At 45.6% G+C, this 72,089-nt stretch overlaps 1 long non-coding RNA gene and 1 pseudogene across 1 annotated transcript; both read right to left on the minus strand.

Moving 5' to 3' along the window:
• Positions 1–39,329: 39,329 nt before the first annotated feature.
• LOC144287590 (uncharacterized) lies at positions 39,330–43,131 on the minus strand. Its single transcript, XR_013355370.1, has 3 exons — positions 42,827–43,131; positions 40,328–40,579; positions 39,330–39,680 (listed from the first exon to the last, which is right to left on the minus strand). It is a non-coding gene; the product is annotated as an uncharacterized LOC144287590 (long non-coding RNA).
• Positions 43,132–46,008: 2,877 nt separating this feature from the next.
• On the minus strand, positions 46,009–47,251 carry LOC144287592 (glyceraldehyde-3-phosphate dehydrogenase pseudogene; annotated as a pseudogene).
• Between the last annotated feature and the right edge of the window lie 24,838 nt (positions 47,252–72,089).

The following is a 72,089-nucleotide window of genomic DNA, read 5'->3' on the forward strand; positions in this document are numbered from 1 at the left end:
TGTCTGATTTTCCGTTGTTTTCTGTGCCGTTCTGCATTTGCGGTTGCTCAGCTGACATCACAAACCCCAACCGTCGGGGAAAGTGTGCGGCTGTAGAGGGAGATGGGGTGGAGAGGGTACCCAGCACAGGGTCGTGTAGTGCTGGAAAGGGGAAGCCACTCCAGAGCTGAGAAAGCAATGGGGGGGGGGGGGAGATTCAGGTGTAGAAAGCGTAGCCAGAGGTAGCAGTCAGGACCCAAGAGTCCCAGGAAACTCCAGAGACCCCGGGGAGCGTGCTGGGCCTCCTGTAAGCCAGCACACTCACTAAGGAACGGGGTGCCTTAAGCTGTTGGAGGACTTGGGAGCTCAGGAGGGTGGCCCACATATGCACCTACTCGGAAGGAACGGAGCATAGCTTCCTTCAATGGAGGGGATGCGTTTGGTCTGATACACGGGTCTGGGGCTTGGGGGACTTTCAGGGGGTAAACTGAGGCTGCCACCTCAGGAAAGAAGCAGAGAGGGAAAGCAGTGAGGGGCTGCGAGGGCGGCCAAGGTCTGTGTGGGCTCCAGGGGATGCAGCCCGGGGCTCGTCGCATCCAACTCAGCCTCTGGGTTTCATGACTTGCGTTGGGTGCTCCCTGCGAGGCCCTTTGTGGGTAGACGTTGCCGGAGCCTCGCAGAGCTTGGCCCCCACAGTGTGGCCCGGCCTCCGTTTCAGGCCCTGGGTCCCCTCGTGGCCCCAGACCCTCGTCCCAGCCTGGGGCGGAGCGGCCGAGGGAGCAGAGAGCCCCAAGGCCCCGTGCTGGCTGGCCTCGGGCCGGGACCTTCCTTCAGTCCCCTTGCCCTGTAGGTGCTGGCAACAGGGTCATAACGAGCAACGTGTTGAGGCCTCCCCCCCCCCCCCGCCCCAGTTCTGCGATCTTGGTTGCAGTAAGTCCACCGAGACCCCGTGGCTTTCCCGGGGCCTGGCCGCCCTCCAGCAGCGCCCGGGTGGCCGTGGGGCACCTGCCGAGGCAGCCGTCCTCCTCCCGAGGCCTGTCATCCGTGTCCTTCCCGAGGTACAGCAGGGACACAGTCCACAGGGCTGCACGCTTTCTTCTCACAGACCCCAAGCTTTCAGACATCTGGAAAACCGTTGGTTTGCTCCTTGGACCTTCCAGCAAAATTCTCTTTCGATTGGATTTGCATGAGACCATCTACGGCTCCCTTACAGTCTGGACGGGAGCGACACCTCGCCTTTTACTTGGCGATACTGGAAGCTATTTGGATAAGAACTGGAAGCCCTTGAAAAGGCATTAGGGGGTGGCCATCACCCCCCCCCCCCCGCCGTAAGGTGCGAGGGCCTGCTGTGCGGTGTCCTGTCGGAGCCGCCGCTCCCTCAGCTCACCCAGCCCGCGGAACTGGGGCCTGGACGCCTGACTTTAAAAGTCAGCATCCTTGGGTGTAGTCCTGGGGCACCAGCAGCCGGGGTGCAGCCGACCCAGGTGTGCAGAGGATAACCGGACACGGAAACCCCTTCTGTGAGCTTTGACGGGCCTGGGTGATGCAGACCCAACTCTTGACCCCGCTCATAATCCCAAGCCACTGGTTAGCACCCTCCCCCACCTTCCCTTAGCCTAAAAGTTTTCCATAGAAGAGGATTTTTTTGGAGATCAGAGGGGGGCTTGGCAAGAGAATGGAAAAGAGAATGAGAAGAAACAAGAGAGAAAAATCATCAAGACGAAAAATGAATAAGATTTATGAGGGCAACTCATCCCTCGCCTACTGCTCGGTGCTGCTCCCCGAGATAGATTTTCCAGTTCCTCATACAGATTGGTTTCAAATGAGGCAAATTAGCAGGCTACCATCACTTTCTTTGAGAAACTGTCAACGGATTAATAGATCTTCCCAATGTAGTAACTCCCCTCGCAGTGAGCCTATATTTTCCATCACATCACTGAATTTATGTTTCCCTTGGAGAAGTCTAAGCCTTTGTTTATGCCCTTTGGATACTTGTTTCTCATCCACCACTATCGTGTTTCCTCCCAGCAATGCAATCCCTTGGCCAGGTTACATACGTTTGAGCCTTCGGAGCAAATCCTTCCAACCCGTGATTATTTTCATGCCACTCTTCACATTTCCTCCGTGTGCTGTCATCTTCGTGAGCGCTGGGGCTCTTCCCCGCACAAGGAGAGCAGTAACGGGGCTGTGCTTGGACCCCAGTGTCTAGAGCAGGGTTCGGCACTTGGGGGTCTGCAGTCTCTTTCTGGCTTCAACTCTTCCTCTATGGTAAGTTATTAAACCCCTGAAACCTAAAATCTCTCACCGGTGGCAAAAGTGATGTTGGCCTCTTTTTTTTCAATTCTTGGCTCTGGAGTTCCCATCCATACTCCGTGCACCTCTGCACCCGGGTCTGGAGGAGGATAATCCGTCCCCACTGTGTCTTACAATGTTTTTGGGATGTGGGGACAAGATGAAGGGCACAGACAAGAGGAGACAGGTCTTTGGCGAGTCTCCCCAAAAGGGGCGGGGTGTGAAGAAAGACAAGTTGCTTTATAGAATATGGACGGGATTGAACGTAAGGAGGCGAAGGTTGGATCTCTTGGAGCAAAGCGTCGACTCCATGCAGTGCTTGCCTCATAACGTGCAGTCTCAAGAGGCTGTGCGCGAGATCACCTTCCTGCCTCCCGTTCAGTCGGTGCCTCGTTGGCTCTCGTTAACACACAGACTCCTGTTCTCCTCCGTCTTGATTTCTTCCTTTCACCAAACCTCAGGCTTTGCATACACTATTTTTCTCCCATATGTGCTTAAAATTTTATTTTTTTTAAATTCATCTCCGTCTTTTGGTTTTTATAGAAAGCTCTTGAGAAAAACCTGAAAACCATTAGGACTTCGGAAGGCAACTTGATTAGGGCCCCCCCACCCCCGCCTCCCCTTCATTTAAAAAGAAAAGCTCTTCAAAGTTCTACAGCCAGGAAGAGCATATTTTTAGGTTCCTTGTGGTTACTTTAATGTCTGACCTTTCTCTGACATCGCCTTTGTGAGAGACAGGGCATATCTCCAGAGATAAAAATTTGATCCACCAATTTCAGCCAAAGCCAAGTTCCAAATAGTTGACCCTGATTCATCCTGTTAAAGTTGAACGCTTGTTTGCTTTCATTCACACCCCTCGAGTGGAGCATTGCTCAGGCTTTTCGGGGGCCCCTTCCTCTGCTCTCCTCTCCCTTCGGTTCATGGAAACAAAAGTCGCCCCTGAAGCAAAGCACTCAGCGGCCCCGACCAGGCAGCGGCCTGTCACGCACTTTGCCGGCTGCCTCCTGTCTCTCTTCTCTCCGGGGTTGATGACCGGGGCATGAGGCCAGACGTGGGGCCTGCTCCTCAGAGACCTCCTCTCGGTTCCCCTCTGCCTGCTGCTGCCCCCAGAGTACAGGGTCCATGTGACCACCCAGAACCTACACCTCGTCTTCTAGATTGCTCCCAGGTGGTTGGGACCCGGGACCTCGGACGGCTGCTCAAAGCGCCCAACCCCCGTTCCAGGGTCTGTAGGCAAACTGATATCTGGCACTGAGCAGTTGGCCGAGGGGGGCTGAGTGAGCAGTGAGGGAAGAGCTTGGAGGCGAGGGGGGGTTGTCAGCCCTCTGTGATGTTAGACAGACCCAGGGGAGGAAAGGGCAGTAGGATGGGTCTCGGGCCAGGAGGCGGGTAACGGGATTCAACATCCCCTAAGCCTCCATGTTCCAGCGCTGGAGTCGCAGGAGTCTCGAGGCGCCCGATGGGTGGTAGGCCTTCCAGGCTTATCCATTAGGATAGAGGAGTAGACCCGCTTCACGGCTGGTTGGCATCTGCGTCCCTTGGGTGTTCAGACCTACACAGGGCAGGCCTACTTTTACACCCTTCGTCTTGGGCCTGCTGGAACCCGCGAGGGCTCGGCCTGCTTGGACGGCAGCTCGGGGCAGCCTGAGCTTTGTTGCTCAAGGTGGAAATGATCAGAGGCGGGTGCTCTCCGCTGGATGAGAGGGGAGGCCGGAGGCTGGATGCCCCAGCCCAGCCTTCCAGGGGGCCCTAGAGCTTCTCCACCAACGTGTTTGCCCCCTCGATGGAATGGGGCTCTCCGTGGAGGGAGCTGTTCTAGTTCTAGAACCTGCCAGCCTTGGGGTGCCCGCACTAGGGGTGCGTCGGTGGCCTTGCAGAGCTGCCTGGGGAGGGGGCCTGCTCGGGTTTATTACAATCATCACTCAAACCAAACCCAAGCAGTCACCTCACACCAGTCCAGGTCTGTAGGGAACAAGTCTTCCTTTCTCTCTTCTGGCGCAGACGTTCGTGCCGTTTGATTCCCGGAGCGCTGTTCCTCTAGAGTCGAAGTCCCTTGCATCATGTAAGGAAAGGATTAAATATCACTGTGTTCTTTTCCCTGAGTGAATAAAAAAGAAACATCTTCAAAAATGATGATTTATTTTTTTTAAAACCCCCCAATAATATTATTAAACATTTTCATGCTGATGAAATAAACTTTTCAAAGTAATATGGAAAAAATGATTTCATTTAAACACCTTTTAGCCAAAAAAACATATGCTGCTGGTTAAGCAGTGCAGGAGTGGAGACTTTTGCAAGGCTCGCCTGCACATCTTGAGGTCTGTGGTCCGGCCACTGGCCCCACCGTTGACTCAGGCCTCGGCTGGGGTGGAGCCCGGCAGGCGGCAGACCCACGTGGCCTGGCGGGGCTCCAGACGCAGGCAGGTTTGCCCAGGCGGGCGGGCAGCGGCTGAGTGAGTGTGCACGGCCACGACTGTGCAAGCTGCTCTGCAGAAGCGGCCTGCCAAGCCCGCGCCGCAGGCCCCGGAGGCGTCAGGTGTCCAGAGCGCCCACCGGTTTATGACCGATGCGGGCGCTTCTGTGTGCAGGCTGCCCGCGGGTCAGAACCACGAATGGTGCCAGAGGACAGGGCCCTGCTCTCTGCCCTGCAGTCGCTTCACTTGCAACATCAGGAAAGCTCATCACAGGTACGTGGCCTGCCTGAAGCCTCGGCAGTAACTGCCCTCCTCAGCAAATAAACAAGAGAAAGCAAAAATAAAAATAAAAATAAAAATAAAAATAAAAATATAAATATAAATATAAATAAAAATATAAAAATAAAAATAAAAATAAAAATAAAAATAAAAATAAAAATAAAAATAAAAATAAAAATAAAAAAATAAAACCCCAAACTCCTTCCAGCAACCCTGGATGGGCCTGTATGAGGAAAAGTCATACAATCCTTTAATAAGTATTTATTTATTTATTTATTTATTTTGAATAGCATTTTATTTTATTTTTTAATAATAAATTTATTTTTTATTGGCGTTCAATTTGCCAACATACAGAATAACACCCAGTGCTCATCCCGTCAAGTGCCCCCCTCAGTGCCCGTCACCCAGTCAACCCCACCCCCGCCATCCTCCCCTTCCACCCCCCCTAGTTCGTTTCCCAGAGTTAGGAGTCTTTATGTTCTGTCTCCCTTTCTGATATTTCCTGCCCATTTCTTCTCCCTTCCCCTCTATGCCCTTTCACTATTATTTAATGAGTATTTAGCGTGAGCCTACGTGTGCCAATCAGGGCAAGAGGGTTGCCCCAGCAAGGGTCGGAATAATGGGCTGCGCTGGGACGGATGAAGTGTTGCTGTGTATATGCGCGCGTGCGTGTGTAACAAACAGCACTACCTGAGTTTCAGGTTTACAATATACAGATTCAACGACTCCATACATTTCTCAGTGCTCATCATATAACCATACTCTTAACCCCCTTTATCTGTTTCCCTCATCCCCCACCCAGCCCTCCTCGGGCGACCATTAGTTTGTTCTTTGTACTTAAGAGTCTGTTTTTTTTTTTTTGTCACTTTTTCTTTTTTGTTTTGTTCCTTAAAATCTGAATATGAGTGAGATCATTTTTCTGTCTCCGACTAACTTATTTCACTTTGCATTATATCCTGGCAAGATTTCATTGTTTTTTATAGCCGAGTAGTATTTTATGGCTGATTTGTTGTGTACACACACACACACACACACACCTCTACTGTGTCTCCCCAGTAGACCTTCCTCCTCCCCAGTAGACCTTCCTCCTCCCCAGTAGACCTTCTTCCTCCCCAGTAGACCTTCTTCCTCCCCAGTAGACCTTCCTCCCCAGTAGACCTTCCTCCTCCCCAGTAGACCTTCCTCCTCCCCAGTAGACCTTCTTCCTCCCCAGTAGACCTTCCTCCTCCCCAGTAGACCTTCTTCCTCCCCAGTAGACCTTCTTCCTCCCCAGTAGACCTTCTTCCTCCCCAGTAGACCTTCCTCCCCAGTAGACCTTCCTCCTCCCCAGTAGACCTTCCTCCTCCCCAGTAGACCCTCTTCCTCCCCAGTAGACCTTCCTCCTCCCCAGTAGACCTTCCTCCCCAGTAGACCTTCCTCCTCCCCAGTAGACCTTCCTCCTCCCCAATAGACCTTCCTCCCCAGTAGAACTTCTTCCTCCCCAGTAGACCTTCCTCCTCCCCAGTAGACCTTCTTCCTCCCCAGTAGACCTTCCTCCTCCCCAGTAGACCTTTCTCCTCCCCAGTAGACCTTCTTCCTCCCCAGTAGACCTTCTTCCTCCCCAGTAGACCTTCTTTCTCCCCAGTAGACCTTCTTTCTCCCCAGTAGACCTTCTTTCTCCCCAGTAGACCTTCCTCCTCCCCAGTAGACCTTCCTCCTCTCCAGTAGACCTTCCTCCCCAGTAGACCTTCTTTCTCCCCAGTAGACCTTCCTCCCCAGTAGACCTTCCTCCTCCCCAGTAGATCTTCCTCCTCCCCAGTAGAACTTCCTCCCCAGTAGACCTTCCTCCTCCCCAGTAGACCTCCTCCCCAGAAGATATTCCTCCTCCCCAGTAGACCTTCTTCCTCCCCAGTAGACCTTCCTCCCCAGTAGACCTTCCTCCTCCCCAGTAGACCTTCCTCCCCAGTAGACCTTCCTCCCCAGTAGACCTTCCTCCCCAGTAGACCTTCTTCCTCCCCAGTAGACCTTCCTCCCCAGTAGACCTTCCTCCCCAGTAGACCTTCTTCCTCCCCAGTAGACCTTCCTCCTCCCCAGTAGACCTTCCTCCTCCCCAGTAGACCTTCCACCCCAGTAGACCTTCCTCCTCCCCAGTAGACCTTCCACCCCAGTAGACCTTCCTCCTCCCCAGTAGACCTTCCTCCTCCCCAGTAGACCTCCTCCATCCTGATTCTTCCCTCCCTTTCCCGTCTGCTCAGGTCTAAAACCTACTCATCTTTGGAGGCACAGTGTAGAGGCATAAGCCTCTCCCAGTTCTTCCAGCTTGAGGCTGCCTTCCCTCCCCTGAGCTCTGTGACACCCGCACCTCCTCTTCCATCTCATGGAGGACAGATGGTGCAGTCCCTGCACTGGGGTGTTAAGAGCTTCACATGCTCTGGAGTTTGAAACCTGGATCTGTCACTTACTGAGCGTGTAACCTCTCCGGGCTTGAGCTTCCCTGCCTGTGACCCGCTCATCAAGGTGACTGTGAAGGTTGGCAACCATGCTCTCAGACTCTATTGCATGGCTCAGGGTGTGGGTTCTGTCAATGGTGACCGTTACTATTACACGCTAACTGAAAAATAAAATATAATACGATATATATTTATTCATATTCGCGTCTGTCTTCAAGTCTTATTTGGGGAGTTCTTTCCAGGCAGGGGTCTTGACGAACTCACTGTTGTACTTTCTGCAGCACCCAACATGTCGCTTCCCATCAGCTAGATCTTCAAAAGCGCTTGTTTTTTTGTTTTTGTTTTTGTTTGTTTTCGTTTTAAAGATTTTATTTATTTATTCACAAGAGACACACAGAGAGAGAGAGGCAGAGACACAGGCAGAGGGAGAAGCAGACTCCATGCAGGGAGCCCAATGTGGGACTCAATCCTAGGACATGACCTGAGCCGAAGGCAGGTGCTAAACCACTGAGCCACCCAGGGATCCAAAAGCACTAGTTGACAGCATCAGCGACCACATAAACAGAGGAATAATCAATGGCATCAGGTGCTTGGCCTTCTTGAGGCCATCAGCTTGTCATTAGTCTCAGCCCGACCTACACAATTAAACTGAAATGACAGCAAACGCAGGCCTTGACAGGCGTGCTGGGGCCACACACACCGATGAGCAAGTTGCAACCCTATGGGTTTGTCTGGTGGGGTCTACACTGGACTACTTCACTTCTTTGCTTTATTTCCTCCCTTTATCTGACCGATCTGAACCCACCCAACAGCCCAGGCACGTAGCAGAGCCCTGGAAACGCAGGCAGGTTTCCTTCTTTGGGTCTCCTGGGAGCTTCACTATCACAGCCATTATAAACGGGCTGGAAACAATTTAGCATCTGGCTCCCAAGAGGTAGGAATGTATAGAACAGGGAAAGAGGTGAGAGTACATCCCATCCTGTCATTTAAACAACATTCTGGCTCTGGGAAGAAAGAATCTAAACATGTTTTTCCAAGAAAATGTGAATATGGTCATTTTTTTTGAAAGAGCCCAATGTTTTTAGTCTTTTGATAACAGAGACCAGATCTAGAGGGGAGAGGTCATTTCAAAGAATAAGGTCTGTCTAGAAAAATTTTAAGGGATACTTTCTGAAGTGTTGTGTTTTGTTTTGTTTTGTTTTTGTTTTTTCCCTGCCTCTTCTCCCCTTCACGTGTGTCCTCATGCCATACTGGTTCCAATCTTGGAATTTAGATCTTTCTTCCCCCCTGGGCCATGCATGCCCCTGAGTGACTGCTCTGGACCCATTCTCCTGAGGCAGGGTCCTCTGGTCTGACCCCATTCACTTCTCTCCCTACATTTTCACCCCCTTTTCCTCCCAAACCCCTGAGGTGCTCACCCTTCACTGGTTCCTGAAACATGTGTGCCTGTAGCTGAGGCCTCCCTGAGAGACAGTTTGTAATTCCAGAGTGGCACGTTTGTTGTAAAGAGTTGGGTCCCATCTGATCTGCCTACTTTCACTACCTGCCTTGGAAATTAAAGATGTTTTTTTGTTTTCTAACATCTTCTTTCAAATAGTCTTTCTTTTTTTTTAATTTATTTTTTATTGGAGTTCAATTTGCCAATATATAGAATAACACCCAGTGCTCATCCCATCACGTGCCCCCCTCAGTGTCCATCACCCAGTCACCCCCACCCGCTGCCAAATAGTCTTTCCTTAACCTGCAGGAAAGAACACAAAAGCTGGAATGAAGGGCCCCTCCAAATTTGTACTGGGGACATCTTCATAAAAGGGACAGCACACTTACGTGGCGGCAAAATGGAGAGAAGGTCTGCTTTCCCGTAAAATAACTTCCTGCAGGTTTGTAGGTACAGTTGGAAGATTTTAATCTTGGGAAAAAGAATCAAGGCCCAAGGTCACTTCCTCCATTCATGCCGGAGCATTTCTGGGCTCAAACATTTCCCAAAGTTCTGCGTAAAATCAGAAAAGGTCTATTGTTGGTGCTGGTGGGGAAAGGGTGGTTGCTCAGAAGGTGTTTTCCAGCTTTGCACAGAACAAAAGACATAGTGACGGGCAAGTGTTTTAATTGTTGGTATTCTGAAGACTTTTCAAAATAAGACGAAAAGATGAAATTGGGGCAGGAGATGGTTTAAATGCAGGAAGCAGGGAGACAGAACATGAGAGACTCCTAACTCTGGGAAACCAACTAGGGGTGATGGAAAGGGAGGAGGGCGGGGGGTGGGGGTGACTGGGTGGTGGGCTCTGAGGGGGACCCTTGATGGGATGAGCACTGGGTGTTATTCTGTATGTTGGCAAATTGAACACCAATAAAAAATAAATTTATTATTAAAATAAACAAATAAATAAATATTTAAAAAAAATAAATGCAGGAAGCATGATGCTAAGTAAGCAAAGCAGAAAGGTACTGAATTGAGGCAAGAACAGTCAAGACAATCAGAAGGACTTAGGAAGTAGGGGAAAGTAAAGAATGATGGAACAACATGGGAGCAGATCCTTCTAGAAGAAAACTCCTGCTTCAAAGGGAACCCGCGCTCTGCTACACTCTCCTTATGCGAAACAGTGAGAGATGGCAGAAGGAGGCTCTGGATGGCACCTGAAATGCCAGGAATTAGGCTCCCTCGAAGCACGAGTTCACTTGTCTGGATGTTGGATGTACCCATTCTTCGCTCACGGGCGGCGAGACTGTGCTGGCCTCGGCTTCTCATGTCCTCTGGGTTCACATCTACAGCAGACCTCAGGTCTGTCTTCTTGGAATTTTTTTCGGAAAGTTCTTGGTGCTTATGGGTAAGGACCTTGTGGCCGGGCGGCGGGGGAGCTGTGTCTCCAAATGGATATTCCCTTTTCAAAGGACCGTATTGGGCCCCTTGCGCCTTTTGCCCACCTCACACCCTCTACCTCTGGCAACTCCAGGGTTGTTTACTGCACTTTTATGGCTGAAGAACCCAAGGACCCGGGAGGTTTTGCTGTTTCGAAAGTCTTACTTGCACACCCTTCTGCGTGTATTAATAAAATTGCTGCAGCAGCTTGAACGATTAGTCTGAAGCGATCAAGAACATTGTGTTGATGCCTGTTCCTAAACCTCTGTGGTGACATAAGTGAAAAAAAAAATAAGCTGCATATTGAAGTCATCCCAATTAAGTTATATATACATTATACGCAGGGGAAAAAAGGGCTAAAGGGAAATAAACTTCTTTGGGAGGTGGGATTATGGGAAACTAGTATTTTTCTTCATTCTCTTCTCTGTTTTCCAGATTAAAAAAAAAAATGTTAGGGGATCCCTGGGTGGCTCAGCGGTTTAGCGCCTGCCTTTAGCCCAGGGCGTGATCCTGGAGTCCCGCGATCGAGTCCCACGTCGGGCTCCCTGCATGGAGCCTGCTTCTCCCTCCTCCTGTGTCTCTGCCTCTCCCTCTCTCTCTCTCTCTCTCTCTCTCTGTGTCTATAATAAATAAATAAATAAATAAATAAATAAATAAATAAATAAATAAAATAAATCTTTAAAAAAATCTATTTTATTTTAGAAAGAGAGAGAGAGCAGGGGGGCGGGGCAAAGGCGGAAGGAGAGACTCTCAAGCAGGTTACCACTTAGTGTGGGCCTGACTCAGGGCTTGACCTCATGACCTGAGACTGTGACCTTAGTGGAGACCAGGAGTCCTGTGCTTCACCAACTCAGCTGCCCAGGCACCCAAGTCTTCCAGATTTTCTACGGTAAATGGTTATTATTTTTTTTTTTTGAGCAGAAAAAAATAAGCACCAACAACTCAGAAAAATGTATTTCATAAAAGAATAGAATCGTATGCGAATATTAGCAATTCAGCACGGGGGTGGCCAGGGCAGGGAGCTGTGGGCTGCCTGGAGCCATGGAGGCGGCGGCCCAGGGGAGCCAACACGGGCTGCGTTAGGCGCCGGTGGGCAGGTGCGCGGGCCCAGCCGAAGAGGCCGGCAGGAGTTGGGGCTGCAGGCACGAGCCGCGGGGCCGGAGGCTGGGAGGCCCGACTGGGAGAGGCTCTGCAGGCAGGGAGCATCAGAACAGGAGCCCTCGCGGGATGGTGGGGGTGCGGGGCCCACTGCCGGGCCTCTGGGGTGCTCACGCTGGGGAGTGTGTAAGGCGTGGAATGCAGGCGAGATGTCTGGGCTCGGCGCTCTGGGCTCTGGTCTCCAGGCTCTGGGCTCCGTGCTCCATGCTCTGCGCTCTGAGCTCCATGCTCTGGGCTCCAGGCTCCAGACTCTGGGCTCCCGGCTCTGTACTCTGTGCTCTGGGCTCCAGGCTCTGTGCTCTGTGCTCTGGGCTCTGGGCTCCGCACTCTGGGCTCTAGGCTCTGTGTTCCAGGCTCTGGGCTCCGTGCTCTGGGCTCTGTGCTCCCGGCTCCACACTCCATGCTCTAGACTCTGGGCTCCATGTTCCAGGCTCTGGGCTCTGGGCTCCAGCTCTGGGATCCCAGCTCCTGGCTCCCAGTTCCAGGCTCTGTGCTCTGCACTCTGGTCTCCAGACTCCGGGCTCCGTGCTCTGCGCTCTGAGCTCTGGGCTCTGGGCTCCAGGCTCCAGGCTCTGCACTCTGGGGTCTGGGCTCCGGGATCTGTGCTCCGGGCTCCGGGCTCCGTGCTCTGGGCTCTTGGTTCTGGGCTCTGTGCTCCGGGCTCCGCACTCCAGGCTCCATGCTCTGGGCTCCCAGCTTTGGGGTCTGGGCTCTGGGCTCCAGGCTCCGGGCTCCGGGCCTGCTGGTGTTTGCGTGAGCGCCCTTCCCCCTCAGCGTGGTTCCGCCCGCATCGCTTGCCGGGGTCACGGGGCCGGGGACGGTGCCAACTCGAAGGCTGTCTACCGTCACCTGGTGTGGACTCTCCGCCCTGCGCTCCCCCTCCTCCATCATCCGATTTCCTACACGGAGGAAGTGTTTGTGCTTCCAAAAGAAGCAAACTGAATTCTTAGGTGCCAAGTTTCGTCTCGAGCACAGCTAGGGTGGGAGTAGGTGGTCTGACCGAGGGCCAGGAATCTGCTGACCCCAGGGCGTCTTTCTCATGCGGAAACCCGAATGTCTAAAAAGTGACCTCCGGACACACCGCGTGCCTCTGGACTAAAGCTCTGGGTGTCGTGGAGATCTGGGGGTCATGGCCCAATCGTGGGGTTCCTGGGCAAGCAAGCAGCAGTCACGGGTCTTCCCCAGACCAGCGTGCACCTTGAGCAAGTGGTTCCAACTTTCTGGGCCTCCGATGTGTCCTCAGCAGGTCCCCGTGAGTGGTCCCTGGTCACCATCCTCGAAGGGGGAATTAGTGCAGCAGATTTTTCCCCGCAGCACGACTGCGACGGAAGGAGGCAGCGTTGGAGACCTCATGGGGACGTACTGAACCCGGCGCGGCCACTGTCCCCGGCTGCAGGCTCGGGGAGGACGTCGGGGGCAGCCCGGGAGCCGCGGTCCAGAGGGACTGGAGGCCCTGCCCACGGATTCAGGCCAGACCCCGTTTATGTCGTGCGTCTTGCCATGAGGACACTGAGGCTGTTTCTTGTCCTTTTCTTTTTTAAAAAAAAAAAAAAAAAAAAAAGTAAATCCAATCAGCCGACACATAGCACATCTTTAGTGTCAGACGTGGAGGCCGGTCACTCAGCAGTTGCGTGTCACACCTGGGGCCCATCCCATCACATGCCCTCGTCGTGCCCTCACCCAGTTAGCTCCCCACCCTGCGACCCTCAGTGTTTCCTGGAGTTAGGGGCTCTCATGGCCGGCCCCCCTCCCTGTGGCTTCCCGTGCAGCCCCTCGTCCCCCTGTGACCCTCTGCGCTGCTGCTTAGAGTCCCCGTAGGAGTGAGACCAGATGGTGATGGCCCGTCTCCCGCTGCCGCCCCCTCGGCTGGTGCCCTCCTGGTCCGTCCGCGTCGGTGCAACGCCACCTCGTCCTTCTCCTCCCATTCACATGCATGGCACGCACACTCTCCCCTTTACACTATGCTCGGTGTCACCGACCTTCCCACAGCCTCGTTCCCAGGGCCTGGCCACAGGGCACACGGGTCAACCCCCGTGCACATGCCCCAGGAGTCAAGGGAACGTCGGTGAGCGTCCTCTCCTCTCTCCGAGGACAACCTTGATGCCACTTTTTGGACGTGCCCTCTGTTGCTCAGTCCAGCGCTTGCTACCCTTGTCCTTTCCTACTCCATCCTGCAAGGAGAGTCTGTCCTCACCGTTGTACCACCTGACACAGGCCCTTTGCACCTGCCGCGTAACTCGCTCCCTGGGCCTAGGTGGCTTCCCTCGCTGCCTGGAGCCAGGCTGGCCAGTAGCTTGAAAGGGACGAAGGAGGGGCAGCCACACGACGTAGTAGGAAAGCCAGACGGGTAGCCGCGAAGGAATCAAGAACTGACTGTCTTTGCTGGAAACTCACGTTTTGAAGTTAAGGAAATTTTTGCCCAGAGAATCAGAACCTCCCAAGAGACACGCGATGAAGAATTAATGGTTTCGGCTCAGGTGTGGGGAGGGGCTGCTTCCTTCCTGCTGGGGATGTGTATAGTTTTAGAAAGTTTTCCAAAATGTGTGCATTTCTTAAAAATTTTAATTCCCTGTGTCCTAAGAGGGGGAAAAATTTAAAAAACAGACAAAAATCTCTGCCATTTTTATTTTATTTTTATTTTATTTTTATTTTTTTATTTTATTTTATTTTATTTTTTTATTTTATTTTTTTATTTTATTTATTTTATATCTCCGCCATTTAAAAAAGGAAGTCTGAGCACAACTCAATGTGACAGACCCGGGGCTGATGGTGAGGGCGTCTGCTCCTTACGGTGGCAGATGTAACGCTCATCGGTTAGTGTTCCTGCTCTCGCGGTGATTTTCTGACAATCTTGGTAAAAGGAAAAGTCCAGCCTTGTGTGGTCAGTTTTCTGAAATTTGAAAGTTCAAATTTGGTATATGTTTTAGAATTGATTGAGTCATGGGGTAAAATTACGGATATAGCCTTTTACATTTTCTTCGGCGTTCCTTGTGAAAAATTTGAATAATTACCAAAAAAATAATATTTTTTAGCATAGTTACAATCATATATGCATGTTGCATTTTGGGATCTATGTGCAGTTTGTATCTAAGTTTTAAAAAATAATGTGATGAGCTCGTCTCTTTTTCAGTAGATCCTACTCTAAGGCCTGGATTTTAGGGCCGCGCAATACTTCATTGTCCACAGGTTTCCCCCGCTGTCCTAGAAAGTCGCGCGTTCCCATGAAAGCTCTCATAGGCTGACATGGTGTGAGGCAAGGAAGCAGACACCACTACTGTATATGGACATTTTAAAAATGTATCTAGATCCCAAAAAACAACCTCAGATTTTTTTTTTTTTTTTGATGCTTTAGGACCTGTCTTGCTAAATGAAGCACAAGATAAATTAAGTCAAAGTTCAGGTGCTCGTGCTCCTGAGATAGTGAATAGTTCTGGGGAAGGGGCCAGGTGGGCCACGCTGGCTGCTGCGGGTCTGTAGGGCCTCCGGAGGGACCACCTGCAAAACAAAATGAGGGGCATTATTTTTGCTCTTTGCCTTTCTGTAAAAGAGAAAATCCTCTTCAGTTTCCTTACCCTTGGTGACAAGAAGTTCAACGTACGTCTTTTATTTTTTTTAAGCTTTTATGTAAATTCTAGTTAGTTAACATAGTGTAATATTGGTTCGGTGATGCATCCCCTGCGTACATCAGCTGGGGCTCAGCACGGGTGCCCTCCTTCACCCCATCCCTCACCCCCTCCCTCCTTCACCCCATCCCCCACCCCATCCCCCCTTCACCCCATCCCCCACCCCCTGCCCTCTCCACCTCATCCCTCACCCCTCCCTCCTCCACCCCCATCCCCCACCACTTCCCTCCTCCACCCCCATCCCCCACCCCCTGCCCCCTCCTTTTGTCGACCCTCACTTTGTTCTCTGTCATTAGGAGTCTCTTATGGCCTGTTTCCTTGTCTCTCTTCCCCTGCTTCCCCTACCTTCACCTGTTTTGTTTCTTAAATTCCACACCACACCTGAGTGAGACCATATGGTATGTGTCTTTCTCTGACTGACTTACTTCACTTAGCATAATATACTCTAGCTCTGGGACGCCCGGGGGGCTCAGGGGTTGAGCACCTGCCTTCAGCCCAGGGTCTGATCCTGGAGTCCCGGAATCGAGTCCCACGTCAGGCGCCCTGCATGGAGCCTGCTCCTCCCTCTGCCTGTGCCTCTTCCTCTCTCTCTCTCTCTGTCTCATGAATAATAAGTAAATAAAATATTTTAAAAAAGAAATACACTCTAGCTCCATCCACTTCATTGCAAATGGCAAGATTTCACTCTTTTTGACAACTGAGTAATACTCTATCATATATGGGCCACATCTTCTTTATCCATTCATCGCCCAGTTGATGGAAGTTTGGGCTCTCCCCACAGTTTGGCCATTGTTGGTAACGCTGCTGCAAGCACTGGGGGCAGGTGTCCCTTCGGATCACTACATTTGTGTCCTTTGGGTAAATACCCAGAGGTGCAATTGCTGGGTCGTAGGGTAGCTCTATTTTTAACTTCTTGAGGAACCTCCACGCTGTTCTCCAGAGGGGCCGCACCAGGGCATGAGGGCTCCCCTTTCTCTGCATCCTCGCCAACATTTACTGTTTCCTGTGTTGTTAATTTTAGTCATTCTGACACAGGCATGGGGTGATATTGCGGTTTGGATCTGTATTTCCCTGAGGATGAGTGATGTTGAACATCTTCTCACGCATCCATCTTTTGTCAAAGCAAAGCCATAGTGCAAACTTCTGAAAAGCGAGGGACGCCTGCACCTACAACATAATGCATTTAATCATTTATTTAATCCAGCCCCCATTGGATTGTCTCCCTTCCCCTCCACTATTATAAAATAAAGCCACGAAGACTATCTCTATGTGTGTTTCCTTGTCTCTGGTTTAGAAGAATAATTGGAGATTACCTCAAACTGTAGACTTTACTAGGCCAAGGGATGGGAACAGATTTTTCCAGGGCCGTTGGCGAACCGCTATCTCCTTTTATACATTTCTGAGATATCCGTTGCTGCCAGGATGATCCATCATAATCCTCTCTGGGTATCTCGAGGAGCTAGGATTAGGGGCCGACTGTGGTGGTGCTGGGGGCACAGCAGCAGATGGCAGGGGAGGAGGGATGGGGAACTGACATCTGTATTTCAAATAGAAGTAGCAGCTACTTCACATTCTTTCTATGCGTGAGACTCTTACCCTTTCAAAGAGCCACGCCACCCATAACTAATGCAAGGCATTTTAATTACTAGTGTTAGGACATATAAAAATGACTACGCTCTTTATTTCTCCTACCATCTTACCAGTCCCCACCATTTTGCAACTAGTTCCAAATGGTGTCTCCAAACCCCTGGCATTTTGTGTTTCATGGGTGAGATGGAAATGAAGATGATATCAGCAGTGATGGAATGGAATGAACTTTTCATCCAGCTGAAAAATCACCCCGAGCTACTGAAATACAACAGCATACATCATAGTCAAGTTGTCAAAGGGGGATATTTCACAGCTATGACCTCACGGCCATAAAATATAAGCCATGTAATTTGTAAGGAAACCCAAGACAACTTTTCCAGATTTCTTTCTTTTTCTTTCTTTCTTTCTTTCTTTCTTTCTTTCTTTCTTTCTTTCTTTCTTTCTTTCTTTTTTTTTCTAGTAAGATTACCATATGGAAAATAACTTTAACGAGTTATAATAATCTAATTAAAAAAACACTTGGAAATTGTATAGATTTTTCCATTTTCAAAGGGCTTGCATTAAGTATTTGCTACCTATGGCAGGGCAAAGTTCTGTTATCTGTTGTCCCCGTTTCCACGCTCAGTGCCGGAGTGTCCAGGTAAGGGACGGAGTCTCTTCCCCCCTCGATGTTGGGGCCTTCATCCCAGCCTGCATTACCGTCCGTTACGGGGTGCACCACAGTGGCAGGTGGGTCCTGGCAAGTTAGGTCTCGGCCGACAGCAGAGCTCTGCTAGCAGCTGTCAACGTCAGTCTGGGACAGGCTTTAACGAAAACTATCCTTTTGACCTTTCCCCACACAGAGCTCGCATCCAACTGGAATAATTCATCAAAGATTTTTGATGGCAGCTCTGCGAGTGTCTGAGGTTACCCTAGAAATCCCACTGCTCCTTTTTATGTAAGTGTCTTTGCTTTTCTTCAGAGCAAAACTGATGACATGCTTCTTTCTTCTCCGCATCCTGGCTTTCCTGTTTATGATCAGGAGGCTTGCGGCAGTCACCGGGGCTGGACCCCTCTGATGACTTGCACAAACACCCTCCCCGGTCACTGTCGGCATCGCTGCTGCTGCGGGACGGGCACCCTCGTGGGGCGCCTTTCTTCCATATGTGGACATACATAAGCTGGATCTGGGTGACCACTAGCGAGGGCGGACAAGGATGAACGGGCTAGAAATTGTCGTGCAAGACACGTCAACGCTTCTGCGAAATTCTCAATTTTCAACGGGCAGGCTGTTTCCACCTGAGGGGCCGCAGCTTAGCCATTTGTTGGTGACACCCTGTTCCTCAGAGGAGACCATCCCCATCCGAAGCCTTATGAAAAGCCCAACACCCACACCAAGATTTCTACCAACATGGGAGGCGTGTGCCTCTCGATCACCTTGGCCTCCAGCTTGCAGCCTTCACTGCGCCTTGTCGTCCTGTTCTGTCCCACAGCCGTGGGTTAGCTTCTGCCTTTGACATTGGCTCCAGAGTAGAATGTGTCCTTTTCCGTGATTTTCCTCAAAGACAAAAACCCACAAGAGGACTTATTTATGTGAGACTTTCCTGAAGGTTTGGGGAACTGGAGGGGGTTTGTATTGTAAACCCAGGGACTGGCTTTCCTGGTATTAATAGTCCTCTGGCTCCTTTTTCTGTTCTCCATCTTTCTCTTTGCTCTCTCATGCTTTCTCTCCCTCTTGGGAAACCCCCGCCGCCCACTGCCCTCCAACTTCCCCCATTTTCTCATGCAGGCCCTTTGGCTTCCCTCCAATTTCTCCCCAAATAGGGCTGGGCCAGATGGATCTCTTAGCTCATTCAAGGATTTCACCGAAGCTTTGACATTTCTTGTACAACAGTATCTAGATAATGTCCATACTTGTCCCCAGACTCTCTCTGGAGAAAGGGGTGAGTGTTGATTACCAGGACAGAGCTCGACTCTCACTTAATAAGGAGGCAATCCATAGGAGTCAAAACTGAAGGCCTACTAAGCAGTTGCTTCACAAATTTTGTTTTGCTTTTTAGAATTTTTGTCTCTGTCCCACACAATTTGTTTTTCCATTAGTCCGGTCCCTCATAGATAATAATCCCTTAAATATTGAGCCAAAATCCCTTTCCAGATTAGTAAACACAACTATCCTCAGTAGATACATCGGAGACTGAGCTGGATACGGTGGTGCAGAGTAAATCACTGCTTGGCTCCCCAGCGGGGATCTCATCAGGTCAGCAACAAAGTGATTGATGGAGTCGGACAGGAAAATGTGCATTTTTGCTGTCCAGCAAAATAATACATGAAAATATATCACTTTTTAATGGGCGTAGGGGAGGTGAACAATTCAATCTGATTAACATGTGAAGGCAGCAAACTCTCACATGTAATCAGGAAGTTATTGCTTTTGAAAATGATCTATTGGCTTGCTATTACCACCAAATTAAAAGGGGACTGAGACAAGCTCTGCGAGCTGTAGCTGGAGATTGGGAGGAACGGAGAGGGGGAGGAAACCGAGATGACTCGTGATATCTCACCCACAGAAAAAGCCCAGCAGTGCTGTTTAGCATCCCTGTAATTACCGCTAACATCCACTGAGCACTTACTATGGGCCCCACACGCAAGGTCTCATTTACTGTCCAATCAGCCCACGACGGAAGCTCTATATTTATCCAGCATAGAGAGGTTAAGTAACTGGTGCCGGAAGTCGCCCAGCCAGTAAGGGCAGAGTCTGACTCCAGAGTCTGTGTTCTTGACCTTTGTGTTCTGTTGCTTCCCTGGAAGATGTAGGAGGGGATTTTCTTTCCCTCACACACATGCATAGAGGGATTCCAGAAGGATATTTGGTGGGCCAGCCTGAGCACATCCTCTTGTCTTGCGTAGGGCATACTCTGAGGAAAGGGCGAAGCATCAGGGAGCCATGCACGTCACATGCACGTCAGTTTAGTGCTAAGAAACGCTACTGTCTTTGCCTTGGTGCTCACTCGCATTCCTATTAGGTAGGCAAGGAAGGTATTATTAGGCCCATTTTATAGATTCTGAAAGTTAGTAGTCCAGAGGCTTTTGCATCACAAAAAGAAAGTAATTTGGAGTAATTCAGACTTTCTTTCATTAAGTGGCTCCGCTGCCCTTAGCTGTGGTGCCTTGGGCAAGTCTTGTACTCTTCTCGGGGCTCACTTCTTCATGAGTAAAGGACAAAAGTTACTTCCTCCCTCCTAGCTTATTGTGTGTATTAAAGGTGATGAATACAAAGCACCTGCCTCAGTGTGAGGCACCCAGTGGGCTTGCTCTTGGGGTCAAAAAGGTGCAGTGTTGTCTTCCAATTTCTTATTCCGACCGTTGAACATTATTCCAGACCTTAGTCATGTAACTGTAGGATGCAGGCTAGAGGGAGAAGTGGCACCTCTGAGACAATCACTAAAAATACATTTTTAAGAAAACCCACATCAAGTGGGAGTCCAAGTCCCCAAATGCCCCGGATTCTGGGACACCAGCAAATCTTGCCTTCCTAGTGCACATTCGCTTTGGCAAAGCACTTTCAAACCCAGTATCCCACTTCATGGTCAGAACACACCTATGCAGTATGCCAGGCAGGCAGCGGGATGCCTGCCTGACAAGCATGCAGCTAGGATGCGCATAAATGGAATAATATCTACAGACGCTAGATTCTTTGGTAAATACTGCTAGGTCATCCAGTCGATTGAAAATTGGCACAACTATCATAAAATAGCTCAGAGCTGGAAAGTAGACTTGTAGGTTAAGATGCTCCATGTGCAGATAATCACCAAACCTTTACTTTGTGCTACACGGGTGATTTAAGCACAGATATGAGCATATCGGGAGTACGTGTTGGCTATTAGTGTGAATTCAGTCTTCAGTACATGTTTTTTGAATTTCTCAAATTGATTTAAGAAGATTTACTGGGCATCCCATTGGTGAAAGACACCGCCGGGCGCTCAGGCACGCGACACTATTGATAAACCGCCTGCCTCACTGGGGGACAGCAGACAGGATGGTCAAGGCTACACTGCCCTTATCATCAAGGGTGGGAGTGACCGTGGCTGCCTGAAGTGTGCAGAGGAAGCCTCGCTCTGGGGTGGACCCATGACCCTGACCTTGAGGGAAGGGCTAGGATCGGGAAGGGGCCTGTGTAGGGCCCTGGTTCTGGTCCTTCCCGTCGTACCTGACCGGTGCACAAACACATGCTAGCATCTGCACCATAACGAGAAACAGGACTCCCGCCCCCGTCCCCATGCATCCCAAGCCAGAGAAACAAGCATCAGGTCTCTGTGGTCATACACTAATGCCCAGGGCACCCTTCATTCTTTCTGCCCGGAATGTTTTTCCTTCCCTACTTCCAGCTATTCTTTTATTTTTTTAATTTATTTTATTTATTTTATTTTTATTATTTTTTTTCCAGCTATTATTTTCAATGACCTTTTACTTCTCGCTCATCCTTCAAAGCCAAGCTGGAAGGTGGGCCATGAAGTGAATTCCTGCAGTGACTGAATCAATGGGGAGGGGGTGTCTAGACCTTGATGAGGACACATCCCTCGCCCGCCTCCATGTGCCCCTTTGAGGACAGGACTTTATTCATATCTGCTTCCCCAGAACCTAGAATAGTGCCTGGAACGGAGCAAGTACCCATCAGATGCTTGTGGGAAGAACAGATGAACGCAGATCACGGAGATTCCTTGCTCGCGCCAAACAGACCCTGGCAACCTCAGTGTAGGATTTTCATTGGTTTAAGGGCCCGTTACCACATTTGGACTCTTGGACAAATTTGAAAAACTGGGATAATTTGCTTAAAGTCTGGCCTTTTTATTACCGCTCTTTGGCTTTCTGGAAGAACGTAAGCTTCAAAAATGTGGTTCGACTTACCCAAACTCACTCTGCACGAGGCTGCATGCCAGGTGCTGGGGATGCTCTCCCCTGGCTTAGGAGGCTGGAGCAGAGTCAGCACTGGGGACCCAGGCTTCCCAACTCGCCAGGGGTTACCTTTCTATCTTTAAGGAGGACTCAGCGCTCCTCCTCCTAAAAGCTTGCTGCAAGTGTAAAATGCACCTGGATTGGAAGACTTAGTATATAAAATGAGTGTAATATGGCTCATTAATATTATTTTCTTTTAAAGGTTTATTTATTTATTTTAGAGAGTGAGAGAGAGCATGAGTGAGCAGGGGGAGGGAGGGGGAGGGACTGAGAGAGAGGGAAAGGAAGAGAAGCAGACTCCCTGCTGAGCATGGAGCCCGGTGGATGCGGGACTCGATTTCATGACCCTGAGAATCATGACCTGAGCCAAAACCAAGAGTCGGATGCCTAACCAACTAAGCCACCTGGGGAACCCCTCATTGATATTCTTATATTCTCTGCATGTCAAAATGACAATACCTTGGACATATCGGATTAAATACAACATTAAAATTCACTTTACAGATAGATAGTGTTGATGCCATGATGGCTTCCAACAGGTCAGAACAGGAGCTGGGCACTTCCTCACATGTCCCAGGGAGACAGAAGTGTAAATAGCTCCCCCAATGTCGTGCTACCGTACATCATTCAGGAAGAGGAAAGGAGTGAGGGACTATTCCTCCCACCAGCTTAAAAATGTAGATAATGGAAAACCTTAGATAATGCATGTGAAGGTCCTGAGCACAGCATCTAGAATAGAGTACTTTGCAAACCTCTGTTTCTTTCCTTTCTGGTCTCTTCGCCGAAATCTAAAATTTAGGGCCCTCTGTTAACTTTAGTAAATCTTACATGGCTCAAATGCATTTCTTCTCAAATGCAAACAGGCCATTCATGCATATACTATGAGTTTAATCGAATCCCCCCCAAATCAGATAAGGAGCTGTGCACTTTTTTAAAGACATTCTATGCCTTTTTTCAAATACATTATTATTTTATCTTTATTTATTGAAGTTTGGCTGACACGCACCGTTGCATTCGTTTCGGGTGTCCAACATAGGGATTCAACGAGTCCACGCATTCTGCTACGCTCACCTGTCACCATCCGGTGCTGTTACGGTAGCACTGACCATGTTCCCTGTGCTTCATCTTTTATCCCAGGGACTGTCAGATTCCATAACTGGAAGCCCGTATCTCCCACTCCCCTTCACCAGTTTTGCCCATCCACCACCCTCTCCCCTTTGGCCACCAACAATTTATTTTCTGTATTCATGCTTCTGTTTCTTTTGTTTTTTAGATTCCACATATAAATGAAATCATAGGTATTTGTCTCTCTGTGTCTGATTGATTTCACTTAGCCTAATACCCTCTAGGCCCACCCGTGTTGTCCCAAATGGCACAATCTGATCCTTTTTATGGCTCAGTAAGTATTCCGTCACATATATACTGTATCTTCTTTATCCCTTTATCTAATGATGGATACTTGGGTTGCTTCTTTATCTTGGCTATTGTAATTGTAAATAATGCTGCAATAAATATAGAGGTGCACGTGTCTTTTTGAATTACTGCTTTCATTTTCTTTGGGTAAATGTCTGATAATGGATTACTGGATCATAGGGTATTTCCATTTTTAATTTTTTGAGGAAAATTCAGACTGTTCTTGACAGTGGCTACATCAGTTCACATTCCTACCAACAGTGCATGAAGATCCTCCACATCCTGCCACCACTTGATATTTCTTGTCTTTTATTTTAGCCATTCTGACAGGAGTAAGTTGAAATCTCATTGTGGTTTGATTCGTATCTCCCTGATGATTAATGATGTTTAGCATCTTTTCATGTTCTCTATTTGACATCTGTATGTCTTCTTTGGAGAAATACCTGGTCAGGTCCCCTGCCCATTTTTTAAATCAGATTATTTGTGTTTTTGGTGTTGGAATTCTATAAGTTCTTTATGTATTTTGGATATTAACCCCTTATCAGATATATCATTTACAAATACCTTGTCTCATTCAATAAGTTGCCTTTTCATTTTGTTGTTGTTATTGTTTTTTTTCCCCTTTGTTTTATTTTGGTTTGTTTTTGCTGTGAAGAAGCTTTTCATTTTCATGTGGTCCCAGTAGTTTATATTTGCTTTTGTTATCCTTGCCCAGGAAGACAGATCCAGAAAACTATTGCTATAGCTGATGTCAAAAAGATTACTGCCTGTGTTTTTTTCTGGGTGTTTTATGGTTTCAGGTCTCACGTGTAGATGTTAATCCATTGAGTTTATTTTTGCATATGATTTAAGAAAATAGTCCAGTTTTATTCTTTTCAAATACATTATTGTTGTTAGAAGTGTTATCATCTTCAGTTTCCCACGTTAAAAAAAATTGCTTTCATATTTTTCTCTCCTAATTCCCATCTGCTATTTTTAGAATGATTTGAAGCAAGTAACAGACACATACACATTTCAGTTATAAGTAGTTATTGTGTATTGCTAACTAAAGACTTAAAACAATAACCACAATACCATTATTTTACCTACAAAATTAATAACACCCCCAATATAATCTAATACTCATTTTTCCAGTTTCTCCAGCTGTCTCCAAAATGTCTTCTTAGAGTTGGCTTCCTTGAATTACATTCTTTCCTTTTAAATTCCATTTTTCTTGTTCTTTCCTTCCCTAATAAAAATGATCTAAAGGATCTTTCAAAGATAAGATGGGATGGTGAAACAAATTAATACCAATGTAAGTGAGAAAATATGGCAAAAGGTGAATACAAATAAGAAAAAGAGATGGAGCCAAAGTTGGGTGAGAACACGGAATGCCAGCTGTGATGTTGCATACGCCTCTTTCCCAAGAGCCATATCTTAACTTCTGTGTTTTCTAGTAGGCTCCAGAAAGACGGCTCATGTGTGCTGTGGGACTCCGAGTTGATAACACACAATAAAATTTCTTGGAGAAGCATGCTATGAGATATTTTCTGGTGGATCCTGACAAAGGGAACATGGGGTAATCTGAAAAGCTGTGTTCTCCATCGTTCAGGTTCTCTTGAAATTCAAGAGCAATGAGTTTCTTAAGGATTTGAAAGGGTCACATCCTGAGTATTCTAGTGCTACTTCTGTTAATCAGTTTTCTTATAGCATGAATATTTCTTGGGGTTTAGTCATGACCATGCCCAGATCCCTATAATAGCTGCCAGGCTGATGTTTCCTAGAACACTCCCCACCTCACCCAGCCCAGCCTGACCGGCCTGAAGAGACTGGCCAGGCTGATCTTCCTAAGAGACCACTTTAAGCCAGATGTGGAAATGGCACTGGTTTGAACACCCTGGATATTCTCAAACTTTATTGTCTGAAACTCCATTTGCATTCAGCCATGACCCATGTTTCCATGAGATCATCTTTCATCAGATCATATTATTTATGAAATTCAATTTTAAAAGAAATAGATCCAGTATCATTCCTTGGCCACATCAAGGTCTTCAGTGGGATGGCAAAGTCAAGGCATCTGGCCTCACTCTTCTTTTTGAATTCTACCGAAAACAACTAGAATAGTTTTTGGAAATTAGAAAAGAAAATATACATAAATCTTGAAAACAGACCAACTCTTGATTAACACCAAGTTGGGCTTGATTAAGAGAAGAGGCTGAAAGCAAAGGCATGACTCTGAGGGCTCAGGTAACACAGAGCCTTCCTGAAATGGGCTGAGCATAATAAGGAGAGAATCCTTTGGTTACAGTGAGGAGGAAGGTCTGGATAGAAAGGCAAACTTGGGGACAACCCTGAGCCTTGTAAGAGGACACAAGACTTAAAGAAGAAAGGGAGAAACATGCCATTTTTGCTAAAAGGTAGAGTAAAACAGTGGGCAGTGGCCTTGCAGCTGAAGGGAGGTAAATGCTGAATGCCTCCACGTTGACCATCACAGCTGGCCAAGTCTACTTCCTGCTGAAATGGAAAACAAAACCGCAGAGCAGAGAGAAATCCAAGCTGATGGTTGACCCAGCTCACTTCTCTGTACTTTCTGCCAATCATCCTTTAGAAAACAGTTCACCTATAAAGAACAGTCCACATAAATCAGTGAGTAATCGCATAAAAATATGACTAATAATGTAAAAAGACTTTGTGTGGAATGTAACACAAATTATACTGCAAGAAAAATAAATGAGAGGGACGTGACAAAAGGCAGACTAACGTTCCAGAAAATTATGCTATAATGTAGATAAAAATTGTAGAAATACTTTTTCATTAAAAACTTTTTAGAATAGCTTTTCTGAAACAATAATTCAAAGAAGAGCCATATTGGCTCAAGTAAGACATAGTTAAACAATGTGAAGTAATTAAAATATAAAAAGAATTGGTAAGGCTCTCGAAATAAATAAAATAAATAAGAGGTACTTTCAGAAGTAAACTAACATTAGTTTTCAGAAGAAAACTAACATTAGCAGTAGAAAAAGAGATGTTGCTTGATTATAGGGCAGGGATAAAGAGAAAATCTCTGGCAAAAATAAAAGAAAATCAACAGGAATGAACCAAATATTTAAAATGATTAGTGAGAAAATGATAGATATGGAAGGGAGGAAAAGAAATTTCAACTTCCCCATGGATGGTGACTCTAATAAAGAAAATAGAATACTCAGGTAAAAGAGAATACATATTTTCTCAAATAAAGAATACCTAAATCCATGATTTGAAATAGGCCTGACTGTTCCAGAGGAGGGGGGAGGGGAAAAGAAAGAAAAAGAATCCACAAAATCAGCCTGAGACATGGCTTATGACTTTGAAGTTACCAGACTTCAAAGATTGATAGGCCTGGATTCTTTCTCCATCCATCCATCCATCCATCAATAAAATCAAACATAAGAGGAAAAATTAATTTTAATTTCAGACTTTTTCTTAGCAATATTAACTTCTAGAAGATGATGAAAAAGATTTTGCCATGTCCTCAGAAAACGTGTGACCCCTCAATTTCTTTTTACTCAGTTCAACGGTTGTTTGATATTTCAAGCATGCAAAAACTCCAGGATAAAAGAGCTTCTGTGTCTTTTCTTAAGAAAAAAAATTACTGAAGGTGCCTATCAAGAAATGAAGGGAGTAGCCATGGTGGTGAGGAGAGGAAGCACCGAATTTACGGAATAAAGGAATAAAGCTAAGCAGCTGTAGGAATTATGATCACAGAATACAATATAGTGTAGAAATAATAATACCCGTACAACAAGCCAAAGGTGAGTGGTAGAGGGAGGGAAAGAAGCGGTGTAAGGATGGGCGCTTCATCACTGGGTGCACATCTTCCAGTCTTTTTAAAATGATCAACCAACTGATCGAAGGGTCAGTATATAAAGTACAAAGTCACAACCAGAAGCATTAATGATAATATATTAAGCCAAAATTGGGCGGTGTAGGATAACAAGATGGAACACGCATGCGTAGTAATTTTCTCAAATTTGTAGTGAGGAGCTGCATGATACCATAGAAGAATTTTAATTTGTGATGACGCCATATGAAGTCATAAAGGCTGGGCAGCCCGGGTGGCTCAGCGGTTTAGCACCGCCTTCATCCCAGGGCCGGATCCTGGAGACCCGGGATCGAGTCCCACATCGGGCTCCCTGCATGGCGCCTGCTTCTCCCTCTGCCTGTGTCTCTGCTTCTCTCTCTCCTCTCTGTGTATTCTCAGAAATAAATAAAAATCTTTAAAAAAAACAAATAAAATAAAACTTATCAGTTTGAAGTCATAAAGGTAACCACCAGTGGATCCTAGAATAGACTATAAACCTTTAGAACGATCAAAATGAAAACACACATACAATAGAGAAACCAAAGACCATATAGGAAAATAACTATGTGCGTGTGCCCTATGTGCACGTGTCTTTAGTGTTTGTATAACATTACAAAGGAGAAGTGCAGCTAAGCATGATCAAACTGTAGCCAGACATTTCTCTCTATCAAGAGATATAAAATCCATTGAAAGAAAAAACCTTTAAGCTTAGAGCACAAAGTACAACCCAAGTATGTGTCATATTCAGACACAGGTAGGTAAAAGCATACCTGCTAAACGCTGCAAGAGCACGGCTCCTGATGGCCTTATTAGTTTGAGAATAATATTATTGTTATTAGAGAAGGACATCTTGCTGAGCCCTGAGAAGTGCATAGAACTGATGAATCACTGTATTGTAACCTGAAACCAACGTAAGGCTGTTTGTGAGTCATATTCGAATTTAAAGAATTAAAGACGGACATCTCACAATGAAGAGAATACAATCCATGATGAGGCTCTAATGGTTCTGGATCTTGATATATCAGGCATCAAAGCATCAACATGCACGAAGCAAAAACTCCTGGAATTATAAGGAGAGCTACGATGGAGCTTGCTGCGAGAGGAGACTTTGATCCTCGGCTCTCATCCTGTGGTCGTGAGAAAACCAAAAGCAAGAGTAAGCCAGGCCTAAGTGACATACTCAATGAGATCGATCTAAGCAGTAGCTGCGAACACACACACACACACACACACACACACACATCTATTTTTCGGATTATATCACAAAAATGAAAAGCACATCTTCTTTCTAACTACTGTTAACAGTTTGGAAACCGCAGTAACGTCCTCCGCAAACCCTGCAAGTTGGGAAAGTCCTGAGCAGAGCACGTCCTCTTAGCTTAGAAACAAACCGGTGGGTAACCAACACGCCTTATGAATTAATGACACAGACAACAAAAAACCTCTACTATCCAGAAAGTCAACAGCTGAAGAGAGCAGCATCTGCCGGGCGGGGAGCCCGATGGAGGTGGCTCTGGGCTCCCGCCAGGGACTTGTCCTGCCAACAGGACAAGGGCCCCCTGTCTCCTTCACTAACCCCCCCCTCGGCCCCTCAAACAGGGAAGAGTGAAATTAATTTCTTCAGCTTGATTTTCCTAGACTAAAAGCTTCCTGATAAGCCCATGCACCTGCTCTGCTGTGGTCACCCTAACTCCTCATGGGGACACCTTGAATCTGCTTAGGAGCTGGGCCGCCCGCGGTGCCAGGGTGCAGCTTGCGGCCCAATGTCTTTGCTGGCCTCGGAGAAGCGGGCTTATTTCCTGCAGGGCCCCAGGTGCCCCCCACCCCACCTGGCCCCCGGACTGCACATCCAGGGCCGCTCTCCGTGTTTAGGATGTTGCCCTCTGCCCCTCCAATACCTGCCCGCGCCGGGGCACAGAAACCACCAGGTATCCCGCTGCCTGGGCACCCAGCTGTCCCCTCCCGCAGGGCCTTGCCCGCACCTGCCGGGAAGGGACCCTGGGGGTCGCCGGCAGAGCTAAAGCCTGACTCAGGCGGGGACGGTCCCCTCCTCTTCTCCAGGGAGCTTCGTCTCATATTTGACCATCATCCTGTCCTTGTGCAGCCTGGTTTATGCACACACTACTCCATTTTTATACTCCTTACCTTTCATCTTTATTTATACGTAAATAAGTGGTCAGAAAACAATATTGGGTTGAGAAAGAAAACAAAAAAAAAAAAAACAAGTAAGCACATGACCTCATTTCTACAGAGAGAGAGCGCTCCCATCCCTGCGTCAAAACCTGGCGTCGGGGCGGGATTGATGAAATGTCCAAATTCGCCACCATGTCCAAACCAGCCTTCGGTATTTAAGGGACGTTCTCTGTGAGCAAAGGCCTCCTGATGCAATAAGAGGTGTGATCGTGATACGAGGGCCTCTTTCTTTGCAAAGGCAACGGGACTTGAATTTCTCTTAGGGGATCAGGGCATCTTCGGTGCACAGTGGTCCACACGTGTCAGGCATTAACTTAGGCGTCCGACAAGCCGGCACAGGCGGGCCCGAACCCCTCGATTCCTCTGTAGTTGTTCCGAGGATTCACAATGTACATCACAAACACAGGAGCTCACTCTGGCCGGCGACCTCAGTGGACAGAGATGAAGACCTACTTTGAGAAGACAAATGGGTCCATCCTCTCTAGCTCGTTCTTCAATGAATTCTGGAAGAGACCGCATCATTTTCTCAGAGGGACCTACCGAGGCTGCTTTGCTGCATCTGCTTCCAATACTGTATTTGGGGGATCCCCTTTAATGCACACGATTTTGCTCATTTTCCGACTATCCTATGAGATGTCTTTCCCTGGCCACACAAATATGCAATTGTACAGGAAACTTATAATAAACAAGGGCTTCTCGGGTGTCAAACCCAAACATTTCCAAACAGACCGTTCTAAAAACAGTCTCGTGTCCAGCTGCATAGCCTCGTTTTGTTGAAATGTTGGACAGCTCTGATGATTTGAATTCAAAAAATATAAATTGTGCAAAACACATTCAATATATAGCCATTGTACAGTGAGCCTCTATCCCTGCTCCCACTTGTATTTCCTTAACACGGCTCACTCCTAAAATATATGGATATTCTCCTGAGATGATGTGGACTTTTGCTGAGTGAATAAACCTCGGCACTGTCCGTATGACCTGTGTGAGCGCAGTGGTGGCAACTAAACTCTAACAAGCAGTTTTTATTATGTTCTAGGCCCTGGACTAAGTGCTTTGCCAGCATTATTGTACGTAATCCTCACAACAACTCAAGGATTATTATTATCACCAGTTCATAGAAGCAGAAATTGGTGCTTAACTACAGTTAGAAGAATGAGCTCTTGAAATCCCGTTTCTCACTAAAAGGAACCAGGTATTCTTGGGGAAAAAAAAAAAAAAAAGGCTAATTCCAGGTCTGGAGCAGGAAATGCACATGATTAGCGTAGAATGCCTTGTCTTACCAGATAACAGTGGAGCTAGCAAAGACTAGTAAGGTTTCAGGGTCAACGGCTTATCCCAATTTGCCCAGGACTTCCCTCTCTTTAAAACTCAAAGTCTTTGTGTCACAAGAACCCCCTGTTCCCAGGCAAAATGGGAAAGTGGTCATGTCCAATAATAATAGAGTCATGTCAAAAAAAAAATAATAGAGTCATGTCAAAAGGTCATAGGAGCCAACTTCCATGGCCTCCCATTGGACAGAGAAGGATAATTTGACTATAAACAAAAATAATAACTGCAGTATATTGAAATAAATCAAATAAATATAAATCTGTGCATTCATAATGATACAAATACCCAACTAAATTGGTCACTATTGGAGGGAACCAACTCATTATTTTGAAAATCAATCCTTTATCTGGCCTTTCTTAAATAAACAGTAGTCTTCAGTATCCAGGTTGTAATGATGTGACGTTTCTTTCTGTCAAAGTATTCCAGCTGGTATATGAGGAAGAATGATAAAAATTAGAATATCACCATTTTGCAACCTCTCATGAATCCACACGTTGTGCATCAACAGCTGCTAATCTCACCAAGAAAGAGACCAATATTATGTGCTACTTGGTAGAAGAACTAACACCACGTATGGAGAATTCTTCTAGATGTAATTATAGGAAACCCAGAGGACCCAGGGCCATGTTAAACAACACGTAGGAATACAATCAGCAAAATACAGATTGTGGGACATTCCATAGGACAAATGATCAGTTTTCTTCATCAAGTAATTGCATGGATAAAAAATGAAAGCAGAATGTACAGATTAAAAGGGACTTAGACATATCAACCAATTGCAATGTGTTTTGGAAAAATGATTCAAGCCAACAAACTATAAAAAGTTGGAAATTTTGAGATAATTGTGAACCTAAACACTGGCTGCTTAGTTGATGGGTGTGAAGGAATTATTTTTAAAATTTAGTGTCGTAATGGTAGTTTTAGTTGTTCTAAAAGTATCCTTATGTTTTAAAGATACATACTGAAATGTTATGAATTAACTTACATGATAATTATCTGAAATGTGCTTCAAAATAATATACGGCAGGGGATGGGAGAGGAGGTTATAATAAAAATGAAACAAGATTGACTGAGTTAATAGTTGTTGAAGTTAAAAAAAAATAGTTGTTGAAGTTGGGTAAGAGGTACATGGGAATCATACACTATCGTATCTATTCTTATACATTTTAAGAATTCTTTACAATAAAAAGGAAGGAGGTTTATTTTTTAAGATTTTATTTATTTATTCATGACAGACACAGAGATAGAGAGAAGCAGAGACACAGACAGAGAGAGAAGCAGGCTTCATGCAGGGAGCCCAACGTGGGACTCGATCCCGGGTCTCCAGGGTCAGGCCCTGGGCTGAAGGTGGCGCTAAACCACTGGGCCACCCGGGCTGCCCAAGGAGGGTGCTTTAGATTAAGTTTTTAATGTCCTATAGAAAGAAGATGAGCCAGGATTTGAACAAAGACGATTTTAGTGTAGCATTGATATTCCAAGTGCCCTGCTACTTCAAAAAAAATCTAGAAATGTGGGGTATTAAGCAGTGTCAGGAGAGCTGAACAGAAGCAACTCATCAACCGTTTCTCATCTCCCCAGTGATACTCAGTTCAGAGTCAAAAATGAGAGGATGAGCATAGTGAATGGAATTTTAGAAAACTGAGGTTTTTCTACACATTCTGGTTCAGCTGCAATGAAGCTTCTATATTTCTTTTTCTGCCATTTCTCTCTCTCTGAGGGAGAGGAAGCATCTCCTTCCCCTGGAGGGTACATACGTCCCTTATAAAGAATCTATCACAAGAGTCAATAATAAAGTATCTTCAAAGAAAACTCCACCCCAAGCCTTTACTTTTCCTGGAAGATGAGACTTAATCAGTCATTTTATGTCTGTATTTCACTTAAAGGCTTTCCAAATCAATTGAGGATTGACATGTTGACTTTTTTCCTGCTTCTCAGTAGAACTGTATCAAAATTCTAGTTGCCTCAAGCCATCGGGGCATGGGGAAGGGATGGGAAGGGGGGCTAGTCTTTTTTTGCATCTCTCTATGGGGCATCTGCCACCTTATCCTCAGTCGTATCGGTGCCTAGACACTGGCAGATATGCTCCTGTTGGAGCCCGTTACCCCATCGGGTCTCGGTGTAAAGTCTAATCAGATCAGTGTGCGTCTCTCTTGGCCCCATGATGAGTATCCTTCGGGTCCGCTGCCTTCTGAGAGAACACAGTTCTCTTGGATGCCCTTCTCCACCACTGAAGCTTTTTCAGGGCCCATTGCCCAGATCTCTGGACTTCCCCGTTTAGTCTAGTGCTGTTCCATCTACCCAGGGTAGGGAAGAGATATGCACCCATACCGCTCTTCCAGGTTCCACCCCAGAAACAAGACAGCTCTCCTGTACCCACAGAGTCTCAAATTACCGAGGGCTCCATCATTCTTCTCCACGTGGATTTTCACCTCGGGAGAGGAGAGAGCACGATATCCCTTATTAGACTCCCTTAGTGGTGCTTTATTTTTTATTGATTTTTATCTGTGCTTCCTCCACTAACCCAAGGAATTCTTACCTAGTATCCAGAGGGCAGAAAATTCACTCTGCACATGCAATCTTCCAACTTTTTTGTCTCTCATCTGGACTTCAGATTTTGAAGCGCAAAAGCAAAGCGCTAACATTTTATTTTTGTTCTCCGTAGCAGGCTGTGACTTCCCTACAGGCGGGCAATAGATGCTCCATATCTAGCTGGCTAAATAGGGGAGGGCCACGGGTTAACGGGGAATACTTGAAAAGGCCCATAGCTGTTGACACATTAAAACACCATCTTGCCACATGGGGATAGTAATTGCACTGAATGGACTGCAGCAGAAGTCCATAAAACCCGGAGTGCTTTCTCTTACAGAGCTACTTTCGAAGGAAAGGGGATTCAACTGGGTTTTTCCAGCAAAAGCTGCTGTGACTTATGCCATTTTCTTTTTAAGTGAGCCTAAACCCCTTGCTCTTGTTACAGCTAATTAGACCAAACAGCAATTTATTGGGCACAGGCTACTGCTTATGAATTGAACATGAGCGAAGCTGACTGTCTCCGAGGTGGCTGGGCAAGATCTTTGACCAATGAGGCTAAATATTCAACCAATATGCCTTAGTACAAACTGCCTCAAGCACATCCTCCTGCTTGGTATGAATCGATGCTAGAAGAACAAAGAGAAGGCAGTTCCTTTGAGCCAAGGTAGCCATCGCAAAAAATGCCGAGTAACTTCTCAGTAATCATATTCCCACTGCATGCCGCCTGGTGGGGATTTTGGGGGTACCGAGGAGGTAGTGTGGTCGATGGGGTCAACTCCCACACTCCCCCATGTGTTCCATATGTTTGCATTAAATCTGTATCACTAGCACGCAGCTTCCCCGGGTCTATCAAGAAAATGGTAAGTACCAGGATACCGACTGTCTTAGTTTGGGGCGCCATGCCATGAACACCACAGACCGGGGACTTAAACAACAGAAAGTTATTTCTCATAGTTCTGGAGGCTGGAAGTCAGAGATCAGGGTGCCAGTGTGGTGAGGGCCCCCTTCCTGGTTTTCAGATTGCCTTCTTAAGCTTTCTTGTGTTTCTTTTTATAAGGGCACTAATCCTTATCAGGAGAGCTCCATCCTCAGGATCTAATTACCTCCCCAAAGCCCTACCTCCTCTTTTTTTTTAAGATTTATTTATTTATTTATTTATTTATTTATTTATTTATTTTAGAAAGAGAGAGAGAGAGGCAGAGACCCAGAAGGAGGGAGAAGCAGGCTCCATGCAGGGAGCCCGACGTGGGACTCGATCGCGGGACTCCAGGATCACGCCCTGGGCCAAAGGCAGGCGCCAAACCACTGAGCCACCCAGGGACCCCCAAGCCCTACCTCCTAATACAATCCCACTGGGGGGTTAGGGTTTTAACATATAAATTTTGGGGCAGGGGTACAAACATATAGTCCATAATACCTACTGAGTGGGATTTTGAAGATTTAATGAAATAAAGTATATAAACTTCTTACCACAGTGCCTAGTGCATACTAAATAGAAGACTAATACATTTAAAATTTCTAATTCATTGATTATTATTTATTTATTTAGGAGCGAGGGCAAGAGCATGAGTGGGAGACGGCCAAGGAGGAGGGAGAAGCAGACTCCCTGCTGAGCAGGAAGTCCGATGTGGGGCTTGATCCCAGGACGCTGGAATCATGACCTGAGCTGAAGGCAGATGCTTAACTGACTGAGCCACTCAGGTGCCCTTTGATTGATTATTATTGATTGACTTATTAACCCATTGCTACTGTCGATTTTTGGTTGAGCCAGGGACACTAAAATATTTTCACTATATTCAGGAATCCTCAAGAAGCTTAAGAATCATTATTTAGTGATCATTATTAAATGCTCATTAAGGAGTCGCTTTACTGGTGAGAGTACTAGGAAACTCAGGGGTAAAAGGTTTTGCATTTCTTTTTTCTGGAAGTTAGGAATTCTCTTAGGAGAGAGAGAATAAGGACCTCTTATCCTCCTCCCAAGATTTCCTAATTTCCTGAAATAGGTAATTATTGCTGCTTTTTGAATTGAGAGGGAAAAAAGAATTACATGATTTATTAAAAATTATCACAAGCGGGTGACTATCTGGATCTCCTGACCATGTCTGAGTGGCTCTTTCTAGAAGGTAGGACAGTTTCTGGTAACAAGGTGCATTAGTGATCTGTTAAGCATAAGAAATCACTCTCCTGCTTAGCAGTTTAAAGCAACCACATCTCCTAAATAAATAAATAAATAACAATCAATTCAGAGTCTTTAAGAGTCAGAAATCCAGGGAGGGCTCAGCAGGGTGCTTCTGGCTCAGTTTCTCTCAGGAGGTTGCTCTGAAGTTGTTGGTCAGGGCCTAAGTCACATCAAGGCCCACCTGAGATCAGAGGATCTGCCATCAAGCCCGCCCGGTTCCTCATGGGCCGTTGGACTGAGGGCTTCAGCTCCACACTGGCTGCCACAAGAGTCCATCGTTTCTTCTGCGCACAAACCTGGCTGTAGGACAGCACTCAGCATGGAAGCTGGCTTTCCCCAAACTGAATGATCCAAGAGAGAACAAGAGATGGAGTGACCCAAGGGAGAAAACTGTGGTCATTTATAACCGAAGGTCTGAAGCGTCATATTCTTTTTGTTAGAAGTCGGTCATAAAATCCATCATCCCTCCTCAGAGGGAGTTGCATGGAGGCATGAATGCATGCTAGGGAAATAGGGGTCACTGGGGACCACCACTGAGGCTGCCTGTCACACAGCGATGCATCTGACACAGTCCTGGGCAAGGAAATGTCTGGGTCTGAACCCTCAATTCCATGGTTGGTTGGTTGGGAGATTTTCTGTCTACGTGGAACGTGAAGACATCAGAATCCAGAAAGAACTTACAATGGATGCAAAAGTAATTCTAACACCACATTGCTATATTCATTGTATACATAGCATGATTCACTTGAACCCAGATAATGAGACTGGGAGGTTGGAAAGGGGGCTATACGTATGCCCACATTCAGAGTCTCAGGCCTGCTTACACTCACTAGTGTCACTAAGTTTTTATGCATTTTTGTTCAGACAACAGCTCTACTCAAAGAGACAATGTAGGGCATGTACTTAGAGACTCTCCAAGTTTCTCCATTACGGATTTTTCAAAGGAGGCAGATATCACAGAAAATATTAGCACTTACGTCGTACTGTGGTGGGATGCCTCTGCATTCTCTGAGAGCTTGTAAGCAAATACATGAAAATGATTTTGTCTTTAAAACTTTATAGTTTTCCTGAAATATCTCTACAGTAGTAGCTCTACTCACTATAAGACTATTAAGAGAAGGTATTTTGACAAGAACTCTTCTTCTGTCTTCCAAGGTCTTTGAATCCATGACCAAGACCAACACTGCACAGAAAAGAAATAAACATGGCTGGTTCTGTGCAGGGTCAATGGGCAACAGGTCTCCAGTTCCTGCAAAGGCCATGGGAAGAAAAGTATGAAGAAACATTTCACTTGGGAAAGAGCAGCAGAAGCCACAGGGGAACAGGCACTCCCACACATTGCTGGTAGGAAGGTACATTTTTACAACCTTTGTGGAGGTCAATTTGACAATATACATCAAAATTACAACATGCGTATATCCTTTGACCCAGAGATTCCACTTGAAGGAATTTATCTTAAGAATACACTTGCACACATGCGACATGATATATGTACAAGGTTTTTTGCTACAAAACTGTTTGCAGCAGCAAAAGACTGGGAATAAATTAAATGTTCATCGGTAGAGGAATGGCACAAAAAATAATGGCATACACTCACAATGCAAAATTATATAGTTGTAAAAATGTATGAGATTGTCCACACAAAAACCTGTACGTGGATTTTATAGCAGCTTTATTTATAACTGCTAAAACTGAAGCAACTAAGAGGTCCTTCAGTAGGTGAATGCATAATGATGGGCATAGCCACACAATGGAATGGTCGGTATTGACTGAAAAAAAGAGATTTCAAGACATGAAGGAACCTGAAATGCATATTTCTGAGTGAAAGAAGTCAATCTGAGAAATCTCATACTGTATGATTCCAACTATATGAGATCACAGAAAAAGCAAAAACTATAGAGACAGTAAAAAGATAAAAAAAAAAAAAAATCAATGGTCTCCAGGGATTAAGGACAAGGAGAGGGTGAAAATGCAGAACACAAAATTTTAAGACAGCAAAACCATACCGTGTGATACGATAATGGTGGACATATGTCATTATACATTTGTCCAAACCCATAGAATATTCACCACAGAACACACAACATCAAGAATGAACTTTAATTTAAACCAGGGATTTTAGGTGATAATGGTGTGTCAATGTAGGTAGTTCAGTTGTAACAAATTTCCTTCTCTGGTGGGGGATGCTGATGTGGGGGAGGCTGTGTAGGTGGGGGCACAAGGAGTATATGGTAAATGTCTATGATTCAGCTGAAGTTTGCTGTGAATATAAAACTACCCTAAAATATAAAGTTTATTTTTTTATTTTTAAATTTTTTTTTAAAGTGTGAGGAAGCTCTCTGTGTAGTAACATCTTTAAGATACACTGTTAAGGGTCTTCCCTGTGAGATCATCTGATGGAAAAAAGAACTTTGTCAAGTGGTGTATCACCTTCCTAATGTAGATCAGTGGTGTGAGGAGGTAGGTGTTCATAGGACTTGCGACTTGTACTTATTTGCCTTTCTTCATATACTGAAATGTTTGGTGGTGGGTGGAGACTCTATTCAAAATATACTTTGTCTTTTTTTTTTTAGTTTTATTTTTATTATGTTAACACTTAACATGAAATCTACCCTCTTAAAAAAAAAGTAATTTATTTATTTATTTATTTATTTATTTATTTATTTATTTATTTATTTATTTATTTTGGGGGGTTAGGGGAGAGGAAGAGGGAGAGAGGGAATCATGGGCAGAGTCCATGCTGAGAGCAGCGGCTACGGGGCTGTGTCACCATTCTGATATCATGACCTGAGCCCGAAATCAAGTCGGATCCTTATATGATGGAGCCACACAGGCACCCCGAAATCTACCCTCCTCACAAAATTCTAAGCATGCTACATTATTGTTGACTACAGGTACAATGTGTTAGAGCAGATGCATACAGTTTAATCACTTTAACTGAAGCTCTATGCCCCTTGACTAGGAATTCATTTCCCCTCTGCCCAGCCCCTTGGCGATCACCACTCTATTCTTTGAGTCTATGAATCTGACAATTTAGTTAAATTGCCCTCATATAAGTGGGATCATGTAGTATCTGTCTTTCTGTGACTGGCTTATTTCATTTAGCATAATATCCTCAAGATTCATCCTTCTTTTTTAAGGCTGAATACTATTCTACTGTGTGTATATGCCACATTTTCTTTATCCATTCATCTGTTGGTTGGTAGGTACCTGTTTCTACTTCTTGGCTGTTGTGAATAATGCTGCAGTGAACATAGGAGTGGTAATATCTCTTTGAGGTACTGGTTTTAGTTCTTTAGGATAAATACCCATAAATAGGATTACTGGATCACATGGTGGTCCTATTTTTAGTTTTCTGAGAAACCTCCATATTGTCTCACCTATGGGTTGCACCATTTTGCGTTACTACCAGTGGTGTGCAAGGAGTTCAATTTCTCCACATCCTCGCCAATGCTTGTTTTCAAATATGCCTTATCTTACGTATGAAGTGATGTTTGGCTCCCAAGAATATTAGCAGCATTATCTGGTAAGAAGGGCAGTTATAAGAACTCCAAAGGGTTCTCTGGGTTGCTCAACATCAGGTTGCAGATCCACAGTCCATCCAGATTAGCCAGTTTATCTTGACTCAAAAGCAAACAATTCATTAATCACAGCATAACCTCCTCTCCCCCTGTCTCCCTATTGCCTGCCTATAAGGGAAGCTACATATTTATTTATTTATTGAACAAAACCCCTGCTTCCAACCAGTGGGGGAAAAGGTCGAATTGCTGAGCCATGATATAATCAACGAGAAAATGGTAAATGACTCTGAGATCACATCTATGGTATAGAACAATCTGGAAGAACAGTGAAGTCTTAGGCAGTGAGATTGCCTGTAATGACACTGAAATGGAAGGAATGTGAGCGTGTTGGCAAAGTTAACTGGATGGGGCCTGCTTTTGGCCACCTCACGGGGTCCAAACAAGCCTGAAATTGGTGGGAACTCAGAGCTGGTGCCCTTTAAGAGAAAAGAAAAAAAGAAAGAGAGGTAGAAGAATGGATCTGTTGTTTCTGGAAGATAGGAGCAGGAATTGTCAAACTCTGATAGTTTGGTTTAGGGAAGAAATTATAAGAAATGGGAGTGACCTAACCCAGAAGGCAAAGAGCATGTTCCCACTGGCTCTGATGCCCCTAAAATTCTTTCCAGATGCCTGACTTCATGGAAGGGGAGAAGAAGTGCCAAAGAGGAAAGTGAGAGGGAAGAGAAGGTAGTGAAACAACAACACAAAATAACAGGAGGAAAGTACTTCTTACTTCCTCTGAAGAAATAACTTTATTTTCGGTTTGCACAGAAATTTTATCAGAGAGAATTTTTTTCCTGAAATAATATTAATAAGATGTAATTCCCTATCAGTTTCCGCTCTTCCTGGAGTAGAGAAGGCAATCCTCCAATATTGACCGAGGCCCCCTGTGTAGCAAATGAAATCGAGGAGCCCTGAAGTCCCAGGGACACAACCGTGTAGAGTATGGTTTCTCGGAGCATGACCCAGCTGGCCAGGGGAGGGTCTGTTCGAGGCCAAGCCCAGCCACACGGGATAGAGATCGGATGTGTTGGGGCCAACCAGGGGCCAGGATAGCCAGGGATCCGGCTTTGAATCAGTCTGGTGTTTGAGCTTTCTTCGCTGGAAGAAAAATGAGAAAATACTGGTTATGTGAATGTTGAGTGTTTTTCAATAAGCAAGCTTTATTTTTGTCATGTTGTGAAATGCTTGTCCCTAAGAACTCTCTTTTAGCCTTTAGGTGTGTGGTATGTGATGCTGTACCACTTTGAGGCCCTCATGCCATTTTGATTGTATGAGCCCTGAGGACTTTTATTTATTTATTTATTTATTTATTTTATTTTTTTTATTATTTTTTTTCTTTTTCTTTTTTTTTCTTTTTTTTTTTCTTTTCTGAGGACTTTTACCTTGGTAGGCCTCTTCCCTTCCAAAGCACAAAACAAGACAAAACAACACTTTTTAAAGTTTTATTTTAAAATTTTATTTTTTAAAAATTGTATTTTGTAACTGTATTATTATAAGGATGGATATATTAATATTATTATAAAACTTCTTTCTACCCTAAAAGTTGATCCTTTTGCCTTGTGAATTTAAAAGAACTTAAAACATTTTTGTCGGCCCCTAAAGCATTGTGGTCCTAGCCATGGGCCAGCCGTGCCTCATGTATAAGTTGGTCCCAGATGCCATCCTAAGCCTCTCTGCCCCATTAATGCCTCCATTGGAAATGGCAGTAGATGGCATAGTTCTGGGTTCACTGTAGCATCATTTACCAACCAGCTGGTGTGTAGAGAAGTCACATTATTTCTTTTTTCTATACAGTATTCAGGTCAGTGTTATTTCTTATTTCTAGTAGCAGCCCAAGGCATTTCGAATATCTTTTTAACTCCACTGCTTGCTGTGTGATCCATGATGGCATTCAAAGAGATGAATAGGATGAGTCGTATTGACAGAATAATTCAAGCAGTTGAGCGATTCTGAATCACAACTAAGGAGGAACTGCTGGCACTTCTCCCATGGATTATCTGAGAATCAAAAGCAAAGAGTCCAGTGATTATTCAATTCATAACAAATACTGCTGATGGAAAGAACAAGAGGGGATAAAATTGACAAAGGCCAAACCTGTACAACGTGAGACTTATTATTGCCAAATATGGACAGGAAAACTAAAATCTTGGCAAATTTTGGATCTGCAAAATTTGACACAAGAAAATTGGATTTTATAAAAGTAAAACAGAAGATACAGAACCAATTTCACATTGTTGAAACTCTATGAAATATGAATCAAAAGCGATCAATGAGCAAAACCTTGAGAAGGTGAAAAGACAAATGAAAAATAATCCTGATTCAAATGACTTTTCTACCACAAATGCAACATATAAAATATGACTGCATTGTGCAGAAAATTTATCATGTATTAAAGTATGGGTGATAGAGCTCATTTTGGAAAATTAATCAATGTTAGTGAAATTGTAATTAAAAGTCTAATAATAATTAAAATGATGGAATTAGCCAAAACTCTGAGTTAAAATTTTGTAAAGAGATACAGGGCTCCAAAAGTCTTAGTGCGGTGTTTTTAAAACATTTTATTTTAAAAGTCTCTTTTCTTCCAACCAAGTCTTAAATTTTTTATTTAGTTATATATGCACATATACTATTATTTCTGCATAGGAATATTCTAGAAGGATAGTGCCAAACAGATATCAGTGCTCACCTCTGGGGAGGGATGTGGGATCACATGAGAGAAAGTTTACAAAGGGAGATATTTATTTATTTATTTGTTTATTTATTTATTTATTTATTTATTTAAATTTTATTTATTTATTCATGAGAGACACAGAGAGAGAGGCAGAGACACAGGCAGAGGGAGAAGCAGGCTCTCTAAGGGGAGCCTGATGCAGGACTCGATCCCAGGACCCCGGGATGATGCCCTGAGCCAAAGACAGATGCTCAACTGCTGAGCCCCGCAGGGAGATCCAGATTCTGCCTTTTTATTAAAAAAAAAAAAAAAAAAAAATCTGTTGATGGGACGCCTGGGTGGCTCAATGGGTTGAACCTTTGACTCTTGGTTTCGGCTTACGTCATGATCTCAGGGTCCCGAGATAGAGCCTTGCATTGGACTCCTCACTGAGCACAGAGTCTGCTTGAGGTTCTCTCCCTTTGCCCCCGCCCCAGCCCCACTCTCACTTGCTCATGAGTAGATCAATCAATCTTAAAAAAAAAAAAAACCTCTCCTGTTGCCCTGCATCTTGCTGGTCCTGCTTTTCCACCATAGCAGAAGCACTTGTGGTGTCTTCCTCACTTCCCTTCAACACTTAACACACTTTTTCTCACTCATTTTCTCAAGTTGGAGCAAGTTGCTCTTTACACTTTCTTTTCTCTTCCTCATATGTGAGCATCTATCTTGATTTATGGTCCAAAAAATACATCTCTGTAGAGTAAGTAGACAGATATTATTATCCCACTTTGCAGATGGGCAAGTAGAGGAAGAGTTTAAAATACTTCTTCCAAGGGCACAGGACTGGGTTTAGAGCCACATTCCTAGCTCAGAGCTCTCTCTATTGAAAGGATACTCTTCTGAGCCTTTAATCTAGGACGGGTAACAGAATAAATGGGTTCCTTAAAAGAAGACACATCCCCAGTCCGCTTCCTGGGCCAAACACCTCCCACAGGTCCTCACTGCCTAATTAAAATGGTCTAACTAGAGAAATATCAGAAAAATAGGGACTTGGGAGAATTTGGAAAAAATATATTTATATTACAAAACTTATTTTCTTTTTTTAGAGATTTATTTATTTATATGAGAGAGAGCAAGCACATGCACCAGCACACAGAGGGAGAGGGAGAAGCAGACTCCCTGCTGGGCTCCATCCCAGGATTCTGGGATCACAACCTGAGCCAACGGCAGGTGCTTAACTGACTGAGCCCCACCACCCCCAGGTGCCATGCAAAAAACGATTTTCTAAAGAATCCCTCGCATCTTCAACTCCCTATTGAATTATGTGATTATTTTGCACGAATTATAAAGATGTAGTTGCAGAGGACTCAGAGAACAAGTAACGAGAACAACTGAATGCTCTTCTCTCATTTCTGAAGAAAATATGGAGACAGTAAGACAGCTTCTTAATAAAAAAAGACTCTGATCCTCGGGGACCTGAGACTGCAAGGAGGCCTAGGGCTTTGCAGTCTGGAGAGGAGAGGGACCCGCAGCCTGCTCCCATGGCTGCTGTGCTCCTTCTGGATGGCCCTTGCCCTTGCCGCCTGCCTGCTACCTTGTTCCGTGCACTGGTCTGGGCCCACAGGAGCGCTGGTTTGGGCTCACAGGGCGCCGGTCTGGGCCTATAGGGGCGCTGGTCTGGGCCCACATAGGCGCTGGTCTGGGCCTATAGGTGCACTGGGCCCACAGGGGCGCTGGTCTGGGCCCACAGGGGTGCTGGTCTGGGCCTATAGGTGCACTGGGCCCACAGGGGCACTGGTCTGGGCCCACAGGGGCTCTGGTCTGGGCCTACAGGTGCACTGGGCCCACAGGGGCGCTGGTCTGGGCCCACAGGGGTGCTGGTCTGGGCCTACAGGTGCACTCGGCCCACAGGGGCGTCGGTCTAGGCCCACAGGGGTGCTGGTCTGGGCCCACAGGTGCACTGGGCCTACAGGGGCGCTGGTCTGGGCCTACAGGTGCACTGGGTGCTGGGCCTACAGGTGCACTGCTCTGGGCCCACAGGGGCACTGGTCTGGGCCTATAGGTGCACTGGGCCCACAGGGGCACCAGTCTGGGCCCACAGGGTGCTGGTCTGGGCCCACAGGTACACTGCTCTGGGCCCACAAGGGTGCTGGGCTGACAGGGGCAGTGGGCCCACAGGGGCGCTAGGCCCGCATCCCGCCCTCCCACTGAAGCTGCCAGATGCTTCTCTCTAGGAAAAGTCAAACAGAGGCTTTGAGTTAGAGCTCTTTAGTTCTTTGTGGGCCCCGGGCAAGAACCTCTTGGTTAAACAGATAGAAGTCAAGCAGCCACTTCCTGCCCAAGGGAAAAATTAATCCTTAATCCAGCCATTTCCATCTCCTCAGGCTGTCATTGGTGCAGGTAGCTCTGGAAGGAGAGGGGCAGTTTGCAGAAAGTTCTAAAGTCAGGGACCCCGGGGGCTCCATGGTGGAGTGTCTGCCTCAGCCCAGGCTGTGACCCCGGGGTCCCGGGATCGAGTCCCACATCGGGCTCCCCACATGGAGCCTGCTTCTCCCTCTGCCTGGGTCTCTGCCTCTCGCTCTCTGTGTGTCTCTCATGAGTAAATAAATAAAATATTTTTTGAAAAAAGTTCTGAAGTCTTATGAGGGAAAAGATTCTAGAACGCAAGCCCTCCTCTAAGACAAATTTCTGCCGAGAGCAGAGTAGCTGGTCCGAGCCCTCCGTACATTCAGGGGAAGAGTCTCGTAGGCGCAGCATAGGCTGCTCCCAGCAGGGGTGCAGAGGTGGGCATTGCACTTCAGGGCGCTATGGGAGAGAGCAAGGTTTCTACCCCAAACTAGAAAATCCTATTCCACTGTTAATATAATTAAACTCACATTTCAGTTAATATGCCTGGAAGCAAGTTCACTGGCTCCCTTTAGGGCAACGGGCAAGTGGACACAGATAGAAGGCCCGGTCCAGCTTCTCGGGAGTCCCTCCTCATGGCCTCAGGGCAGCCGCTTCCAGCGCTGACGGCCTCATCATCTTTCGAGAGTCACGTTGCCTTGAAACACCAGTGTCGTCACCCAAATCCTATGACTTTGCAGCACCTACCCCGTGACTCCCCTTTCCAGTTCTTGGCATGTCCGGAGCGGAGAGCGAGCATCGGAGCGTTGGGGCGCCTCTCGGAAACAGTCGAGAGCTTCAAGGTCAGGGCAAAGAAATTCTGGTTCCCTTGCAGCCTCTCCCTGGAGCTGTCCCTCTGAGTTTAGTTTTTACCCGAAAGGCTTCTCCGTTTGTCATTTCATCCAGAACCTTCGCCATAGGATGGGCCAGTATTTAACAGTAATGCAGTGCGATCCTCATTATGTTCACCCAGGGAGACTTCCAGCCCAACAGAGACTAGAAGCTTTCCCTGAAAGGCTCTTTAGGATCTACCAGTTTCAATCTATTCACTTTACCAAGCAGCGTTGCGGAGATCGAGAAAGGAGAGAGAAAGAGGTGAAGAATCCATACTCCTTGGTACCAGCAGAACAAGGCATTTGGGAAAACATAGGGAGATGAGCAGGAAAGTACAGATCCCCTTGCATGTAGAAAGGAAACTCCGAGAATCGTCCGTCCTACCTACCTGCCTACCTACTGCTATACATCCAGCTCCGCCCATGCCAGGAGCTCAAAAAACCTTTGTGTTATGAATAAATGGCAAACTTTAAGTAAGTCAGCTGAACAGACCCCTCACTGGGCAGGCAAGCTCGCCGGGCCTGGACGCGGCCCCGGCCTGGGTGCGCTCTCTGGGCGGCCTAGCAACGAGGCCGTGGAGACGGAGGTTTCCCCTCTTCCGGGTCCTAAGGCCCCCGAGGACCAGGAACATCTCTTCTTCCAGAGGGAGAAGTTGTTCCCTAACTCAACTTCCCACAAGCTTAGGACCCCCCAGGCCTCGGGTTCTACGCCCCTGGCATTTCCTAGCAATCCCCTACACCGCCGCAGCCTAAGTGTAGACAAGTTGGTACCTGAGCCCCAAATCTGTACCCCCCTAGAGCCGGGCTGCTCTCCCTCTGGGGCCCTCGTCCAGGAAGCGACCCTGCTCCCACAGAAACGAAGAACAGCAGGGAGTGGGCTACCCGGGGATGGCTGTCCTGCTCTGGCCAAGCGGGCCTGCCCGGAGATGCCAAGGCCTCCAGATCCACGACAGCTGCAGTGCTAGCGTCGGCTTCGTCGGGCTCCCAGCTGGCACCCAGCCCCAGCTCACAGCACCGGGGGCGGGGGGTGCTGCACAAGCAGAGTCATTTTCAGAAGCAGAAGCTGTTTCTATTTTGCACATCAGAGAACTGCCATCGGATACACGAGTGCCTGGTCCCGAGGTCCCTAGTGGGTAACGAGGGGGTTAGAGGACGGCTCTGGCTTCCCGGCGCAGAGCCTCTGCCCTGCCACACTGGTTATGCGGTCCCTTAAGTGGATGGGGGAGGACGGAAGCACATTTTGGGGACCATGGCATGGAAGGACCTTGACATGAGCTTTGGAACTGCAGGATCCCGCCCGTGAACCGTGGAAAGTCCAATTGTCCTTCCAGGATTTCTGCGAATTCCTTACAGCCTTGTATTCTCAGGAGCGTCTTTGGCACCCGTTGCTGCCGATTAGTTGAATTTAGAGAACTCGAGTCTTCCCATTTCCAGGGGTATCATAAGTTTGATTTGCTTGACTCGGGATTCAAATAAGGTCCACGTATTAGGATTAGCAGATCTATTTCTTGAGTCTTTTTTATTTTTTTAAATTTTTAAATTTTTTTTTGGGGGGTACAGTATACTTTATTGATGGTACATGACAAGGTAGGGCTCCCCAAGCCCCTCCCCTTCCTCGGGGTCTAGAATGTAAATTGGAGGTCAGGAGATTCTCAGTGTGTTGGGGGATTAAGTTGGGGCAGGGACTCCCCAGCAGCTGAGGGCCTCTCTCTTCCTCTTGTTCTTGCTGGGGCTGGTGGTCCAGGAGGCTCTTACTCCTTGGAAGCCATGTGGACCATGAGGTCCATTACCCGGTTGCTGTAGCTGAATTCATTGTCATACCAGGAAATGAGCTTGATGAAGTGGTCATTGAGGGCAATGCCAGCCCCGGCATCGAAGGTGGAAGAGTGGGTGTCACTGTTGAAGTCACAGGAGACAACCTGGTCCTCAGTGTAGCCTAGGATGCCCTTGAGGGGGCCCTCCGATGCCTGTTTCACTACCTTCTTGATGTCGTCATATTTGGCAGCTTTCTCCAGGTGGCAGGTCAGATCCACAACTGACACATTGGGGGTGGGGACACGGAAGGCCATGCCAGTGAGCTTCCCGTTCAGCTCAGGGATGACCTTGCCCACAGGCAAGGTGCCAGTGGAAGCAGGGATGATGTTCTGGGCAGCCCCTCGGCCGTCACGCCACAGCTTCCCAGAGGGGCTGTCCACGGTCTTCTGGGTGGCAGTGATGGCATGGATGGTGGTCATGAGGCCCTCCATGATGCCGAAGTAGTCATGGATGACTTTGGCTAGAGGAGCCAAGCAGTTGGTGGTGCAGGAGGCATTGCTGACAATCTTGAGGGAGTTGTCCTACTTCTCGTGGTTCACGCCCATCACAAACATGGGGGCATCAGCAGAAGGAGCAGAGATGATGACCCTCTTGGCCCCACCCTTCAAGTGAGCTCCAGCCTTCTCCATGGTGGTAAAGACCCCAGTGGACTCCACAACATACTCAGCACCAGCATCACCCCATTTGATGTCGGCGGGATCTTGCTCTTGGAAGATGGAGATGGACTTCCCGTTGATGACAAGTTTCCCGTTCTCAGCCTTGACTGTGCCGTGGAGTTTGCCGTGGGTAGAATCATACCGGAACATGTACACCATGTAGTTGAGGTCAATGAACGGGTCATTGATGGCGACAATATCCACTTTGCCAGAGTTAAAAGCAGCCCTAGTGACCAGGCGCCCAATACGGCCAAATCCGTTCACTCCGACCTTCACCATCGTGTCTCGGGGACGCGGCTGGCCCTGAACCAGAAGATGTGGCTGTGTGTCGAACGGGGAGGAGCAGAGAGCTCTTGAGTCTTTTTTAACAAATGAGTTCCACTCCCGTCTCTTGTTACAGATCCCTTTTCAGTTTATCTGTCATATAAATCCAGTCATTTGTCGTGTAAGTGTTCCATGGTTTGGATTTTGTGCTTGTGTCCTTGCAGCATCAATAACGTGTTTCTCTACTAATTCATTAGTAGTTTTAAAGTGGTGATGTTCTCATTATGTCATTACTTTTTTCTTTTACTAACCAGGACGCTTTATAGAGAGAAACCTTCCCTCACTATTTCATTACTGAGAGCTTTATTTCTTATAGAAAACACAGTATAGATGCTTCATTCTCTTCCTTAATTTGTCAGTTTTCAGAAATGAGAAATCTCTGAAGATAACTACTGAATTAAAACAAAAAACAAAAAACAAAAACAGTGCGGGGCACGTGGGTGGCTTACTTGGTTAAGCAGCCGACGCTTGATTTTGGCTTAGGTCATGGTCTTGGTTGTGGGATCCAACCTCAAGTTGGGCTCTGCGTTCAGAAGGAGTCTGCTTGAGGGGTCTCTCCCCCTCTTCCTCTGCTCTCCTTCTGACTTCTCTAAATAAATAAATAAATCTATCTTTTAAAAAAAAGAAGAAATAAAAACGGTATGATATTAAAATGATATTTAAATACCTTTGGTATCTTTTAACTAATTGCATTCTTTATTATTTTGGATGCATCCTTTTCCACCTTTTTTGAAGGTAGGAGTCCATTTGAGTCAGCTTTTGAGTCATTTGGCTCATCTTGTATATTTAAGACCTAGATCATTATTTCTGTAGAGAATTTTGGTTTCTTTTACTGAAAGTAGTATTTGGAGACCACAATCTTGGAACCAGGGGGGCTCATTGATACTAAGTCGTTTGTTGTTTCTTTGTTTTTTTTTTTTTAAACATAAAATATATCAAGAGTTCATACTGATATTTCCAAATCAAATTTAGTTCGCAAAGTCTTAATCCAGGTTTTGCGTGACAGTAGAATTTACGAAATTACAATATCACATACTTAACCCATTTGCTCTCTCCTACCATATACCCACAACAGCCTCAGGGCAACAATAGAAAAACTACCGCGGACACCATAATGTAACTGAAAACAATTTAAGTTGTTTTTTTTTTTTTTTTTTGCAATTCTTTTTGGCCGTAGGGTATATCCCAAATACTGAATTTTTAAGTTACTTGGAATAGTTCTTTTCTCTGTGGTCTAACCACCAACTGGATACACATTTAGATTTAAGCTCACTGGCTTAATTTTCTGGTTTTAGGAATTACTTATTTTTTTTTATTTTCCTTTATGAAAGGATAGATATTTACATCTAGAAATACTAAGTTACTTCTTGATGTCCAAAGTCTGAGTACACCTGAAAGGAGGATTGCCTGCTGGAAAATTCTTTCCATCTGAGAACAGATGTAAAACATAGATGGGTGCAAAGATTCAGTTGATTATTTCTCTTTGTGGACAGAGTTGTCCTGATTGGTCCCAATTGTTTTACACATGAGAGGTTTGTTTTCTATCACCAGACAAGCCAGATTCCCTGAAGGATGAGGGAACAAGGGTCAGAAGACACATCACTAATGGGGAGGAGTGTGAATGAACACACAGTGGTTAGAGCCTCTTATATGTGTTAGATAGCATTTAAGACTTGTGCCTTAATCTAAACAAAAAATACAGCATTCTGTTCCTTAATAATATCTATGTCATATACACATAGAAATTATTTTAAAAATAATTTACCATCATAAAAGTTGGCTCTTCGGGAAGCTGCGTCATGCTTCTCTGTGTGGTTTTCAATCCTTTAGGACACAATGCCTGAGACCCTTTTATTAGAAGACAGATACAGAGGGCTATCAGGGCTATTTCATCACATTGTGGTCTAAAATATTTTTGGAACGAATTGAAAATAAAGTGTCCGTTAACTTGAGTTTGCACACATCGTTCTTGCTTTAAAGAGCATTCCAATTAATTATACTTTTGTGAAAACAAAAGGGCTTTTGTAATAGAAGTAAATAAAGCTAACCTTTACAGAGTGCATGCTGCGTTCAAGGGTTGTCCTAAATGTTTTGCATGTATTGACTTATTTACAACCCGCCCCCCAACACACCCATGAGCTGGTTACTATTGTCTTCTTGATTTGGGTGATGAAATTAAAATATAAAAAGAATTAATAGACAACTTGCTTGACTGAGTGTATCAGGCAGGATAGAGTGGGTAATGCTCTGACAACCAAGAAGCCCCAAGTCTTGGTAGCTCAACGCAATAAAGTTTCTTTCTTGCTCACACTATGGGTTCTCTAGGGGTCATTAGGGCAGCTCTACTTGTTGTAGGGACAGTCATGGTGTAGACTCATCGCAGCTACTCAGCAATCCAGGCTACTGGAAGCCCCTTCTCACCCCGTGGTTCTACAGCTGTAATGCAGGAGAAAATGAAACAACATGGGCAACTACACATCTTTCTTAAAGCGCCGACTCAGAAAGGATGCACGATGCTTCTGCCTGCCTCCGTTACATTGGCCAAAGCGGGTCATACGGTCTAACTAGAGGGAAAGCAAGAAGTGCAGTTTTTATCATGTCCCAGAGAGTTGGAAATGCTGAGGAGCACCAGTGATCTCTACAGTCAATAAATGGAGGATTGAGAATATGAATCTAGGTAGAGGGTCCTACACCCTGTGATCCTAACCTTGCTCATATTAAAAAAAAAGAAAAGAAAAAAGATTTATTTACTTTAGAGAGAGAGAAAGAGAGAGCATGAGCAGGGGGAGGGCCAAAGAGAGAGGGAGAGAGCAATAATTGTAGATGCCCTGCTGAGCACAGAGCCCATGGAGGGGCTCCATCTCAAGACCCTGAGATTATGACCCGAGCCAAAATCAAGAGTTGGTTGCTTAACTGATTGAATCACTCAGGTGCCCCCAACCTTGCTCATGTTGTTAACATAGTGATTCTTTTCCTCACATCATCATTTAAAATTTAAAATTGTGTCCATATTTCATAATGCACGTAATTCATGTATGTCATTTAGAGCTATAAATATGTGTGACTTATTAATAAGTAAAAACCCATATACTAGGGAAGCAGCTCCATCAGAATTACTTCTGAAAGGGATGTATACGTACTGACTGACGTTTGGGAAATTGCTGTGTCAGGCAATGGAAAATCATCAAGGTTTTCAGTGGGAGAAAATAATGACCAAATTTATATTCTTTTTTTTTAAGATTTTATTTATTTATTCATGAGAGACTCAGAGAGAGGCAGAGACTCAGGCAGAGGGAGAAGCAGGTTCCATGCAGGGAGCCTGACACAGGACTCGATCCGGGTCTCCAGGATCAGGCCATGGGCTGAAGGCGGCACTAAACTGCTGAGCCACCGGGGCTGCCCCCAAATTTATATTCTTAAGAAGATAATCCTGGAAAGGTGGATTGCCCAAATCCTAAACTTACATTGCAGAACCCTGTCGATGCAATTGTGCCGTATTGGGGGATTCTTTCCTCTAAGTACTCAATGTTTTCATTTTTATTTTTATTTTTTTAATGTTTCCATTTTTAAAATATAGTTTCAGTATAAAAACCAGTTTGAGGATTATTGATTCGAGGCCAATTACTTAACCTTCAGCTAAGAAACGTGAAGCTCGAAGTCGTTTAGTAAATTCTTCAAGGTCACAGAGTTTGTCCGTTCCAGACCCCACACTTCACCAAGAGCTCCTGATTTCCCCACTCACCCCACTTTCTGTTTCTGTGAGATAACAGAAGCTAAAATCAAAACTGAGAAGTTTATGTTTTTGAATGATTATTGGTAATCCTTTGACAGAAAATCTGGGAAGATATTTTAGAAGGCCCAGAGTATGAGAGAGAGAAAGCCACCGGGTATGGGTGGTATGAGTGTTTGGAGGAGGACCTGTGGGTGGAATGAGAGTAGGAGCATCGTCTTGAGTCTATAAAGCGACCACCAGGACAGGACAGGACTGTCCTTTCTCTAAGGCGTTCCATTTCCATCATAAGTCGAGCTTTCTCGGGTGGGAAGGGGATGCTCCGAGCTGCCCGCATCCTCCAATTCTGCTCTGAAAAGCAGCGTTGAGACGATGTCTCATGAGAGGACAGCGCTGGTGGGCAGGCCGGCCCGCAGGTGGAGCTGCCGCAGTTACAGAAGTGTGGGTCCCAGAGGCTCAGGGCTGGGACCCCTCCCTGGAGACTGAGGCAAAGTGAGGGGAAGCAGGGATGAGCGTTAGCTGGCAGCGGGTCGCTTGAGCTTCGGGTGCGGATCCCCAAGGAAGGTGGTGGAGACGTCGTTGGAGGGGGGCTCCGTAACCCCAGGAACGGCCGCCTGCGTTTTCTCGCCACAGCCCCTACCAGGGTGCAAGGTCCCCCCCTCCCCGCTCTTCCATGACCGCAGGTACGTGTCTGTCTCGTTGCCTTTAGCATCTCCGTTGCTTGATTCAGTTTTGCTCAGCGACAAGCATGGAAGCCATGCACCCCCGGCCCCCACCCCGGCCCCCACCCCGCCCCACGAGCCGCAGCTTACTGGAAGCTCGCCCTTCTGGGTTTGCCCTCTAAGCTCTTCCCCGTGTGCCTCACTTGCTGACTTTGCTTTGCTTCCCGTCTCCCTCTCTTCAGGACAGTCTGTCTCTGTCTCTCTGGTCCCTGGTGTCTCCCTCATTCCCACCTTCAGTCTTCTCCCCCTCATTTGTCATCCCCAAAGAGAACTGAGGAAACAACTGTGCTTCTCAAGTCTGGGTCAGTCTCCTCCCCTCCATGACTCTGTCACCTCCTCTGCCTGCTCGGACCTCAATGTCCTCCCGCCACTCCTCACCTGCACACTTCACTGAGAAACAAAACCGAACAGAAGAAAATGATGTCATGTCCCTCCAGTCCTCACCCAACTCGTCTGCCTCAGGACTCAGCTTTCTTCCGGCTGCCAGGGGACAATCGGACCTGTTCCCACCTCCAGATCACCCCCGCGTGCCCTGGGTACCCCCCACCAAGGTCTCACGCAAGGCATCTACTCTCCCAATTCCTCCTTCCTTCTTTGCCTAACAGTCTCTTCTTTTATACTGAATTCCTCCCATCAGGATCCAAATCCTGGATAATGAGAAAAAACACAAAGATACGGAGACTAAACACAAGGCTGACGAACAGCCAGTGAATCAGTGGTCAGAGGAGATATCAAACAGTACAAAAAGACAAATGAAAATGGACATAACAACTGAATATCTATGCAGGAAAATCAATCGTAGGAGCACCTGGGTTGCTCAAAGGTTGAGCGTCGTGGGATCGAGTTTCCCGTCGGGCTCCCTGCATGGAGCCTGCTTCTCCCTCTGCCTGGGTCCCTACCTCTCTCTGGATCTCTCATGAATAAATAAATAAAACCTTTTTTAAAAACCCAGAAAATTAAACTCTCTTAGACATTATGCACCCCCCCCCCCCACAACTGCCCATTGCTATGCTCTTCTTAGCAGCCAAAATCTTTGTTCATCTCTATTTACTTTGTTCATCTCACATTCGTCTCTCCCCTATTAGCCCTCTGAAACCTTGGTATGGGTTGAAGTGTGTCCCCTAAGAAATATATTGGGCCTTCTACAGGGTTGGGGTTGTTGAAGGTGTAGGTAGTTAAGATGCAGTCATTCTGGAGTAGTGGGGGTCTTCAATCCGGTATAGGTGGTGTCCTTATAAGAAAAGGAGAGAGACTCATGAAGGGAGAGCACCAGGTAACAACAGAAGCAGAGGTTAGACTACAAGCTGAGCTACACCAAGGAGGGACAGTCACCACCAGAGTCTAGGGAAAAAGCAAGGGGAGATTCCTCCCTAGGTCCCCCCAGAGACAGCATGGCCCTGCCAGCACCCTGATTTTGGACTTGTGGCCTCAGGCACCAGAGGAGAATGAATTTTCGTTGTTCAAGTCATCCTGGTGTATGGCAGTCCCAAGAAATCAAGGTACATGGTGTACATCAGTTCCTGTCTTACGGAACCTCTTGCATCCCTGATAGGATGGCACGCTCCCTCCTTGATACCCCTTCCCTGCCTCCTGGAACTCCATGGCATCCTGGTTTCCCTGTTACCTCATGGTCCCCTCCATCTCAGGCTGCATTGCTTAGCTTCCTCTCCTTTTTCTTATCCCCTAAAAGTTTAAGTCGGTGGTGCAGTAGGTTAAATGTCCAACTCTTGGTTTCTGCCCAGGTCATGGTCTCGGGGTCCTGGGATCAAGCACCAAGTCCTGAGTCTGCTTAAGGTTCTCTCTCCCTCTCCCTCTGCCCCTCTTGCTTGGGCTCTCTCTCTCTCTCTCTCTCTCAAATAAATAGATCTTTAAAAAAAAGTTTGAGGTGTTTCCAAGTCTCCATTGTCTGCAGAGAATTGTGAGTAGCCTAGACCAAGATCATCTGGTCCGGCCCTTGACGTCAGAGAGATGCGCTGTTGAGTTGACATCCTTAAGCTACAGTCGGAGTTCTCATTTGATTTCATCTGAATTACTTTTCTTTCTCATGGAAACTTGCTAACTCCCCATTCCCCCCTTCCCCCTCACCATGATTTCTATCAATGGGAGTTGACCCCCATTAGTGTGGATTTAAGTTATTCACCTATGACAATTAATACCTTCTTGAATTTTCGTGTGTAGATGGGTCCACCCATCTGAAATACCATTCTTCTTCCAAAGAGGCAGTTAGAATGCTTTGACTTTTCACCAAAAAAAATGGTTTTCACTCAATTTTTTGGAACTCGAAATAGAATAAGTTCCTTAAAGAGAAAGTGGTCTAGTCCTTGCCTTCAGAGAAGGTAAATAACCTCCCTTAGGCTTCCCTCCATTTCCATACTCCGATGAAAACCAGTATTAACAGTTGGTTTTATCCCCTTAATGACTTTTTCTGTGCTCACACAAGTATGCAGAAACAGAGGGCTGTCATTTGATTAATTTTATAAAAGTTGGTACCATCCTATATACGTGACTCCAGCTTACTGCTCTCACTTAACATGATCTTATGACCTTAAGAGCTCTCTAGTGACAAGTAAGAGTTTCTTCACTGTCTTTAAAAGTAGCAAAACGTTCTATGGATCAAATATTGCCACAATTTTATTCACTCATTCTCCCACGGAAGGTCAGGATTTTGCCTTCTGTGTGATCACTGTTGGTTGAGAAGCACCATTCCATGACTAGTGTCCCACTGAGCATTTTAGGTAACGTGATTTCCTGCTGTTTCTGAGTAAACTTCAACTCATTATCAGAAAATGGAGTTTTGCTTGAAAAGCTTTTATGTGGGCAGCCCGGGTGGCTCAGCGGTTTAGCGCCTGCCTTCAGCCTCGGGCGTGATCCTGGAGACCTGGGATCGAGTCCCACATTGGGCTCCCTGCATGGAGCCTGCTTCTCCCTCTGTCTGTGTCTCTGCCTCTCTCTGTGTGTCTCTCATGAATAAATAAAGTCTTTAAAAAATAAAAAATAAACATTCAGGTCACTTTATGGATTACATGAAGAATCTATATGAATAAGATCAAGATGTGGGACCCCAAAGAAAATCACTAGCTGTGTTGGGCTGTTGTGGGGCTTATTCTTTCCTCTCATCATTGTTTACAAACCAAAGCCTGGGGCAGGACCATCCCTATCAGGTCCCCTCCAGCTCTAAAAATGGCAAGAATAGGACAGTATTCATTCCAAGTGCACATGCCATGGAATTTAGGCAGTGCTGTGTTTCTGAAAAGCTATGAGAAATTTAAAATGTTCAAGTCAATGAGTCTATTTTAGTGGGTCAGGCCTCCAAAATGAGTCATGCCTCTTCTTTTCCCGTATTGCATTACTCAGAACAGTTCATTTATTTAACAGATATTTATGGTCAGAGGGGGAGAGAAGGAGACAAGGTGTGTGAGAATCCAGAGTGAACACTTGAGGCCAAAGGAGGAAGTGGGCTTGGGGATCAGTGCACCTGTGGAGAGGGAGGGGAGGGTGGTAGGAGATGAGGTTAGATAGGAGCCGGGCTCTGCGTGGCCCACTCCCCGGACCAGTTCAAACCTACTGGAAGGCGTAGTGCAGGCATAAGTATTATTTAAATCTCCCTGGATGATTTGGATGCCCAATGGGAGCTGAGAATCACTGATGTGGGGCCTTGTGTGGGAAGCCATCAGGGAGGTTTAAAAACGTCTGTGTGTGTGAAAAAAAATATAATATAAAATTTACCATATTAGCCATTTTTAAGTGTATGGTTCAGGGGTATTAAATACATTCATAGTATACTGTGCAGCCATCACCGTGGGACTCTATCTCTTTTCATATTGAAAAACTAAAATGCTGTGCCCATTAAAAAATAACCCCTCATTCTTTTCCCCCCTCCGAAGCCCCTGGCAACCATCACTGTCTTTTCTGTTTCTATGAGTCCGACTACTCTACTTACCCATATAAGTGGACTCCTTCGTCTTTTTGTGACTTACTTCATTTACACAGTGTCCTCAAAGCTCAGCCATGTTCTAGCACATGTCAGAATTTCCTTCCTTTGTAAGGGCAGATGACATTTCCCTGGATGTGTAGACCTTATTTGCCTCATCCATTCACGTGTCCATGGACACTTGGGTCGTCGCCATGTTTCAGTGATTGTGAATAATGCTGCTGTGAATATGGGCACACGTGGATCGACAGAGTCTGCTTTCTATTTGGGCCATATAATCAGAAGTAGAGTTGCTGGATCATATGGTGTTTCTATTTCTAATTTGGTGGGAGTTGCCATATTGTTTTCCGCAGCCACCGGTACCATTTTATCTCCCATCAGTGGCACACAGTTCTCCACATTTTCACCAACATTTGTTATTTCCTGCGTTGCTTTTTTTTTTTTTTTTATAGTTGCAATTCTAATGAGTATTCCAATGAGTCATTACAGTTTTGATTTGCATTTCCTTGATGACTAGTGATGCTGAGCATCTTTTCAAATGCTTATTTGGTCATTTGCATATCTTCTTTGGAGAAATATCTATTCAAGTACTTTGCCAACTTTTCAGTGGGGTTGTTTGCTTTTTGTTGTTGAGTTTTAGGGTTCTCTAGAGATTCTGGATGTTAATCCCTTATTAGATATATGACTTGCAAATATTTTTTTTCCTATTCTGTGGGTTGCCTTTCTACTCTGATGATAGTGTCTTTTGACACACAACATTTTTAAGTTTTCATGAAATCTAACTTCTCTATGTTTTTCTTTCATTGCCTGTGCCTTTGGTGTCATATCTAGGAAATCATAACCAAATCCAATGTCATGAAGTTTTGCCTTATTTTTTCCACCACTAAGAATTTTATAGTTTTAGGTCTTTGGTCAATTTTGGGCTATATTTTGTAAATGGTGTTAGATAAAGGTCTAACTTCATTTTTTTTTTTTTTTTTTTTTTTTTGGTATGTGGATATGCAGTTTTCCCAGCATCATTTGTTGAAAAGCCTGTCTTTTCTCACTCTTATTAGGAATCATTTAACCATACATATGAGAGTTTCTCTCTGGGCTCTCTATTCTATTCCATTGGTCCATATGTCTGTCTTTATGCAAATACTACATTGTTTTGATTACTGTAGCTTTATAGTAAGTTTTGAAAACAGTAAGTGTGAGTCCTCCAGCTTTGTTCTTTTTCAAAATTGTTTTGCTTGGGCAGCCCGGGTGGCTCAGCAGTTTAGCGCCGCCTTCAGCTTAGGGGCTGATCCTGGAGACCTGGGATCGAGTCCCACATCAGGCTCCCTGCATGGAGCCTGCTTCTCCCTCTGCTTGTGTCTCTGCCTCTCAATCTCTCTCTCTCTCTCTCTCTCTCTCTCTCGTATCTCTCATGAATAAATAAATATAATTTTTTAATAATCAAACAAAAGAACCCCCCAAAAAAACCCCCAAAAATTGTTTTGCCTATTCAGGGTCTCTTGAGATTCCATATGAATTTTGGGATGAGTTTTTCTGTTTCTGAAAAAAAAGTCATAGGGATTTTGATAGAGATTCTTTGGAATCTATAAATTACTTTGGGTATTATTAACACCTTAATAATATTAAGTCTTCCAATACATGAACATGGGATCAGTTTTCATTTATTTATATCTTCTGTAATTTTTTTTTTTTTTTTAGCAATGCCTTGTAGTTCCCTTATACAGGTCTTTCTTCTCCTTAGTTAACTCCTAATTATTTTATTCTTTTTGATACTATTGTAAATGGAATTATTTTTGTAATTTCCTTTCTAGATTGTTCATTGTTAATATGTAGAAATGTAACTAATTTTTGTGTGTTGATGTTGTATCCTGTTACTTTGCTGAATTTATTAGTTCTATCAGTTTATGTGTTGTGTGTTTGTGTGTGTGTGTGTGTGTGTGTGTAATCTTTAGGGTTATTTTTTCCATATAAGATCATATCATCTGTGGACAGAGATAATTTTACTTCTTCCTAATTTATGATTTGGGTGCCTTTTATTTTTTGCATAATTTTTCTGGCCAGAACTTATAGTATTATGTTGAATAAAATGGCAAAAAAAGAGAAAAACTAATGGATTGAAGAGGAAATTACAAGGAAAATGCAAACACAACATACCAAAATATGTGAGGCATAGCAAAAGCAGTGTTAAAGGAGAAATTTATAGCTTTATTTTAAAATCTTACAGTTAAAAATTTTTTAAATTTCCACAAATCTGTGAATCTTCCAATTCTGTTGTTCACTTCAAACTTCATCTCAGTGTAGTTAGAGAAGATACTTTGTATAATATCTGTTTTTTTAAAGCTGTTGAGACTTAATGTGTGGCTTAATATATGGCCTATCCTGGAAAATGTCCCATGTGAACTTGATAACCATGTTTATAGCATTTAATATATTCCTGATAGATCTACTTGGTTTATTGTGTTAAATGCTCTGTTTCCTTATTAATCTTCTATCTGATTGGTTCTGTCCATTATTGAGAATAGGGTATTGAAGTCTCCAACTATTATTCAATTTCTCCCTTCAATTCTTTCAGTTTTTACTTCATGTATTTTGCTAATCTGTTATTAGGTACATAAATGTTGATAATTGTTATATCTTGCTATATTGAACCTTTTATTAATATATAATGTCCTTCTTTGCTGCTTGAAATCTTTTTTGATTTAAAGTCTATTTTGTGTGACATTAGTATAATCATCCCTACTCTCTTTTGGTTACTATTTGCATGAAATATCTTTTTCCATCCTCCTACTTTCAATTTGATTTATGGTTTTGGATACAAAGTGAGTTCCTTGTAGACAACATGTGGTTGGATCATATGTTCTTATTCATTGACAACATGTGGTTGGATCATATGTTCTTATTCATTATGCCAATCTCTATTTTGTGATAGGAGAGTTTAATCTATTTACATTTAAAGTAGTAATTACAATTAAAGTAATAATAGCTCTTTTGTTCCTCATTTCTTGCATTACTCTTCTTTTGGATTTAGCTGATTTTTTTATTAAAACATTTAAGTTCTTTTCTCATTTTTTGGGCATATTCATAGCTATTTTCTTTTTGGCTATCATAGGGATTACATTTAACATTCTAAAGTTATTACACTCCAATTTGAATTTATACCAACTTAACTTCAAGAATAGTTTTAACATACTAATAGTTTAATAGTTTTTAACATACAAAACCTCCTCCTTTACAGCTCTGACCCACCCTTTTTAGTTATTAATGTCACAAAATTACATCTTTATACATTGTGTGCTCAAAAAAATAATTTAATAATTCTTTTAAATTCACTAGTCTCTAAAATTATGTAGGGAACAATAAACCAAAGTTACAGTTTTAGACTATAATTTTTTTAAAAATATTTTAATCTCTTAAATCATGGAGAAAACAAAAACTGGAGTTATAAACCATTGCTACAATAATACTAGCTAAATTTTATAACTGCCCATATACTTGACATTTTTAAGATGTTTATTTCTTCATATTTCTTCTAGTTACTGTGTAGCATCTTTTCATTTCACCATGCAGGATTCCCTTGAGCATTTCTTGCAGGAGAGGTCTAGTGATCCTGACTCTCTCAGGTTTTGTTTATCTGGGAATATCTTAATTTCTCCCTGACTCCTGAAGAACAATTTTGCTAGATAAAGGATTTTTGGTTACATCTTTTTATTTTGAGCACCTCAAATGTGTCAGCCACTGCCTTCTGGCCTCAAAATTTCTGATGAGAAATTTGCTAATTATTTTATCCCTTCATGAGAAATTGTCACTCGTATGTGACAAATTGTTTCTCTCTTACTGCTTTCAAGATTTTCTTTTTGTCTTTGTCTATTGAAGTTTTGATTATAATATATCTCAGTGTGAATTCCTTTGAGTTCACTTTATTTGGAGTTCATTAGCCTTTTTGATTGTTTATATTCATGTCTTTTGTCAAATTTGGAAAGTGTTCAGCCTTTGTTTATTCAAATACTTTTTCTGCCTCTATCTTCTCCTTCTGGGACTCCCACAATGCATATGTTGGTCCACGAGATGGTGTCCCACAGGCCTCTAAGCTCTGTTCACTTTTCTTCAATCTGTTTTCTTTCTTTTCCTCAGACCCAACAGTTTCCATTGTTCTATCTTCATGCCCATTTTTTCTTCTGCCTACTTAAATCTGTCTTTGAATTTTTTTAATGTTCCTTAATGTACTTTTCAGCTCCAGAATTTCTTTTTGGACTTTTTTTTTTTTTTTTTTGGTTTTCTGTTTCTTTTTTGTTATTTCCATTTTGTTCACACATCATTTTCTTGACTTTCTCCATATCTTCCTTGAGTCCTTTGAACACAGTTGATAGGGTTGTTTTAAAGTCTCTGTCTAGTACAACTGTCATCAGGCCCTTTTCAGGGATAGTTTCTATTGACTTATGTTTTTTCCTTTAAATGGGTCATACTTCCTGTTTCTTTGTATGCCTTTTGATTTTACTGCTGAAAATTGGACATTTGAATCTAATTACATGGCACTCAAAATTCCCCAGAATTTGCTGTTTTGCTACTATTTGTTTGTTTGTTTAATTGTTACAGTCTATCTCTCTGCCAAGAATCATCTTAAGATATAAAGTTAAGGTCTTTGTGATCTTTTCTGGCCTGGGCTCTGGACATATGTAATAACTTTCTAATTTTCTCCACGTATGCAATTATTTTTGAGTGTTCTAGTCTTTAATGTCTAGCTCCCAAAAGGGGGGGGGAGAAAATGAAGTGGGGAGAGGGATGCCAATCCTTTAAATACCCCAAAAGTCACTTCAGCCAGAGGGAGAGAGGCTTTCAAACTAGAAGGAAGTGTAACGATAATGGTGGTCCTCCTCTTTGTCTGAACCTCTGTGATCAGAAGTGGCAATCAGCTCTCAGAACACAGATCCTTGGTATTTAGAGGACAGGGTTCTTTTTGTTCAGCTGCTCCAGAAATACTTGCACAGTTGCCTCTCAGCCCGCTCTCACTGGGGGTAGGAAATGGGTAGCTGCTACTATAGAATGACATGAAATTGACCAAAGTTAACCACAATTTACTGTCCTACCCTTCCTCTGAAAGTTGTGACATTCCAGACTTCCAAATAGTTACTTCAGGCAGGTTCTGCTAGTGTAATTGTTATCTAGATGAGGAGACAGATTCTTGGTGCTTCCTACTTCACCATTTTTCCCAAATCCTTTCCCATGGTGAGCCTCTCAACAGAGCTCCTCTAAATCTATGGATCACTCGATGCTGCATTGAGAATTAGACCCAGGAAGGCTGGGGTAGGTTCAGGGAAAACTGATGGGAGGCTACTCCAATAATCTAGATGAGATATAATCATGCTTGATCACCATAGTGTTGTTGTGATAAATATTAGAATCTGGATGTATTTTGAAGGCAGAGCTGCAAGGATTTGCTGCTGAATGGGAGATGAAAGTTTATGGGAAAACAAGTGAATATAGGAAATGTCTATTTTTATTTTTTATTTATTTATTTTTAAAGATTTTATCTGTCCATTCCTGAGAGACACACACAGAGAGAGGCAGAGACACAGGCAGAGAGAGAAGCAGGCTCCATGCAGGGAACCTGAAGTGAGACTCGATCCCGGGACGCTGGGATCATGCGCCAAGCCGAAGGCTGATGCTCAACCACTGAGCTACCCAGGCATCCCGGAAATGTCTATTTTTAAAATGAACAAAATAGTCACTGAATTGTCCCAAGAAGCCACATTAGCTTTTGACCTCTAGCTCTGACCATCTTGTTTTTTGTTGTTGTTGTTTTTAAGTAGGTTCCATGGCCAGAATGGAGCCCAAGGTGGAGCCTGAACTCGTGACTCTGACATCAAGACTTAAGATGAGATTAAGAGTTGGATGCCCAACTAACCGAGCCACTCAGGTACTACCCCCATCTTTTTTATGATGACAATTCTTACCACCATTTTGGGCCATGGCAACTGGTATTGCATATTCAGCCCTTTCTCTCCTCCAGCCACACTGTCATGACTTGGTCTTACCATGGGTAAAGCCTAGGACTACTCTTTTCAGTGGACCTGAAAACTTCTGTTTGTAGCTTCAAAGATGAAAGTCATTTGCTGCTTCTCAACTGAGGGTATCCCAGAGATGATAGCTGATGTTCTTGCACTAATAGCTTAATCTGGACACATACAGAACCACCAGGAAGGATAAATACCGTCTATTGGTAGCACTCCGAGCTACTCTGCTAGCTTCAGCCCCTCCAAAATTTTAGCAAGTGTTTTAAATTGTATTACTCTGAAATTAGTATGTCTTTCCAAAAAGGACTTGGCCTAAGCCCTTAAAGGCTGTAATATGTGACAGTAAACACATCACTCATCTGCTTTTCCAATCTCTAGTACTCCCTAGTGGGGCTGGTGAAGAGGGGGGCATTCATCCCTGAGAACCAGAAAATACCTTTGAGATCCTTCAACGAAAATCATTAAGAGGTTAGAGGCGGGTGGGGGGTTAAAATCCCTCATATGCAGCAGATATTTTAGGGGATGTAGTTATAATTAATCTTGTCTTCAGACTCCTAAAAATGAAGCTTAGTCAACAGTATGAATCATGGAACCCTCTCATTGGTAAGCCCCCTCTCAAGGGTGTTAAATGTCTCGCTTGGCACTTTGTTTTATTTAGCTAACTTTTCAGCCTATTTTAACACGTGGAACCTCCTGAAACATGAGCCAGAGAGCCTACGAATCTAGCTCTATTTCGTTCTGGTCTGTCACTTTGGTGTTAGCATTTTCCTCACTCTTGTTTCCAGTTTGAGTTATGAAACCATTTCAGTTCAGTTTTAATAACCTCCCTGGCATGGCAAGCTCTACAAGAGCTGCCAAACTTAATACATTGACTCCCTATGAAGAGGGCAGCAGTTCTGGCCGTGGGGGACGGGAGGTGGATTTTCTATAAACGCATCCGTTTTCCATTACAGCCCTTTCTGATTTGGTAGCAGACTGCCAGGTGCAGCTGGTTTCCTCTTCTATACACAATCACTTTTGACTTTGGTTTCTGAATTTCCTTGTCTCCTGACTCACCCGTGATCCTCTGACTAAATAAACTACCTCGTGATCGATCTTCCTGCCTGAAGAGTAGGTCCCAGGGCTCAGCAGCTGAGAGGGCTAGCTTCGCCCTGCAGGACACAACTCCGGCCACTGACCTCCATGTGTGTTTGTGGAGGCATTCATGACCACCGCGGGGAAGCAGCTGCTCTGCTGCAGAGAGGGCTCTCTTTCTGGAATGAAAGCAAGATTCTGTTGTGCAAATGGACTTGCACATGAGCTTCAGGCATGCTGCTGAAGGTGGCAAAACTCTCTAAACCTGCGCTGGTGAGAACCTGCCACCCCCCACTCCGCCCCCGCCAGACCACTCCTATGCCACAAAACAAAGGAGTCCCGGTCCCCACTGTTCAGTTCATGCTTTCCTTAGAATCTGTGTTTATTTATTTAAGACACCAACACTTTCATCTCACTGAACAAAGGGTATGAAAATTTTCATCTCTAACCAAGTGTTCAATAAACCGTAGATTTCATGGGCTTGTTTACGATTTGGAGACACCTTGCTTTACACCAACCAAATGCACGAAATTCCACATTTACAAGCAAATAGAGAAGTTAAGGCAGGATACTATTACTTGCTTTACAAGAAGAGTGGCCATAATAAGCTTTAAATAGCTATCCTCTCTTAGGGCAATAACACACCATCATTTTTATTCAAATAAGGCCAACTATTCTTATAACAAGAAGAGTTAGTCAAAGAAATAGATTAGGGACAGTGCCAAAAGGCTGCCCAAAACAGGTGTATAAATTCCCATTTGAGAATGTGGCCCCTCCCTAATTCTCTTAGAAACCTCAGCTTAATTTTATTCACATGCGCCCAGAATTCTCTAGGGGAATTAAATGGTGGGGGATTAGCAGGTAAAATTTCCTTGGGTCTTTGCTAGTTCGTACCACTCCTATGGTTTGCGGCCTCTGGAAGTAACAGCCTCAGAGCAAAAATCTCAGAGGTCACCAGCTCACTGCCTGGAGAAAAGGCAGACATCCGGGTGTCTCATCACTTGGCGGGTCCAAACCTCTTTCTGCCCTCACTGGTGGGTGATGCCTGCTGAGGGCCTTAGTCCCGCAGCCACATCCTAGGCCACTACTGAGGAGCCGTCCTGCAGGTGCTGGCTCAAATCCCACCCCTTTCTTCCCCACTTGGGAAAACGCCCCAGGACACAAGTGAACAAAGGAGGTATTATGGGGGTCACTCGGAACGAACTCTTCCTGACTTTATTATCTAAAAATTTTGGGATCCTCTCACTCTTTTTATTAACAGTTTGCTTGTTATAAACGTCCCCTCTCAGAGATCTGTGGGTGCAGATTGTGAGACTCCGGAGCAGAGGCTTCTGGGCCCTCTGACCTCGCAGAGGCAGGGGCAGCCTTCCTTCCGGACGAGCAGGTCCCCACAGACATCCTCAGGCCTGGGGCTCTGCGAGGAGGCGGGCCGGGGGAGGCTCAAGCAGGACCTGAGAGCACCCCTCTTCTGCCTTTGAGCCAGATCCTTTGCTTTAGGCTCCGTCTTGCAGGTAGATGCCCATCATTCTGACCCCGCCAGTTGTTTTCATTGGTTTTGTTTTCTGAGTTTTTTGTCTTTGTCGTTGCCAATGGTTTTCAAAGCACAGGGCTCTTCACACTTTTGAAACGTCACAGAACCTTCCAATTAACGATCTCTGGCCATGAGGAGTTGCAGCTTGTTGTGTGAATCCCAAAATAGCTAGGCTTTTTCAAGTTTTTAAAACCCAAAGTTTAGTTCAGAGACACAGCCCTAATTTATTTGTACCAAGTTACATGAGCATAAATTCTTTTGTAATATAGAGAATTATTTTTAAGTTTACTAAAAATATTCACCAAACTATTTTGGTTTTCCTTATGCGAAAAAGAAAATATTGTAGCAACAAAAAGGGGCCTTAAAAAAAATGGAAAAATTTGCTGTTATTGTGACTTTCTTCCCTCCCATCCCCCTTCCCCTGAGGCCACCTGCAGAATTCCAGTTTTTGGAAGGGGAACTATTCTAGAACTTGGGAGGGGGGTTAGATTGGCTGCTTTGGTTCTCCAAGGCTACGCGTCTGCTAAAACAAAGGGAAAAGGGGAACGTTTGTTATCCAGAGGGTGCTCTCCCAAAAGACAGTCAATGGGGAGCAGAGGGGTTTGCAAATATGGCTCTGGAGAGTCCCTTGGGGGGAGGTGGTGAAAAGTAGGAACAAGAGGGGAGGAACCATGGACTGAATGCTTACATTCCTCCCCAAATTCATATGTTGAAGCCCTAACCCCCAGTGTGATGGTATTTGGAGGTACAGCCTTTCAGAGTTAATTAGGATTTGATACAGTCATGAGGGTGGGGCCCCCATGATGGGATTAGTGCCCTTCAATGAAGAGACCAGAGCCCTTTCTTTCTCTCCACCAGATAGAGCAAGAAGGCAGATGCGTCAAAACCAGGGCGGCGGGTTCTCAGGAGACACTGAGTCTTGGACTCTGCTCTTGGACGTCCGTAGCCTCCAGAATAGTGAGGAACGGATGTCTGTTGTTGAAAAACCACCTCTGGCGATTTGATGTAGTAGCCTGAGCTGACTAAGACGGGAGAGAAGGCTGAGGCGGACAAATTCAGGTCCCTTCCTCCAACCAGAGAAGCTCCGCTTTCAAGAGATGAAAAGTTATGTCCTTTTATTCAAACCGTGTATCTGTATAGACATTCCCCAGGCTTATTATTTGCTATCAACACTCTGCTGTCATTTAATACCAAGTACAACTTAAAATTTCAGGGAGGGGGGAATGATTATATTGTAAAAAAAATTGCCAGAATGTTCTGTCTCCTAATATTATAGTTATCACAGAGGAAAGAGCAGAGAAAAAAACTGGCTTAAAAAAATTACACATAAAGAAAAATGATAATCCTATCTCATCCTCCTCCTTTTGCTTTTTCTTCTTCTTCCTCTTTCTTTGGTATGGGCAACTGCACTCGCTGTTGTGAAACCAAATGATACATACCTCCAGGAACTCTTCCAGAAAGAGCTACTCAGCGAGAGGAAATTTATCACGAGTGCATTCAGAAATGACGGCCCCGCTATGTTTTTTTTTTTTGGATGAACTGATGCAAAGGATCATCCATAGCCATGAAAACTCAAGAACAGAGAATTCAACGAGCGTATTTAGAAATTGTGCACTCCTCTCCTGGCAAAGAATCTCCCTGTGCATGAATGGCATCTGTGGCCTTGATCTGAGTGACTGCTTCTCCCAACCAAACAAAACTCAACCTAACAGATCCGCGTGTCTTATCTGCACAGACCATCTTGTAATAGGATGGAGAGATATTTTTGTTGGATTTACCCATACGTGTCTTTCAAGGAGATACGTTGTATAGCGTGCAATCGTAAATACAGATTATAATGGCATGCATGCTCACCATTTTGGAAAGAGAGAATTAAACTAGGGAACTTCCTTCTGCGTATTAGGCATTGTTCAAAGCAAAACCTATCATGGTCTAAGCGCCTCCAAGTGTGTATAGTCTATTAACTGAGGAGATCTGGCTTTTATAATAAAAAGGTACCTTGTAATAGAAAACTGTGCCCAATAGTCTGTTGTTTCTGGCGATTATGAGAGACACCAGCACTGAGAGGCTAAGAGATGGGTGGTGGAAGGAACATGGGCTTTGCAATTTGGTGTGCCCATACTGAAACCCCAACTCTCGACAGAGTCACCTGTTGGGCAACTTGTGAAGCTGCTTTGATTCTTGTTCCCCCGCCCCCCGCTTTGTGAAATGAGAAGAAAGCACCCATGTCACGAGGCCAACCACGACACGGAAATCATCTTGCGTATACGTGCCTTGCCCACAGAAGACACTTACATGTATCATTGCTTTCTTCTTGCCTTCTTTTCTCAAGACTGTTCAAGAAAGGAGGTCTTCACCAGTGGTTAAGGGAAGGGATTCGGTTAGGTCTCCTTTTCTTTCTTTCTTTTTTTTTCTTTAAAGATTTTATTTCTTTATTCATCAGAGAGAGAGACAAAGAGAGAGAGAGAGAGGCAGGCTCCATGCAGGGAGCCCGAGCAGGACTTGATCCCGGGTGTCCAGGATCACGCCCTGGGCCGAAGGCAGGCACTAAGCTGCGGAGCCACCCAGGGATCCCCTAGGTCTCCTTTTCGATGTTTTTTTGCATGGTCCAAAATGCAAGGCCAGGACCTGGAGAGATGCTACAGGTGAGCCTCCCATCTACAGATTCTGCTGAAGTGCCGGAGGTGCCCGGACGTTACCCTGCCTGGTGACAGCACTGCCCATCAGCAGTGTTGAGACCTTCAGCTCAAGAAGCTTTTAGAAAGCTTTCGAGTTCCATTTCTTCTGAAGATAGAGCCAGGGGAATGGGGTGGGGAGGATCACTTTTCATATAAATTCTTGCAATCTGGCAAAAGCATTTTTGAAAATTGATGGAGGCATTGAAACGGACTTAGAATTATGAAGCAGGCTCACTCCATTTGAAATATTAGGCTCCCTGATGAGATTTCACTGAAGAAAGATTTCCATGGCCTCAAAGAATTTGTAAACCACTGGCCTGATACAAGAAGGCCCTGGTCTGGGAATGAAGAGCCCTCTACTAGGTTGCGCTGTCACCCACTTGGCCGTGGGACGCTCTACTGCTGGGAGTCACCGTCCTCACAGTTAGAATGTGGGGAAAAGGTAATGTACTCAGGGCATGACCGCAGATTTTTTAAAAGCCTACAGCAGTGCATACATCACGGATGTCATCTTAACACCCCAAGTTCACATCCTCCTCAATAGAAGTTTTGCTGTTTCAATTATCCCAATCTCCTAATTGGCTAGATGACCTCTCAAAACACAGCTGAAACTAATTAGTTTCAGTGTGGCCAAACCAGACCATCTTTTTTTGTTTTTTGTTATTTTGTTGTTGTTGTTTTTTACATTAGGCATTAAGAAATCTCCAGTTGTTGAAGTCAAAGAAAAGACATTTACTTCTGCATAAGTTTGTTTCCCCATCAATTCCAAAAGCTATTTCATGGGCCAACTCCCAAGAAGAACTAGGAGAAAAAAAATATATTTCCCCCTATTCCAACAAATCAGTGTTTCCTGTGAGTTCATCAATCCAAGTCACTTGGAGGCAAAAACCACCTCCGTTTAATTAGCGTCTGCGGGACACTGCCTATTTGCACGGGCTTTTCTAGCGCAGAGTGTGTGTCAGACAGGACAGGCGTTGCAGACCGACACCGTGACAACAGGTGCCTGAGCATCTTCGCAACGAGGAACGTTTGCCAGAGCCGAGCTGTGATTGACCAGGACGCTGTGGGCAATTAGGAGCCTGTGCAGTGGACACAGACGGCTGATCACCTAATACGTGTTAAGCGCAATACGGCGTACAAGCAACACAGGTTTGAACGCTGGCGTTAACTGCCGGGCCAAACCCCATGGCAAGCTCTTAGTTTACCTCCACGGCCGGGAGTCCTGTCGCAACTGCAGGGAATCCAGACAGTTGTCACCGATGATGATGCTCAGTTTAGAAAAAAGTGAGCATCCTTCTCGTGCAGGGGAGGCGGGGACCCCAGAGGCACCGCAGAGGTGGGGGGAGGGAGCACGAGGACGGTGCTCTCCCCACCGGGCCCCCTTCTCCCAGGAGGTCACTATCGCCATCGGCCAGCCTTTGACACTGGTCGGGCCGTGGTGGCAGGGGCAGGGCTGCGGGGCCCCTCGGCGGCCAAGGCTCCGACGCCAGGTAGGCCTCGCAGTTACCTCCGGCTCCAGGTCACCTTTCCCGGCCGCTTTGCCTGAAGTCTGGCGTATACTGGTCTTCAGCCACTTACCTTCTCCAGGTCAGTCGGTGACACGGCTCACCTGCGCGGTCGGCGCTGAGGGCTGTGTCTGGACCTGGGGAGGAGAGGCCCGGGGCACGGAGTCATCTGGGGACAGGGGACGCGGGCTGGTCCTCGGAAGGAGTCTCCTTTAGGTCCCAGGGCAGAGGAATCTGCGGAGCACGAGACAGGGGACGAGCTGGAGGGGAGTTCCTGTCCTGCCCCACATCTGTCCTGCGCGGGCCACCTGCCGCCCAGCGCCCGAAAACCTCCTGGGGGTGACCCTGACCGGCGGGGCCACATGCATGCTCAGGGACGGAAGCAGGCCACCCAGGGGTGCCTGTCCTCTTGAGCCCTGTTGGCCCCCAGGGGTGCCTCTCCTCCTGCTGGGCCCTGTTGCCCCCGGGGGTGCCTCTCCTCCTCTTGGACCCCATTGGCCCCAGGGGTGCCTCTCCTCCTCTTGGACGCCGTCTGCCCTGGGGGTGCCTCTCCTCTTGGACCCCATCGGCCCTGGGGGTGCTCTCCTCCTCTTGGACCCCGTCTGCCCCGGGGTGCCCTCCTCCCACTGGGCCCCGTGGGCCGCCGCATCTGGTTGTGCTTAGGCTTGGCGGCCGTGCGGTGCGGATGTTAAAGACCTGGTGGGTGCAGCCCTGCTGCTCCCCGGGAGCTCCAAGTGCTCCCCAGTGGCTCGCAAGTCCTCGCAGCGAGGCCCGTCTGCAGCTGGCGGGTCCGGAGTCCTGGGAGCTGCTGCACCTCGGCCGCCTTCCTGGTGGGCCCTCTGGTGTGACCCCGATGGGACAGGGGGAGGCCATGCACCCAGCCGTCGGGTGTCCTCCCGGGGGCCCTGACCCAGGCGGCGGCCTGTGCGCAGGGAGGTGCTCCCCTCTGTGCCTCTGACCCTGGAGGCGCACAGGCCGCCTGCAGCCGCGATGCAGCCCGGCTCAGCCCAGCTTCTCCCAGACGGACGGCCTGGGGTGCGGGGCGCTGGCCACCCTCCCGTGTCCGGCCGACACGCGGGGACAGGACCCTGCCTCACGCGTTGCTGAGGAGCAGGGCCCAGGGAAGCCGGAACCGGGCCGGGTGCCCCGTCCCGGGTCCACAGGCCCCGCCGCCCTGTTTCCAAAACCCAGGCCGAGGCCTGGATACCCAACGCCCTTGCAGTAACAGAGTAAAGAGTAATTTTCCCCACTAATGTATTTTCTCTCGACCTTTCCGCAGTAAGGCACGTTAAGGTGTGTAGGTCCTCTCAGAGCACGCCTCCCCTGTGTCTTCCAGCCGCCGCCGCCTCCTTCTCCTCCTCCTCCTAAGTATCGGTGTCTCCAAGGCCCTATTTTTGATTCTTTGTCTTTCTCTTTTCAGCCTCCCTCTCAGGGCCTCTCCGCTCCCCTTAGCTCCGCTTACCACTGCCCTGCTAGCCTTCTTGGACCGTCCCAGAACCTTCCCGAAATGCAGCCTGGCACAGCAGGTGAGAGTGTGCACCTCGGGCCCAGGGCGGCGCGCCCTTGCTGGGAAGGCTTCCCCTACTCCCAGCCTCCATCTCCGCAGGCGGAGAGCGGGGTCGTGCATGAGCCGGCACCCCGGGGGCTGAGTGTAAGTGGGGGGGGTGCGTATTAGAAATGGCCTTTCCTTCGTTTTGATTAAAACCAATGTATGTCTCTTTTACCTTTTGAAAAAGTAACAGATGCACATGGAAAACCTTAAAGTGCACCATGAGGTCAGTCTCTCTTAACTATTGACCCTCCGCCACCGTCCCAGAAGCAGCTGCTTTTTCGTGCTTCAGTTTTGCCAGCTGCTAAGATACTTTCTTGTATGGACCTACAGCAGTTTGTTACTATGCAACCCATGGGTTTCAGGCTAATCTCAGTGTTTATCGTTTACATTAATGGTGGACAGGTTTGAATGGAACTGAGAAAGGATAGATTCCTAGGATTGGTGTTGATGGGTCAAAGATATTTGCATATTTTATGGTGAGGTTATTTTGAGCTAGAATTCACATATAGGAAAAGGAACACACTTCCCTCGCACCTAGTGATGTGTTGGAGCCAGCTTGTAGCAGCTTGTGAAAGCTGCTTGCTAAACTTTGAGGGATTTTCTAAGCTAGTTGTTAAAAAGTCATTATTTAAAGTTAAATTACACAAACTGAGAATTCAATACATTATGTTTTTTTTTTTTTTTTTCTTTTAAAGGTAATAGGCAGTAACTTAGTGACTCCTGATTCCTTTATACTGGTCTGTTATCTATGGTCGTGAGGTTGTTTCTGTCGTGTCCGTGTGCTGGGAAAACCACGCAATATTGTGCATCTCTTCCTGGCGCGGTGTTCAGTATCACCACACCGGTAGCTTGAAACTGGCCATGGTGGGAATATTTACACCAGGGTAATTGGCAAGTGCTACGTACCAGAACGTTTTGGGTTTTTTTGTTTTGTTTTGTTTTTTTCTCTTTTTTTTTTTTTTTTTTTCAGAATGTTTTTAATCGGAGAGTTTGCCGTTAAGCGTTTCCCAGGCTACTGGTGCTTACACTCCTGTCGCCAGTCCTTCTCCTCTCTGCTGCCTCTGGCAATGCTGGATCTGTTTTCTGCTCCTGTGGTATTGCTTTTCTCCTTATTAGAGAAATAGCAAAATACACCTTTTTGAGTTGAGCTTATTTTAACATCATGCATTTGGGATTTATCTATGTTGTGAATACCCCTAGTCTTTCCCTTTTATTGCTGAGTAATAGCTCTGATGTGTGGTTGGGTAGACCCCAGTTTGTTTATCCATTCACCTGTTGATCGATGTTTGAGTTGTTTCCAGTTTTTGGTGATTGTGAATAAAGCCATCATAAATATTAACACAGAGATTTTTACGTGGATGTTAGTTTTTGTTTGACTCGCATAGATATGGAGGCATGAGATTATTGGTTCATATGATACATGTTTTACTTTCTAAAGAAACTGTCCAACTCTTTTCCAAAGTGGCTGTGCTGTTCTGCATTCTGACAGGTAACGTGTGAGATTTCTAGTAGCTTTGCCTCACTACTAACGTTCACTTTGGTTGGTTTTTAAGTGTTAAACATTCTAACAGCCCTGTAATGGCATCATTCTTGCCGCGGATTGTTGGTCTGCCCTACGATTGTGTGGTTCTTAAAAGTGGAATTCTTTAGCTTAGTTTTTGAAGAATATTTTCACACAAAAAAAGCATAATTAAGAAGTTAGCTTTTTATTTTCATTAAGAACTTTGAATATGGGTGACCTGGGTGGCTCAGACAGTTAAGCATCTGCCTTCGGCTCAGGTCATGATCTCCATGTTCTAGGATCAAGCCCCATACTGGGCTCCCTGCTCAGTGGGGAACCTGCATCTCCCTTTCCCTCTGCCTTTTCCCTCTGCTTGTGCTCTCTCTCTCTCTCTAATGAATAAATAAAAACACTTAAAAAAAGGAAAAATCTTTGAAGATGTTATTCTTTTGGTTTTGCTTTTAGTTTTTCTGCTGGCAAGTCAATAGTCTTATTATTGCTCTTTGAGAGTTATATGTCATTCTTTTCTGTATCTATTTAAAAGTTTGTTTTTGCCTTTGGTTTTTAGAAGTTTTACTATGATGTGCTTATGCATTATTTTTTTGTATATTT

Source organism: Canis aureus, chromosome 17 (genome assembly GCF_053574225.1).
Source record: "Canis aureus isolate CA01 chromosome 17, VMU_Caureus_v.1.0, whole genome shotgun sequence".
NCBI classification, from domain to species: Eukaryota; Metazoa; Chordata; class Mammalia; order Carnivora; family Canidae; genus Canis; species Canis aureus.